Consider the following 50,895-nt stretch of genomic DNA (forward strand, 5'->3'; position numbering starts at 1 on the left):
AAAGAAGGTTATGCATGAAGCATACATTTCTGTCCTAAAACTCCATTGTTTGTGCTCTCCGACATAAGCATCCTTGTAAAAATCATTTTGTATATAAGCACCACCTTGAACGGTACACTGCATCAGGCAGCAAGACCAGATCCTTTCTAATTCATTATGGTCATAAGATTAAAAGCATGTACAACTTTTATGAGCAAAATCAGCAAACAGCGAGTATAAAGCACAGAGATAACCAAAATAGGGTTGAGACATAAATCAATTAGGGGTAATAATGTTTGGCACTAGCAATGGATGATAAGCAAATGTGAATTTACCCATTTATTCATAGTTTTCAAATTTTGGTTTATGGTACCTAAGACACTTAAAGGAGTCGGGTCATGCAGTAAATTTCCTTTAACCTTCACTTTTAAGTGAATATGTACAACCTGTGTCAGTAGCTCACTTTCTGGACTCAAAGAACATCTCTTATTAGAGACATCATGTTGGTTTTGCAGGGGTCTTGTCTTTCTGTGGAGAATTCGAATCTTCCTTCTTCTCCATGATTTGTTGTATACCTTCTTGATACCCTTCAATGAAACTTTTGAGAGCATCCCTATAAGCAGAAGCCCTTGTCATATATACCTGCTGCAAAGCAGGTCTCAGTGTCTCCATTCCCCCTCTGGCAGCCACAGCTATTTATTTAATACCAGAAAAAAGGTATGGAACCATTGTCAGAATTCAACACCACAAATTTCAAGTTCAAGGAGCAAAAATAAAATGACAATAGGACCCATCATACACGTCATATCAGACAAGTTGAACTCATAATCTTACTGATAGCATAATCATCATAAAACAAGGAACTAGTGCATTTTCCACTGTTCATGCATGGAAATACAGGAATATGTTTCCATTGTGGAGTAATTCTCCTCTGTAATAATACCTAAAATTATATCCAATTGAATCATAAATAACTAAAACACACTCAGTTTGGCCATTTTAAATGATCCATTAATCATGGTTCTCTTTTCAGCTATAGGTACACACCCAATAGCAATAGACAGCAAAATTTTCATTTAAATATGTAACATAAATTGAGGCAGAGAACAGTGTGTGACAAGTGAAGAGAGTAACAAGATTCCTGCCAATAGAACCACCTAGTCAAGGCAAGCATATAATATATTATTTATCAATATAGTTTATTATTATCTCAATAAACTTGTTTGCCTCAGTGGGAGATAGTGTGTTTTGGTGTGCAGAGCACTTGGAGCAAACTTTGATAACAACAATTAATGTTGGGAAATGAACCAATTAGAAGAGACCAAGGTCTACACCAAAGCAAGGAAAGTTGTTTCTCATCACAAAACTTTCCTTGTGGTTTTGGTGTCTCTTCAAGTACAATTTTTTTTATAGGCAAGGACTTCTTCAATTACATACTAATTGCTTTCCCTCATTCTCATAGTCATACCACAAATCCCTAAAAGAAACCTTTAGATGTGTTTGGTAAAATTAAAAACTTAATACTTAGTGACTTAAGATGGCTTAATCTAAATGTTGCTGAATTTGTTGACTTAAAACCGATTTATTAATTCTTACACTAAGTATTAAGGTTATTTGGTAAAACTAATTTTTTTTACTATTAAATATAATGTTTGTACTCTTATTAATATTATGTAATATCTTTATAAGAAAGAAATAGTTGATGCTAGTGATAGAGACTTAATGAGAAATAGAAAGTTTTGGGCAATGAGAAAACTAGTTTGGATTCACAAACAGTGATTGCTTTTAACTTAATTACTTTTGATTTTAAGTAGCATTATTAAGTTATATTACCAAACATAATTAACATGCTTAATGACTTAAATAGTTAAAAACTCAGATGACAATTCATAACACTAATTAAAAGCCAATTTAGCAGAAAAAGTAGATAACTTAGATATTTATGGTTTTAAGCCATATGAACCAAGTAGAACATCAAGTAACTTACTAACACATATATGTTAAGTGATCTACCACAACTTTTAGACAACATTTTTATAGCATCAATCCACGACCGTAAGGTAGAAATTTCTTACCAAGATCCTCCAATGTGGAAGGTTCTTTTTCTTTAGTTGTACTCCTTGCTCCCACTGGTTTATCTTCAGTCTCTTCATCCTTCTTATAGTCATTTGGCCGAAGTTCAGGACCAATATCCCGTACCCAGCTAGCAGCATAAAGCCTAGATGCCTCCTTCAACACCTGAAACACAATTAAAGGGATGTGTTACATGTGGATGCAACATTACTCCAGTGTTAATGTAATTAAAAGGTTTTATTTCCTTTTGCAAGCATTTGATACACGATTTTATTGACCAAGTTCATATGCATGTCAACAGAGGAAATAGAACATGCATGATTATATCCCCAATGCCAATAAGGTGATCCTGGTTATGGCACTAACAGATTTATCTAAAATTAGGCTAGGATCATTCCATACTCGTGACTCGTATAAAAACATATCATTTTTATACTTTAGTCAGGACACTCTGTTGTCATTGAAAAGAAGAAGAATGAGAGCTTACATAATAACGTTCTTGCCAAGTCAATTTCCGCCGCTTCTTTATATGAGGAGGATCAGGTAATGATGAAGGAAAAGCAATTTCTTTTAAGTCATAGCGAATATAATCACAAACTTTCCTCCAAACTACCTTCAATTTCATTTTGATTTGTGATTCATCATGAGATAAATCTGTAAACAAAAAAAAGTTTACTTGGTGAATATAATTTTTTTAAGCACTTCCATAGAGAAACAGATAATTTGGTTTCTATTCTAAATAGATCAGTCAGGTGTCTTATACACATGGAAATGACCATTATCATAATCAATTAAAAAAATAAAAAAGAAAAAGAAAAAATTGTTCTGTTTGAGGGAAGTAGAGTCCATTGATTCCACACTCGGAGATACACGCACATACACTCACTCACACCACAACCACCATTGCCTCACTCCCACACGTGCGCACACATACACACACACACACACATGTATATATATCTATAGAGAGAGAGAGAGAGCGCATAGATTGCATATTCATCATGCTTACTGCCATGCCCATGTAAGAAAAAACAAAAACATGCAATTCCCTTGATGAATTCGAATCTTCTTAAACTAATTTTTTGTCAGATAACATATGGTACAGGATGTAAACATCCTTTCTTTATAAGTAAGAAACTTATATTACAAGTACAGAAAAGAAGTGAACCCTAATATAAGAAGGATATACGAGGAGCACATATAGAAAAGGAGCAAGAAAAAAAAAACAGCAGCCACAAAACATGGTCCTGGGAAATAGGAATCCTTCAGCAGGTAATATAAATTCCTCTTCCACATAATGTGCTTCTCAAGTATTTGAATAGTGTCTAATGTTAAATTGTTTAATGTGTTTGCCAATGCCAATGCATGATATAACAGAACTAAAGGCAATGTTTCCATTTCACACATGAAACGGAATCTTTATCATCCAATGAACTGTAGTTGAGTGCAAAGAACAACAGCTGAATCCAAGGCCCTGACTGTGCTTGTTTTCTAACTAAAAATACCTTCTCCATTAAATTACTACCAACAAAGGCATGCTGATAAACTATTCAGAATTTTAATTTCATTTTTATTAATTTATCCATTTATTTATTTTGGATGCAAAGAATCATGAACCTCGTAGAATCATATATCTAAGCTAACATAAGGTTTATCCCAACTACTTTAGTTAATTCATGCATCCTTTTCTCCGATTTTCAATTTTTCATTACCTACAGACATATCTTCTATGAAATCATAGGGGGATTTTCTATGAACTCATACACTGTCATGACCTGTTGAATACTTGACTTAACAAAGCCTTTATCCCAACCAAATTCCAGCTCCATCTAGATCATACTCCCAACTATATCCTCAGCAATCATATCATTTATCACCACCTTCATCTACATCTTTCCTACCCTTACCTCCCTAGCTTGGTTACCGTAACTTGGATCAAATAACTATTTACAGGTTCTCTTCCCAGGTGGTTGAACCATGATAAATCATAAACTTCCTTTTCGTGATGCAAATATTGATATAATTTGGACCCAAAATACCATTACAAATTCTCTTTTATCCATGTGAATATTGAATTTTCTTCTCCCTTTTTTCTTTCTTCACAAGTGTTAGGGAGAATCCCAAAGTAGATTAAATAAGGGGGAAAGGCACCTATTATCAAAGAAGGGAAAATAGCTTAAGAAATAAGAGTTGTCAACAAAAAGTTATAAGCCGTGTGCCCGCCTTAGATATCTTAAGCAAAACAGATCATTATTTAGAAATATTAAGAATAAATCAAAAGTTTCATGAATTAATTTCAATGGACTATATTGCCTAACAAAAAAATCTAGGGTTCCGTTTTGGTTACCGATAACACATGGGAATACAAAGAATGTCAAAATCAAAATTCTTTTACTTTAACCTAACAAGGTAAGAACTCCAACAAATACTCCTAATACAACTAGCTGCCTCAGTTGACTTTCCATTTCTTAGAAACAACACCAGAAAGAAATCTGAGAGAACATCTGGTTGATTTTTCATTTCTTCCATTTCCTCAGCAACCAAACAAAATGCACCGAGCCTATTCTACCATTCAGAGCGATAACATAAAGAATACCAGTAGAGACTGCAATTTCGATGGCGATGGCGATGAGGGCACCGTTGTGGATGGCTCCTGCTCCGGATCTACAGCTGTAACTGCGGTGAGGCGGCGGCAGGTATCTTCTCAAGGGAGTGAGGTTCCTCTACAGGTTTTGCCGTGTCAGTTTCCCGCGACGATGGCTCCTCACCTTTGCGCTGCGAAGTGGTTTTCTGCAATTCTGAAAATTTTCCTCCTCAATGATCTAAAGGGAGGAATTCATCAAACGAAACAGAAAACGACGTCGTATTTTCTAAAAGTGGAAATGGAAGTGACGGAACTCCATCAGTAGAAACACCTACCTTTTCAATTAATTCAACGGAATCGGAAAATATATTTTCTATTCTTAATAATTTTATTAATTAAAATTTTGGTATAATAATTTCAGTAGTTAAAGCCTTTTTTTTTTTTAAATCTATTATATAAAAAAAAATTATTCTCTAAAACACAAAACATAAAAATTATATGAATCACAATCAAAAACTATTTTTAATTTTTCCTTTAAAAATATAATATAAAAAATAAAGTGTTTTTAGGTAATACACTTTAATTATTTTTATTATTTTTATTTATGTTATAATAGTTATTTAAAGAAATAATTATACATTTAAAATGTTAAAAAATAAAATATTAAATATTAAATTTATTTTAAAAAACATTAAAACTTTATTTAAACATACTTATACTCTACAAAAATCATAAAATAACTTTAAAATTTTATTTATTTTTAAAAAAAATTATTTTTAAAAATAGTTACCAATTTAAAAATAAAAATAAAATATATAATTCGAAAATTATCTATATATATATATATATATATATATATATATAAACTTATCCATGAATCAGGATAGGGAATTTTAAATGAAGATTTTTCATTTTTTTTGGCTATTTTTTATTAAGAAAATGATATGAACTAAATTTTTGAAAATATTCATTTTCGGGTACTAGTCGAAATTCGAGAATTGTTTCCATTGAGTAATGGGTATCAACGGCCCAAACGGGACCTACCATTTGTGTGCTGCTGCAGCATGCATTAGACCTCAGGGAAAGAGACGGTGCAGGAAACTGAAACTGAAGCACGACAGGGCTTTCAGAAAAAGTCAGTCCTATAATTAGTCATCTCATAAAAGTAAAAAACCATATTACAACGTACCGTCCTTTTTTCCTATTTTGTAATTTTTTTTTTCCCCAAATAGCAGCCACAAGTTTATATCTTTCTTTCTTTTCCTCTGGAAATCCAGGGAGAATCCTTCAAGCTAAAACCCTTCCCCCTTCCTCTTCTTATGGATCGTCGGCCCTTTTATCAACCCATATCCCACAAGTTTCACGTTATCGTTTCCCCAATCATCATCAACAAAGAATTGACTTTTATTATTTCCTTCATTGTTATGCTGACTTCGTCTATTATTTTCTTTTATAACGTAAGCCCTTCCACGCCATTCTCTACTTATTTCTTGGCTAAAATCGTTCCCAGCTATCAAAAATCAGCCCCTGGAGTTTGTGATTATTCTAATGGGAGATGGGTTCGAGACGATAGTTACTGGGTCGGGTCCTACAATGAGAGTTGCCCGTTTATCGATGCTGGTTTCCGGTGTCGAGAAAATGGACGACGTGATCTAGGTTATCTCAAATGGCGGTGGCAACCCCATGGCTGTGATCTTCCAAGGTACAATTTCCATTTGCATGGTTCTTGTGTTTTTCTCCCCATTCAAAAAACGGTTGAGATTGAAGAATGCCGTTATAGCTTTTAGGAGACCCCTCTTCATTCCTCTTCCCTCAGAAAAAACAGATACTATAATCTATATGAAAGCCAAAACCTTGTGCATGTTTGTTGCTGGGTGCTTGCCAACTAATAAAACGCCTGTGACTTTTGAAAATATATATAAAAAACGAAAACCACGTCCGTTTTAATGTTCTGGAGAAAACAGTTCTCATCCTCAAATGGAACAAATTCTTTTGACAGTGGTGTTTTTAAGAAACTTTGCAGAGTAGTTTACGGACATGAATGTCTTTAATTTTGCTACCATGTTTTTTGGAGGGTGAGCTGTGGGTTAATGCAGGAAAATTGAGGAAATGGTCCAAACAGATAGATCACAATCTTTTTCTTTTATTCTCTTTTCTCTCTCCTGTCCACAATCATGCTCACTTTATTTACGCTAAGATTACACAGATAAGTTTTCTGATTGTATTCATGTTATCCTAATCGTAATAGGTTCAATGCAACCGACCTTATGGAGAGGAGTCGGAATGGGAGAATAGTATTTGTGGGAGATTCAATCGGGAGAAACCAATGGGAGTCTCTGTTATGCATGCTCACAACAGCAGTTTCTAATCAGTCTGCAATTTATGAAGTGAATGGGAACCCAATAACCAAACACAGGGGCTACCTCTCTTTCAGATTTCAAGACTACAACCTCACAATCGAATATTACAGAGCGCCCTTTCTAGTTTACAATGGTCCCCCACCGGAGAATTCCTCAGACAAAGTCCGAAGTGCTATCAAGCTTGACCAACTGCATGGGCGCTCCAAACAGTGGACTGGAGCCAATGTTCTAGTTTTCAACGCTGGACACTGGTGGAGTGAAGACAAAACTACAAAGATGTACTAGCTTCGCCTATCCGCTCTGTCATGGACATCAAGATAAATAATCGTAAGGCTTTATTTCATGGCTAGTATTTTTCTTGTTTCAGGGGCTTCTATTTTCAGGAAGGAGAGGCTTTGAACATGACGATGGATGCTATGGAGGCATTTCGGAAGTCTCTGTGGACGTGGAAGTCATGGGCAACACAGAAATTAGATCCTGAAAGGAGTAATATCTTTTTCCGAAGCTACTCTCCAGTTCATTACAGGCAAGTATGTTTATGGGCATGACTTCAACTGCCAGACCTGATATTAAAAATAAGTTAGGGCACATTTGGTCATCCTACAGGAAATTGAAGGGCTGCATTTCCCTCCTTTATAAGGTGGGGATCCGTCTAAGAAAAAGGCCATTGCAGAACCCAGGTTCCCATTTCATTTGGCGTGATTGGTTCTCACCTTTTGAAAACAATGGAAGCCAAACAAGCTTTTTAGGGCTTGAACATATTTGGTTGCAGGGTTCTAAGGCAAGGTGTTTACCTGTGATATTGCAGGGATGGTAAGTGGAATGGAGGAGGTCATTGCGATCTTATTACTGAACCAGAAACAAACGACACCAAATTGGAAGCTGAGCCATTGAATAATGTATTCATTTCTGAGGTAGTCAAACAGATGGAATACGAGAATAGAAATGTCCAGCTCTTAAACATCACATATCTGACAGGGTTTAGGAAAGATGGCCACCCTGCAAACAATCGGGAGCCTGGCATTGGCGATTCTGCCTTTCAAGACTGCAGCCATTGGTGCTTACCAGGAGTGCCAGATACATGGAATGAACTTCTCTATGCTCGCCTGTTGTCCATGGGATTCAGGACCAAGTGAAAAAAAAGGAAAAAAAAAGAGAGAGATGAAAAAAAAAAAAAAAAAGAAGAAGAAAGAAAAGAAAACAACTAGACTACCTTATACTGAAGATTTTTTTTTCCTCAATTTTGAGGGCTGTACATTGTCTGCACAACTTATACTCATGCTAATTCATCCACGTTTTCTTCGGTGTTTAGTTCACTGGTTTCCATTTCCTTCATTTTCTCAAGCTGCCTCAAGAGATCCAACCTTTCTGGTCCATATGTAGAGGGTATCTGCCAAGAAACAAATTCTTGTAGCCTCACGTATGCAGGTCTTGAATTTCAAAAAGTATTTGACAAGAAAAAAAAGAAGGCATGTCAGATGCTACACACCAGAGCTGGTACATATCTCTGAATAGCAGCCAATATGGCTGCATGTCCAACTGCTGTAACCTGTGGGCATTTCGACAGTCGGTCACAAGGGATCAAGTGGCAAGACAAACATGACAGAGAGGTAATGTTTCCTCTGGAGAAATTTTGTAACCATACACAGAATAAAGTATGTAAAAAACAGAGACTTGGGAAAAACAGTTGAACAGATTTCAAGCAAAAACATTCATCTTTTTAAAGCTTATAAAAGGCTGAATTTTTTACAGAATATTAGAATGCAATAGGTATTTAAAATGCTATAATTAATATTAGATAATAACAGTGATAACTGAAGTGGTGAATTATCCTCGGAGCATTAAAACATTGGTGCAATACAAAGAGTGACCCATGGGGTAAACATCAAAAGGAGTAAGTAACATAGGTGTTGGAGTGAAGTATAATAAAGTTGACTGTTGAATGCAGCCACCAGGATTATAATCAACAAGAGCAGTGCTGTTTAATAACTCTGGAATATAGCAGTGACATAGCACACAAACAGAATCATATTAAGGACATACTAGTTGTATGTCTATAGACTTCCATAATAATCACATGGTGAGTGCTAAATTCCATGATTGGATTGTTCTAACACTTTCTTTTGTTTGATGTGGCAAGGGTACCTCCATGGTCAATTGGACAATCACACTCATCTTATTTTGAAATGGAAGGAAAAGCAAGACCCGTATCAACAGAGATTAGGAGTCTTATATGGTATGGGTATCATTCTGAATTTATAGTTCAAAGTCGATAAAAATGACAGAAAGAAAGAATGAAAGATGAACAGGGTACTTCACAATTAACTAGACATGGGCATTTTGTTTGGAACAGAAGAAACAGTGAGAGACCCACATCAGCAGAGATGTGAAATTGTGTTGTATGGGATTTTCTGATTTAATAGTTCCATGTTAATATATTTAACTGATAGAGAGCCAAGCAAGAACAATGGACTGTGTACTTTCATAACTAATTAGACAATGGTGACCATCTTGTTTTAAAAAGGGAGGAAAAAGTGTGACCCACCCACATCACCAAAGATGGGGAGCTGCGTCGCATGGGCATTGTTCTAAGTCAACAGCAAGGGGAACCATGTAGTATGCACATTGCTCTAAATCAATAGTTCTAAAATTGAGAAAGAAAGTTGGGCAGTTGATAGGAGAATAATATAAAGCCAATGGAATAATGCTATATCAAAACTCACAGGGAGGAGCATGAGAACACCAATAGGAACTACGGATGCTAAATCAGTTAAAGTTCTCTGGAGAGCTTTCTTTTCCTTCTCTGTCAATTCATCTCCTATTAAGACCCTTCTGATCAATCCTGTAGCAGCAGCAACATCAATAGCTAGAAGCTGAGTGCCTTGCCAAACATCCTGCTCATTGGTAGCAAGATAATTATCAAACATCAAATAGCAAGAGAAGGGAAAAAAACAGATGATGACATTGAATAATACATGACTTCCAAAACATTGCAAAATGGTAAACTGGTGTTCATTATGATTCTTCACAAATAAGTCCACTACATGTGTGTTTGCATTTGGGAGTGTCTTGGGTCCCCATCCACACATAGGATGCTTAAGAATTCTTTTCTAGGTACCAATCTAAAATAAAATATCCCAAGCAACAGCCAACAGCTAGAAGATCACCATGATGGCAGAGAAAAATTCATAGCATCAGCTAGTGAAGTTGCCTCTTCAGAAAGGCCAAGAAAAATAGCAGCACAAGTCTTTTGGTCAAACAGGCTAAAAATTAGCCCAAGCAATAACCTTTACTCACTAGGTCTTAGAGAATCATTAGAGTTCATAGGTAGATAGTTTCATCTAGGTAGAGCATGTAAGAGATGAGTTCATGTTGGCTGTAATGCTTTTTTTACCATTCATTTTACTTTTCCATATTGCTTAGAAAGCATAGGGGCATTATTGTCATTCACAAGCTCTTTATACAAATATACAGAGCTAGACAGAGAACCTAATCTCTTGTAAACCTAACAAGTTAACTGTTCACCCATCAACTGTGATATATGTGCATAGATTGTAAACCAGGGCTGCAATACATAATATTTGGACCATATATCATCCTTTTAACTGCGGGAAAATGGTAAGAAATTCATACCGTGCTAGCTTCTTTTAGCTTGTCAAATGATTTTTCAATGATATTTTCTTTCTTCTGAACCTGGACCAATTGAGTGACTCCATCTTCATCACGATAGGTAGCATTATCAACTGTAACCTTAACGTCCTGAAAATTGAAATCGTCAATCTAATAATAAAAAGTGGGCTGTGAATGACCTCAATGAACTTTACCAAGTAGTTCGCATGATAATAAACATGAGTGTCACAATTAACTCATAACTACGAATTCATGCACAGGTGAGCATGTGCAGGCCCTTGGAATGTTTTAAAGGTAAGGTAACTAGATCCCAAACCAGTTTTAGGATATGCACCCCCTTCTTGTTTCAAATGGTAATGCATGAACATTAGCCTGACTTGATCATAAGAAACTCAAATTCTTTTAAGTCTTGTAGGCTACACGTGGAAGATAGTCATTCTAGGACACAAAAACACACACATAGGATACCCATCATCTTATATAACTAACAGTAAAAGGTTGAAAATTACACCTTTATTTATTTATTTATTTTTATCAGAAACGAAATATATATAAATAAATATAAAGTTCATGAGAAGGATGAGAGGTCCTTCCTAAAAATACAGAACATGATCAAAGTAAGACCATACTCCTCCACTGTACAAAGGTAAATACAGATGAAGACATGTACAAAATATCACAAGAAACCAAAAACAAACCCTCAACCGTCATCCACCCTTTTCGAATTACAAACCAATGACCAACTTAGTTGAATAACACTAAGTGAGATTCCTCTAAAGGCGACAGTACAAGAGGCCCAAAAGGAGGAGTAGAAGTGAATAAGATCCCACAATATCCCTTCTGTTTTGTACTTATCCTCAAAAATCCCAGTGTTTTACTCTTGCCACACAATCCACAATCCAAAATAATTACACCTTTATGTGGCAACACACTACAAAGCAATGGTTTCTTTAAGGAGTATCAGACAGCAAGTTTAAGTTCCATGATACCCAAAACTGTTTTGCAGAGAAGTAACAAACCAATCCTAGTATCTTTACTCCTTTTCTGGAACTCCTCTGATAGGCCCTGAGTTAAATATTTCTCCCCCTTTAAAAAAAATCTGGAACAAAAATAACAATAAAATACTAAAAATGGTGTCAGCTAGCTTGTCAGTAAAGTCTATGAGGGATTCCATGAATTCCACCTTTACTAAGGTGCGGTGAGGATTTAGGGTGCATGGAGGGCTTACTTCATGAATAGCCTTGAGTCCCTTTGGGCCAACTGAAAAAGACAAGAAGTTGAAAAGAAAGGTACAGCATCTAATACTCCAACATCAAATCACTGATCTGATGATTTCAGCTGTTTCTGTGACTTTTTTCTTTCATGTAGCTATACACTTCTGAAGAGTGTAATTACCATAATGATGTGTAACTATGGAAACAAATTCTAGCTGATTTTAGAGAGAGGAAAAAAAAAAGGTTGCCTTGTCCAAAGCTTCAGTGAAAATCTGAAATTTTTTCAAAATTTTTCATTCAAAGAAAAAGCTTGGACTTTGCTGTTATGTTCAAAACTTATGTCATCAAAATCTTGAAACATCTGAAATTATTTGGGGATTCAGAAAGCCTATAATTCAGATCCTTCAAACCTTCCAGCAAACTTGTCTACCAAGACAGAAAGGGGAAAAAAAAGAGTGAATAACTAGTGCTACCCCTTGTAACAGAACAGGTATCATAATCATTATCAGCATCAAAGATCACTAAGAAGAGTTGATTAATTAGTCTGTAGAAATGGAATGTACAAGCATCTGAGTGCAACAATGGACATGGTGTGAGTGAAAGAAGGATAACATACAAACCAAATCACCCCTTTTCCCATCCTCTCTTTCAATTTATTGCTTCTTTTGTAAGACCAACATCTAACGGTAGTACTATAGCACTGCATTTTCCTCAAAGAGTCATATTTACAAATTTAAATCTCATTCTTCCATTCTATTTAAGTAACCTAAGCTAGTTATTTTCAATCTTAGAGAAAAGACAGCACAAAAAACTAAATTAGATCAGATGTCTGAATTTTTTACCATAAAAAAATAAGCAGGGATCATGAAAATATCAAACCAAAATAATTCAAGTAAAGTATATTTTGCAACACCCCTGGCTCTCATATAACATCAGAAAAATACAAACATTGGGCCTCAGTTGCAAGACATGGTGAAGGAGACATGGTATGGGATCAAAAACTTTGGTAATTAGAAGAGTCAAGAGATATTGCATAAGATGGTTTGGAGGATTACATAACTAATAGTACGTTGAAAGGACCTTTTATTGTTATTCTTATTCAATAATATTACAGATTCCCAAAAAGTTAGAAAATTGAAGCCATATAGCACCAAAGTTACCAGTAGAAAATACATGTAACCCAGATTGCTCATTATTATTTTATTTTTTTTCTATTAATTCTATGATCCAAACTTTTCAAGATATAGAAGAACATAGAGCAGATGAAGTAATATGAGATATAAACCAAAACAACTAAAAACAAGATGTTAAGAGATACCTCCTCATTTTCTGATTGATCAGTACTCCTTTGAACTCTTTTTTCAAGTTCTATGAGTTCTTTCCTTAGAAGTTCAAAACGTTGAATTTCATTTGATTCTGATTCAGCAACACTCACACTTGCAGTAGTTTGCTCAAAAGGTTCACTTTCCTGGATAAGAGAAAGCAGTTTCAAATAAATTTTATTTCAGAGAGGCAAACCAACTTCGTAACACAAGAAAATTAACCAATTCTTTTTTATTAAATGTAAAGGTAAAAAAGAACAAGATATCCTTTCATAATGTACAAGATCTGATGAAAACAAAAAGAAAAGCTCCAAAAAGAGAAACAATACAAGTTGTAGAGTGAACGAAGGATACAAAAAACATTCCAAAAACAAACCAAACACCACCAGCTGAGATCTATCCCTCCCTCTTTCTTTCTTGATATGCAAAGAAGTGAGATATACATTGATAAGCGCCAAAGAAAAAGAGGCATAACCCACATACACAGAAGGTACACAAAGTGCAGCAAAAAGGAAAAGGAAACCAAAACAAACACCAAAAGACTAAGCTTCCTAGCCCTAACCCATATCTTCTATAAGATCCACGAAGAAAAAGTCAATCCCCATGGAATTCTAGCCCAATCCGGGAAAGATCTAAGGAAAAATTCTTTCAATGCTTGATCTGAGTGTTCCTCTTCTGTAAACATTCTACATTGTGCTCCCACCAGATACACCTAAATAGATAAAACGGAGTCATCATCTAGATCCTTCTATACTTCTTCCCTACACCAGAGTCATGGCATTGTAGGAGCAAATCTCTAACCTGCCTCCTTAGAAGCACCTAATAGAATCCAATGGACAAACATGATATCCCATAACAATCGGGGGCTTTCTCACAATGATGAGGATATTATTTGTCAATTTTCCTTGATCTTCACAAACAGCATATATTCACCACAGGCCATTCCCCCCTCATAAGTTGCTCAACAGTATTGAAAAGGTCTGAGGATAAGATGTAAAAGGACCTAAATGTGAAATGTTCATTACTTGCTCCTTTCCACACTAAGCAATCCAATTTTGTTCTGAGTGCATGCACTTAATAAGAGTACCCAACAATTTCCAACTCCTAATTATGAAATGACACGAGGAACAAGGCCCCCAATGAGCCCTTACTTCTTCTCCCATCTATAACTCCCCAGTTCTCACATTTGTGATGGAGGAAATCTGAAAAGGGATGGAAAACTATCTTTTAAGCAATGATTCCCCACCTGACTTGTCTAACCAAAATTTGGTTCTAAGCACATTTTTGCCATATAGCTCTTCGAAGTCCCATCCTAAAAAAGCTATTTTTGCAACATTCTTCTGCTAAAGTTAAACACCCACCCATGCTAAAAATTTGACAGCTCGACAATGATACCACCAAAATGATAGAAAATTCACATGCATCAAGAGTTAATAAAAATTTCAAGAGGCCTTTGCCTACATCTGGAAAGATACTAAGGATCAAATACATTAATGTAGCCTAAGCATATTGGGGCTTCTAGGTTGGGTAATAAGGAAGTGAGGAACTACATTTGTTGGGAAATAAGCTTTAGTATAAAACAAGACACCAGATTTTTTGAATAACTGCTAAAGGAAAGACTTTTTTTTTTTTTTTGATAAATAAGCAAGCAATAGATTAAGAAGCGGCAAAAAGCCACAAGGCATACAGGGAGTCTACACAGTAGCCTAAACCAAAAAACACAAAAAACAAACAACCTCACCAGCCCTTAAGTGAACGCTAGCCACTCCAAAAAGCCTAAGAGAAACAAGGACTCCTCACCAATGTACACCCAAGCCCAACTCCACAGATTACAAACAAAAGAATTTTTGAGCTTCTGAATAGCTAAAGACACCCCCCCCCCCCCTCCCTAAAAGTTAGTCTATTCCTCACCTTCCAAACCGTCCAAAAAATACACAACGGGATGAAATTCCAAATCTTTTTCCTTTTTTCCCCACAAAAGGGTTCTTCCAACTGAACAACACCTCTTTAACTGTCTCTAGGAACACCCACGGAACCCCAAACACGACAAGTATGATCTCCTAGAGGACCCTAACCACCATACAGTGTAAAAGAATATGATTTACAGTTTCTTCTTCACAACCACACAAAAAACAACAATAGGTGAGCTGCCATCCCGGTTTTTGAAGACTATCCAGGGTGAGAATCTTCCCCCAAGTGGCCTCCCAAGCAAAAAAAACAGCTTTGGTTGGAGCCTTATCCACACAAATGTTCTTCTTCGGGAAAACGAAGTCATTGGGAGTGACCAACAGAATATAAGCGTCCTTAACCCCAAAAATACCACTTCCCCCACCTTTCCAAAAAATTGAATCCTCCTCTAAAGATACCCTGCAATCCCTTAACAAAATCAGCAACTCCCTTATCAAATCCAACTCCTAATCATTAAAGTCTCTAGAAAATCTGAGGTTCCAACCTCTTTGACCAAAGCTAGAGTCCCACACTTCATTAACCGTTGCATTCCTATGGACCGCCAAAGTAAATAACTGGGGGAAGATTTGGGACAACACTGCATTGCCACACCAATGATTAGTCCAGAATTTAATTTTAGTCCCTTTGCCCACTTTAAACTGGAAATTATCCCAACACCAGCAAGCCTCCTTCAGAATCTCTTTCCAAACCCCCACTCCATACGTCCCACGAACCTCATTAGTCCTCCACCCAAAACCCTCCTGATCATACTTCACCAACAGCACCTTCTTCCAAAGATTATCCTTTTCAATGGCAAATCTCCAAACCCATTTTCCCAGCAAAACCTTATTCAGAAGGATAATCTTCCTTAAACCTAGACCACCCTTCTCCTTTTGAGTGCACACCGTCTCCCAATTGATTAAGTGGACTTTCCTTTCCAAGCTTCACCCTCCCCAAAGGAAGTCTCTTTGTAATTTTTCCAGCCTTTTTGCAACAATCTTGGGCATTCGAAAAATGGATAATTGGTAAATCGGCATGCTGGCCAGCGTGCTCTTAATAAGGATGATTCTCCCGCCTTTGGAAATATATTGTCTTTTCTACAAGGCTAGTCTTCTCCTCATTCTCTCTTCCACCCCATCCCACATAGAAAGAGTCTTGTGATAGGCTCCTAAAGGTAGCCCCAAATAAACAGTGGACAAAAACCCCACCCTACACCCTAGCTCCACTACCATTTCCTCAATCTATTCCACCTCTCCAACTGGAATTAATTCGCTTTTGGCCAGATTGATCCTTAAACCGGAACCAACCTCAAACCAAGCCAAAGTCCAACTTAAGAAAGTTAGATTTTCTTTCCTTGCTTTACAGAATATGATTGTATCATCAGCAAAGAGTAAATAGGACACATTTAACTCCATCCTTCCTCTCCCCCGAAGCTTGCAACCTGAAATGAACCCCCCATCCGCAACCCTTCTTAAAAATGCACTTAGCACTTCCATTCTCAACACAAAAAGGTAAGGAGAAAGAGGGTCTCCTTGACGCAGCCCCTTGGTGCTTGAAAAAAAGCCTGTAGGCACCCCATTGACCAGAACAGAGAACTTGGCAATTGAGATGCATCGCCAAATCCACTCCATCCACCAAGACCCAAAGCCCATTTTATGCAAAACCTTCATTAGAAAACTTCAATTTATGCTGTCATAGGCTTTTTCAATGTCCAATTTACAAATCAGCCCTTTTTCTTTTCGTTTTTGCCAAAAGTCAACCACCTCATTAGCTATAAGCGAGACATCCACAATATGTCTACCCTTCACAAACGCGTTTTGATCCTCGGAAACCACCTTCCTAAAACCTTCTTCAACCTATTGGCCAGCACCTTAGCCAACGACTTGTACAGACCCCCTAGAAGGCTAATGGGCCGGAAATCCCCCAAGTCCTCAGTACCCCCTTTCTTTGTAATAAGAACCAAGAAGGTGGTGTTCAGGCTTTTGGCAAAGGATCTTTGATCATAAAACTCTTTGAACAACTCCAAGATTTCCTTCTTTACAAAATCCCAACACGCTTGCCAACAGGGCAGAATGGATTTCGTCCTCAGAGAAAGGCACTTCCAAATTTTCAGCTTCTTGGAAATTTAGACGATGGAGATGCAGCTCCTCTATGTCCGCTCTCCAGCCTGGCTCTTCTGAGAGCAACTGCTAAAAAGCATTAACAATCCCCTCACCTCCTGATCCTTGGTCAACCACACCCCGTTAATCTTAATTATATCCAAGGAATTATTTCTCCAGTGGGCATTTGCCATCCTGTGAAAGAAGCCTGTGTTCATATCTCCTTCCTTTAACCACAGCTCCCTAGATAATTGTCTCCAATGGGTTTCTTCCAGCGGAACCCACTTTTTATAGGTTTCCTTAGCTTCTCTTTTTAGCTCAGTTTCCCCTTTTGAGAGGCTCCTCTCGCTTTCCACCCTATCCCATAATTCAACTTGTTAAAGAGCTAAATTTCTATTGACTTCCAACCTTCCAAACACATCCCTATTCCAGACTTTGATTCTTTGCTTCAACTCCTTCAACTTAGTAGCCAGCCTGAAGCTAGCATTCCCTCTCACCAGTCCCCTGCCACCAACCCCGAATGAGATCCTTAAAGCCATCCACTTTAAGCCACATATTTTCAAACCTAAATGGGGAAGGACCCCTCCTCAACCCACCGCCCTCCAACAGAATGGGAAAGTGGTCTGAAATGGGTCTAGGCAGCCTACTCTAGACAATCCCACTGAATTGATCAAGCCAATTCTGAGTCACTAAGAATCTATCCAGTCTTGCCCACGACTGATTATTCTTACCCCCATTCCAAGTAAGCAAACCCCCTTGCATAGAAAGGTCAAGAAGCTCTAACTCGTCAACAATCTGAGCAAACCTTCTCATCGCACCAGTTAGCCTTCCCTACCTACTCCTTTCCCTTTGGGAGAGGATGACGTTGAAGTCACCCCCTAAACACCAAGGATCATTCCACAAGCCTCTTATCGCCCCTAACTCCTCCCACAACCAACCCCTTTCCTCTCTAGAGAAAGGCCCATACACTCTTGTGAACATCCAAACGAACTCGTCCTCCACATTCCTGAATCTACAAGAGATATGACGAGCAATTAAAATTAATGGTTTCCATCTCTCCATCAAGGGAAAGTTAAAAATAAGAGGCCTAAGGACAGGGCATACTTCATATTATTGAGCTTGAAGCTAGGAAGACTCAAAAGGTCATATAGGGTTGATGAATAAGTTCCCCTTAGTTGGAAAAAGTAGTAATGAGTTCTACTGAACAAAACTACATTTTTGTCTCTACTAGTAAAAGCACAAGGCAAATTTTTTTTTTTTTTTTTTTATCAGAAACAGAATATATTCATTTCATTAAATTATAAATACTAAGATGGATGAGCAATCGTTTCAAAATGTACAATTTCTAATGAAAAAGTAGAAATGTATACCACTTCATGAAACTTACTCCTATCTACACAAACTATAAGCACACAAAACAATGTACACACACTATAAAAGCTCTACAAACTCAATGAGGAAAAAAGCCTCCAACAAAAGAAACCAAGTGTTTTGCTCCTTGTCTAACTAATTGGTTTGCAACTTGATTAGCTAAGCAAGGAACCTAAGAGATGGAACATTCTATTTCACTAGCAACATTTAGAATTTTGCAGAGCCAACTATTGGACTTCTATGAGCCTTTCTTCCTATTAGACACCCAAGAGAAAACAATAGTAGAATCTACTTTTACATTTAGGTTGGAGAGACATAAGGCTTTAGCTTACAACAAGCCCTCTAATAAAAGCTAATCTTTCTAACTCAAATAGCTAAAATCCACTTTGGCAAGTTTAGAGTAAGCTCTCAATACTATGCTCAAATGATTTTTTATCACACCTTTGATACCCAATTGTCCACAATTATCTAGAGAACATTCATCAAAGTTTAATTTTACCAAACCTATTGAAAGAAGTAACCATTCATGCATAGACTTATTGTTTAACCTCTTAGAGTAGCAAATATTGTTCCAATCTAATAATAGAAGGTGCAAAGACATTCGTGAGGGGATCAGTTACTAAGGCTCATAAGAAAGAGAAGAAGTAAACCAAATTCCAAATGCCCTCCACAGATTTCCATTTGTCTTCAAAGATCCTAGCATTTCTCTCCAACCATAAAAACCATATCAAGGATAGGCTAGCCACTTGCCAATGAACTCTCAAGCTAATTGCCAAACCCTAGGTACAAAATTATCAAAATATGTGCTATGCCTTTAGGATGTATGCAATTGATCTTAACAAGACCAAACAATCTATACCAAAGTCTTAATGTTATAGGGCAATGAGGAAGGAAATGGTCAATTGATTCACTATTCTCCAAGTGCATAACATATCAGTCTGGATTTAAGAGCTTCGTAAGGTCTCCCCATTTGAAGCATATCATGGGTATTAATCTTTTTTATATTTTTTATAAGTATCATTGGTATTAATCTTCTTATTAACCACAAGCCAAGAAAAAGCCTTAACCATAGGTGGAGCTTTTAACCTCAAGATAAATTTGACGAGAGCAAAAGGAGTCAAGATAGACAAGGATAAATGAGTACTAAAGAGTGAGCCTACTAAGGAAAAAAAATAATAATAAAAAATATGAAGATGTCAATAACCAAACCCGTACATCTTAAAAGGAAGGTGAAAAGTAAATATGTAATGAGAAGGAATGGAAAATTGTTACCTCCTCAATTTCTAGATCAAAAAGATTTTGACAGAAGTTCAAATATTAAGAAGGCAAAGCTAAGAAAGAAGCTAGAATAGAATACATTAGGTCTCTAGTCCTCGAAACCGTGAAAAGATTTAGAAACTGGATCGTAAGATGTAAACCACCTAACCATGAGTCTTGCTAAAAACAAACTTTTCTACCATCTCCCACAGAAAAACAAGCAAAGTTATAAAAATGAATAATTAAAAACAAAATCAATGAAAACTTGAGACATAACTTTCAAAGGCCAATGGTGTGACCACATAACTACTATATTGGCATCCCAACCATTGGAATGTGACCCATAAATGCTTAATATGACCTTATGCCAAAAACCATTGCTCTTCCCAATGAACCTCTACAACCACTTACTAAAGAAAGCTTTATTCCTCAAGGAGACCTAAATAAGTTAAGGGCTACTTGGAGACTCTACAGCCTAAAAGGGAAGCTACCTCATGAATAAGGTTGTCTTTGATGTTAATCCTTGCCAACATGCCTTTTTTCTACATTAATTTTGGGGCCTGATATGCATTCAAAAACCATTAGAATAAGCTTAAGATTTTACAACCCATCTAGGTTAGATCTAGAGAAAAATATCGTATCATCTGCAAATTGAAAGAGAGTCATCCTGGTTCGACCTTTACCAACCAAAAAGCCCTCCAATAAACCATGATCCTAAGTTGTTAACATCATCCTACTGGACACATCAATGACAGTGATAATAAGAGAAAGGGAGAGTCTCACCTTGACTTAAGCCTTTAAATTGCTTTAACCCAACCTTTAGCACACCCATTTAGTAAAACAAAAAAACTAACTGATGATAAATAGCTTCAAATCAATAGCCTCCACCTTGAACTAAAACATTTCCCCTCAGGACCATGATCCAAGAATAGGACTTTCAAAATCGATCTTGAAAACACCTCCTGATTCATATAAGCATCTTCTTTCATCTACCACTTCATCCGGTACTAGGACTACATCAAGGATTTGTCTGCTCTCAATAAAAGCAACTCGAGACAAATGAATGGTCTCATGTAGGACCCCTTAAATGTGATTAGATTTTTTTTAGACTACTAACCAAAATAATGGGTCTAAAATAAGAGACTTTGGATGACTAAGATCTCTTTAAGTACAAGTGCAATGAAAGTGGTATTTATTCTCTCAATAATGACCTCACTATTGTAGAATTATGAAAAAATCTTCAATAGGTCCTCCTCAAATTCAAAGTTCTTTAGGAAAGAAGAAGCTTGAAATCATAACAATTTTTTTTTTTAAAGAAAAAAAAAAGGAACAAGTTGGAGCACCTATTAGAGAAGAAATAGGAAGAATTTTAAAGGTCACAAAAATGAAAGAAAGAACAAATTTTGAATTTTACAAAATTTAAGGAGGAAAAAGAGTAAGGTATAATAATTCTAGGATTTCAAAATTTAAAGATAGAATAACTTTTAAGGATCACAAAAATTTGAGTAAGAAAAAGTATGAAGAACATAAAGAATTAGGAAAATAATTTTGAGAGTAAAAGGATAATTTTGTCAAGGGTTACAAAAATTAGAAGAAGACAAAATGAATTTAAGGTCGAATACTTATTAAAAAAATGGTAAATAAAATAACAAAAATCAATGGAGAAAAGTGGAGAATATCAACTATGGGAGGAGGATAATGACTAGAAATAATTAATTTCATATAGGTACTTTAGATTAAAAAAAAGTATAGACATAAGAGTTGACTCCAATACTTCAACCATTCTATTTTTTGTTTGGTCATAAAAGCATTACAAATAATTTAATCCTATTACATTTCCATTTTCTTGATCAGAATCTTCTATTTGTGTTTTGGTACATTACACATTTCTAGCACATTCAGTAGACAATTTCTAGCTTTTGTCTTATTTTCCAAGTAAAAAGATAAAATAAATAAATAAAAGTTTCCAAAGTATATCCGAACCCACCATTAAGCTAATGAGATTCAAATAACCCATTATGAGTTCTCTACAGTATATCAGAACCAACCTTGAGCTAACAAGATTCAAGCCCATTATGAGTTCTATGTTTACAATGAAAGAAACCATTGGAGAAGGATGAGTAAGAAATCTGAAACATGTATAGCAGGAATTGGAAGTTAGAAACCATCTGCTTGGTTGGTTAAGTCCACTAAATGTAACAGAATTATCCTGATACTGGCTATGTTGCAAGGATTTGGATGAGGGTTATGTGCTTAGGTGTCTAATATTTTACACCTCAAAATTTCAAGATAGGAGGTTCTGCCAAAAAGGAACCTAATACAGCATAATAAAAGGCAAAATGAAAAAGGAAAAATCAACTAGAAATCAATCAGAAGCAAAGATACCCCTAATTAAAAAACCTCTCTTTTCCCTCTTATCCTTAAGAATTTCATAAAAATTCAAATAATTATATCTGACGTAAATAGGCATATTTGATGAAGATATCCACTAACACCCATGTTGTATAATGTCAACATAAATGTGCTAGATGAAGTTGATTAATCCAGGTACCGTATCACAGGACCCTGGACAATTAGGACAATTCAAGAATCAACTTGGCAGGTTAAATCTGTCTGTACCATCTGGATTATTAAGGACATTAAAGCCTAAAAAAGGACTGTTGTCCTGGGATTTAGAGAATATGGGGGACTCAGACACACGTCATTACTGAAGCCTGCTGCCAAAGGAGATTTTCACTGAATCTTTCATGGGTAAGAAAAGGCAAGCAATTGAGCACAGTTAGATTAAGAAGAAAAGGTCTCATACATTTTCGAACACATGCACATACACAACCAAACTATATAAAGCCTCATCAGATCATTTCATCTTAGCTTTCGGTTTATCGGGTCTGCATTCAAGGCAACATAAATATTGCAGCTTTGGTGTGCAAGTAATCCCTTTTCTGCAACAGCTGAAGTTCAACTAAGGTCTCCAACAGTCATATCATGAGGCAAATTAGAAAGAAGTGCAATTCAACATGTAAAGGGATAAACACACAGCCAGTTAACATTTTACATCCAAGGTAAAGAAAGGACATACAGCTCTGTCCATAGAAGATGACCCAGGATCAGGCTTCCTAGTTGAACGACTCAACAAGAAGCTCCACAATCCACGAGGATTACTGGCACCTCTGAAAGGGAAATTTTAAATAAGACAATAAATAAAAGAAAGTAATAGCCAGTTCAACTTAAAAGGATCAAATAATAGCACTAAAACAACGAGGAGTCAAGCATGTGGCAAGAGTAAGTTTCACACCTGTTAGCCCTGTCCAGCATCACATTAGCACTTTTTCTGTTTTTTCCTTTCAAATACGGTCCCTGCTCACTAATAGAAGACTGGGAATGCCCATCATCACCTCCCTAGTTGATCAGTACAAAAGTACAAATAAGATAAATTGGAAGATAGGCAATTTTCCAGAAGAAACAAATGAAGGGTAAAAGAAAAAAAGCCAATAGCAGACATCCATTATGAACATAAAGGATGCAGCATCACATTAAAGTACCCAATACAAAGGTCTTGAAATGTTATATGTAGATAGAAAGAAAGATAGTTAAAAGAACATGCATGCAAAGCAAACATTACAATTTGTATAGAAGAAAGGTTACTTTTAGGCTATGTTTGATTCTCAGAAAATTTGAAGGAAAATGTGAAGGAAAGAAAATAGAAAGAAAAAGTAGAAGAAAATAAAAAATAGGTTTAAAGTCAATAAATTATTTTTATATGTTTTTTCAAACTTATTTCACTTATTTCCCTTCATTATATAAAGATTTAAGAATTTAAAAATACATAAATTTCTAACTAATTTTAATCATATTTTATTTTATTTTATATTTTCCATAATGAAACCAAACATGAGCAAAACATTTTCTTTAACATTTTTTCTTTCCTTAGTAATTTATGGGAACCAAATGTAGCCTTAGAGTTTGTGATCAATCACACATCATTCAATATCTTCCATTTGCAAAAGATATAACTAAATGATGCTTTAAAGTGTCATTTATATATTTCATCTACTCCTAACTTTTCATGGAGAAACTAGACAAGTTATAAAGATCTTGATGTCATTTCTCTCACTCTCATCCTTTCAACCCTATGAGGAAAAAATTAACAACATGGACTATGGTTATCTACTAGAATGAGATGCTAAAACAAACTATAAAAAAGAAGAAGATTGCTGATTATCAAATTTCTTGCCTAATATCACAAGATACCCAAGAACTTAATTGCTAATAGATTGTAAAATATTTTTATGCATAATAAGGACTATTTGTTTGATAGAACTTGTGATCTAACAGAACATGAAACCTAAAAGAAAAATCAGTTGGTAACAGATTGTAAATAAGTAAAGAATATTTATTTCGAATTCTGGCCAGGTAGAGATACCAAGGACAATTTTAAGCAACTGTTGAACTCTATGTGACATTGTTTGGTTGATAATGCAATAAACTTTAATTATGTTTAGAAGTTGTACTTTATTAGTTTATTATTCCTTTTCTTTCAATAGGAAAAATGAAATTCATTAAATGCAACTATAAAAGGAAAAGGAAAGGGCAGCCCTTGCCCAAGAAAGACAATAACAATTTCTGAAAACCATTATAAAAAATGTATCTACCAGGGCAATAGAAAGCCAAGACAATTTGGAAATCTTTCCTTTGTAGCCAACAAGTTTAATGTACATGGTATTCGTTAGTACATACCTGCTGAAGTGAAGCTGCTTTCGCTCTGAAAGAAACCTCCAGAAATTCAGCCTCTTTCTTAAGTTTTCTTATTCTCTCAAGGTCAGAACAAGCAGCTTTTAAATGCTCCTTTCCAGAATTAGATTTTGATACATGCTGCTCTTGAAGTAACTTTTCTAGCCTTATCAGAGCTTCGTCAACACTCTCCAATGCCTGGAACCAAATGCAAAGACTACTAAATCAGGACAGATGTTTAACTAGTCTAACATATGAAGACATGCATAAGGACTGGGGCAACCATGACTTGAGAAACCATTCTATTTTCCATTTGATTTTACTGAATTTCAGGAACATCCAGATAGCCAGTTCATCTCAGTCTCAATATCCCTCAAAGTGTGAATCTTATGGTTAAATTTGTCATAATAGTAGGGAGGAACCCTTGGCCTTGTATAAGGTAAGGAAGCACCGATTTAACTAACCAATGCATGGTAAAACCTGGAGAGCATGTCAATTTGATGCAGGATCTTTAGATTTCCGGCAACAGAAGATTTCCTTTGTTGTAGAACAAGATGAGAGATAAAAAAATACAAAGACTTTTTTTTTTTTTTGAGAGAGAGAGAGAGAGAGAGAAGAAACAAAAAGAAAATGAAGATCCTTGTCAATTACACCAAGGTTCTTAGGCAATCACACCTAAGGTTTCCCAAGCAATCACTCCTTAAAAAGATCAGTAGCTACAAAATTTTCAATAATTATGTTCCTTAAAATTGAAAGACTACACTTGTTTATACATACTTATGGAACTCTTTTTCCTAATTAAATTAGAAACTAAAACAAATAGAAATTTGACTAAAAGGTAAACTGCAAACCCAATTCCAATAAAGCAAGAAATAGATTCCAACTAATAATTAAAATTATTAAAACCATTTTTGCTCAACATTGTTTCTTTTTCTTTCAGGGTCTTCATAGGGTACTTTCCATGTTGCCCCCTATCAAAATGTCAAGCTAATTTCTACGAACAAATACTGTTCTGCATAACAAAGACAGAAACATCTTCTAAGAAATGTAATCAACTAATTGGGAAATTGAAGTTCTGACACTCCTGGGTATCAATGAATCAAAATCAGGAAACAAATTTAAGGTGTAGCAACGAAACAGGAGAAATTAGGAAATCTGCGACTAACTTACTCATAAAAAAGGTAGTACAAATTAGAAATGAACACAAAAGATCAAGTATCACATATTTGAAATGCAATTGATTTGAAAGGGATGATCACTCAAAAAAGGGGTCATGCAAATTGAAAACAAATGCAAAAGATAATATATCACAAACTTGAAATGTAATTGATCTGAAAGGGATGAAGCCTACCTTGTCAAAAGAATCTGGCTCTTTCTCAATTGGTGAATAAGTTCCAGAATCAGTCCTCTCAACCAAATTTTTATTTTTTATCTCCATCATTTTATTCCTGCACCAAGTTAACAAAGTGTTTTCTGATACTAATAAGTGCCCTTGTTCTAGGCCATATGCAAAACTGTAAAGTGCATCAGATAAGGATCATGACTATCCTAAGTCAAACCTGTACTAAGCCTATCACAATAGCAGAACAATATAATTCAAGTAAGATGAATATCCTAACAAAATTAAAGTATAAGGGGAATATTTAGTATGGATCTATAAACCAAATGCTGATTCCTGTTTGTATCAGTAACTAGATTTTCATAAATGAAATCACCCATTTCCAATGATGTAGAGAAAATGAAGAAAGGAGCAAATAAAAGAAAATTGAACACTAAATACAAAGAAAGATTAAATATGTTAGTTAAACAATTGGCCTGACATAGCCCTAGGGTTTTTCCAAGAGGTATTTGCAACTACATTGTTTGGAGAGTTTCTCATTTTATAGTCCCATACTTCTTAAGGAAAGAGAGGAATCAACAGTAACATGAATGGTTATATTCTTTGTACAACTAACTTATGCTATATTCATGTTTCTTATGAGATCTAAGTCTTAGTTTTTAACAAAACACAAATATCTCCTTAGGTAGCCTTGTACTATATATGTGCTTGCCTCAATAGACTTTGAATACATGATCCTAATTGTATGCGACTGACCAAGGCATTCTTCAGATTTTTTACATCTCATTGATATTTATCCTAATTCTGACTGATGAATGAGGAAATTACAGCTTATGTAATTTATCCTTGAAAGGAGTCAATGCATATGAGCAAGAGAGAGAAAGGAGAGGAGTAGTGCTTGGCCTCTCATTAGCTTACTTTGGTATGCCCAGTTCTTCCATGCACTCTATTAACCGCTTGTGCCTAAATAAGAAAGGAACAAAAACATCTTGTTAAATTATGTATCTGAGGTGCAGCTCCTCATTCTTCAATCATGAATGAATCATAAGTACATTTACCCTTTGGAAAGAAACCTTGCTGCCTTAACATTAGAAGGATTCTCCAACCATTTACTATATTTAATAAAGCTTTGCATCCAATAAGAGCAAACATCTATTACTTGAGGAATAGCCTCAGCATTTGGAGGATCTTTTTTACTTTTATGGCCATGGGCCTGTTTTAGGTTGCCAATATTGCCTGGATAGAAAGGAATCCAGTCCAGCTCTTCACAGACTACCTATAAAAATAAAATTTATAATTAGATATTGTAATGGAGTCATGAAATATATTTATCATCAGATGATAATAACCAAACATGCTGACCTCCACATACAATTGATAAGAACTAATTGATGAAAGCTGAGGATAGCATAAAACACTACCACCTATGAGGTACCTGCAACAAAGAGACAAGAAAATTAGATACCCTGCAAAACTGTCAACTGCATTATCTTAATTGAAGAGAGAATGAATCAAAAACCAGAAGCTCCACCTTATGAAGCCTTCAATAGGATCATCTATAACATCATAACCATTTGCAGATAAAAAGGACTGTGTACTTCTGCCTAAAGCAATGAAAAATCCAAATATAGCTAAATCCCTCTCCAATACCTGCAAAAAAATAAGTGTTCACTTCCATTAACAACTTCAATATAATTATGTGCAGGAAAGCTGAAAGAGTAATGGAAAATAGTGGTGGAACCAGAAAATAATGGCAATGTTCTAATTCCAAACTACATTAATTGATCCACGTGTTTCAACATGTTTGCTCCCAAACCTCACTTCTAAAAATATTAAACCATCTTAACATTTAGAAACACAAAGCAAATGAACTTTCACAACTTACACAGTAAATTGAATCAAATTTTAGGACAAAGAAAAATAAATGAATAACACCATAGTATGGATGAAAGTATGAATCCATCCAGCATCTACTGACAGTATCAGAAACACGTCATTGTCGATACAGCGACTGTAGTGGTGCAAGATGGAAGCATCACTTTCAAAAGAAGTTTGCTCAACCTTAGCAGTTCACATGGCATGAGATTCACAGCTGAGGGCCTGTTGTTTATGATATGTTCCACCCATGTGCTAAATGACAGAAGGGTTATTACCAATAAAAATGTTACTCATGCACTTAATTTTGCTTATATAGCATATCTTAGAGTTCCATCTCTCTCTGTCTCTCTCTCCCTCTATCTCTCTCTCTCTCTCTCTCTCACTCACTCACTCACTCACTCATATTTTAAAGTTCTCAATCTCAAATTTTCTTGCTTCATATGTTTTCATCAGCAATTTGCCCTATTCAAATGAAATGTTGAATTGTGTCTAATGTTTGTGTTGAGATTGAGCCCTAAAAAGTAAGGCATGATGTAACAAAGTTAAACTTAACTATCCCCTTACTATCTCTTTGGTATATTAACATTGATTTGAGCATTCAACCCATATCTCCTACATTATACATGATTTGGGTGCATCAAGAGCATTAATGAAAATGTCAATAATTACGGATATATCGGTACTTCGATTTTACGGATATATCGGGGATATATAAGCGGATATTTTGAAAACAAAAAAATCAGTAACCTAAAATTAATCAAAACTTATGAAAATATTGAGAAAAACTCTAAAAATGATATAATAAACAAATAGACATTTTAAAGTTGTTTTATAAAAAAAATAATATATGTATATAATATAATTAATCATATTTGAGAATAATATCGTATGCGTCCATAAAAAAAAAAATATTAATTTTATAAATTTATTAAATTACATCAAATGTTATTCGAAAATAATATTGTGATATTTGATTATGATATATCTCATTTTAAAATTATAATTAATTTAATTTCAATTGTATTAAATGACATAAAATAAATGAATATGTATATATATATATATATAAAATTTAAATATTTATATTTTTCTATTTAATTAATATATAAATGATATAAAAAACTATTAAGAAAATTATAATGCTAGGTTTTATATTTTTAGTGATTAATTAAATGAAATTTAAAAATAAAATAATTAGAATTAATTTGTTTATTAAAATATTTTTTTTTAATGTTTTGTTTTATAATCATTTTACAATATATTTATCTGGTGTCTTTTATTTAACAAATGGGCATGTGAGCCCAATGGTCGACCAGGATAAGGCTGTGTTTGTTTTGGGTGGTTTGGGTTTGGGTTTGAGCCCCAGTGCTCGAGCCACGATTTCACGTTTTTGAGGCTTTGACCACGCGTTGATTGAACCGAAAAAATCGGCAAAATCGCTGATAAATTGGTAAAAATCCTATTTTTCACTTGCCTGTTTTATGTCATTGGTTGCCTATACACGAAATTTCAATGAAATTTCGACGAAATTTTCCGAAAATTTATCTATGATTAGGAGTTGCACAAAAGATACAAGTCATGGGTTCCTTATAGGTAGATAAGTTGGTTCATCGGTTTGGGCAATCTAATAGAGACAATACACCATTTTCTAATTGGAGAGATGATTTGTCTTGACCGTCAAAATGGGTTTCCTATGGTGACTGCACTAGTATATGTGATGCACAATGGACAGGACCTATGGTGAATCATGACGTAAGGCTATCAATTGTCATGATTCACCAGGCCATTATACTGCATGGACTCTCAACCTTGAAATGATATTGAGTTTGTATCAAAATCAACAGGAGACTTTGACCTATGGGTGAGACCCTAAAGTGGTCGTACATACCTATGGATTTGGTCACTATTGATGAAAGTTGGTGGCAACAGGTATTATTAATAGAGGCACCATGATATCTCATACGATTAGGACAGTGTGTCCCCTTGGATGATCCAAAGGACATGTGATCATGAAATTTGTGGTCACATTAATTCCTTTAGTGGAATTTGACATATGCTCTTTAGAGCTAAAATATGTCAATTAATCACATAATAAGTGGAATTTATAACTCAAGAATTTGATATGTAATCTTGATAGGTGATAGCATTACCTTATTAGATTATGGACACCGGTTCATGAAGAGTCTGCATGCAGTAGATAATAGGTCATGGACCTGTGCACTTGGTGTCTTATTGTAATATACATAAGATACTAGAGTGCAGTTAATTCTCTATAGTGGGATATTGAGTCAATTTCAGAATTTGATTATGAGGAAGCCAGTACTCCTATGGGTCCCAATGGTCCCCACTCTAAACTCATATTCCTTATTGGCAAGGCTTATGAAGGTTGGATGGGTTTTTAGTTTACTTTTGTGCATAAAAGTGTTTTGGTAATCACACAAGGTTGCACAAGGATAAGTGAGTGGTATCTCTAGATTGTGTTAATTAATATGATTAATCAATCAATTAACAACCTTTTTGGACTAAATTAAGTGACACAAGCCCATGGTAGGCTTAAGTAACTTAAGCCCAGTAGAAAGCTTATAAATACCCTTTTAGGAGTTAGAGTTTCTAAGTCTTGTCATTCTCCCCTTCAGTTTAGAAATAAAACCCTAACATCCATCTTTGATATCTCCACCATCTCAGTGCTTAGACACAAGGAAGAATCATCAGGCGGAAGATCATGGTGTTTACAAGATCCATTATGACTTTGAAGTTATCTACATCGATTGGAATTGATCCGGGAACATCCAGATCAAAAGTATGTGGCTTTATTCTCTAGATCTATGTTTTTTATGGTATCCTTATTGTTTTTGAATACCTGTTTATCCGCTACAATAAATTTAAAGAGCCTAAGATAGATTTGCATACATCCTACACGATCCAGGCATAGGAACGGAATAATTCAGGGTCCCCAACAGCTTGGACTGTTGAGAACAACTCAACTATCACTCTCCATTACCTTGATATATCCAAAAACAAAGTCTCGAGAGATCACGCGCTAGCATGATAAAAAATGAAGTTCTACAAAACAGTTTTATGATACCATGGCCAAGTTGGCATGAGCCGTATACATGCATCACTCAAGAAGATAAGTATTAAATTTCCATAGCTTTCCATCAAAACTTATGAAACATTTTTATTTCTAAGGAAACTGACATGAACAAAATCTCTCTATCATTTTTGCATTTACTCATGATGAAAATACTCGTACATTATTTCTTTACCAATGATAAAAATTAGTTGTCAATTCAGACAATACTTGATCTTTCCCACTTTAGTTTATTCTATATTTAGAGTATGAGGAGACATAATAATGCTCTTTCAAGATTGATACCTTTCTGGATGTTTTGATGCCTTAGAATGCAATGTTTTAGGTTTAACATACCTTAAAATCTATCATACGTATTTTTCCATCAGTTCAGACTTTTCAACCAAACCATCTCTTGGACGGATGACAAGCTAATAAGTTGTGACTAAAGACACTTCTTAGTCCTTTAGCACTAACCTCAATACTTTCAGATGTTGTGAGTTTTGACCATATTCGCTCTCTGTCTATAGCTCGCTGCAACTGCTTCTGTATAAGATCCACCCAGAAAACAACCTCTTCCGTTCCCCGAGCATTTTTTACTCTACATGCTGCTGCTCTAGGACCAAAATGGACAAGAAATTCTCTCTGTAGACCAATATCCTTAATCGAATGATAAGCTTGGTGTATAGGAATGAAATCAACCAGCATGTCCATCAATCTACCAGTTATATCTGGAATCATGGAGAAGAACTGTGAGCAAGAAATTTTTGCTTGGCCAAGATTCATGATTGCTTCAATGCAAGTCAGCGCAAGCATGAGAAGCGATATGTCACTCGCATTGCCTGAACCCAATGACATTCCTTTGATACTCCTGAAGGTAAACCAAAAGTAATATCATTTTCCAAATCAATTTTACAGCCACCAAGCAACTTATAGACCTATATACAGAGATCAGAACATACACTGAAGTAGCAGCAGTGAAGCGTGGGTCCCTTTCAAAATAATTAACAAAACTTCTTACAGCCAGCTGAACTTGCTCAGACCAAAACCATTCATTAATTTCAGGTTGCTTGGCAGATAATTGATCCCTGATTATACTCTCCAGTGGAGCAGAAATGCATAATAAACTTCATTGCAAAACAATTACACATGTAAGAAAGCCAGATTAGGTGGGATGACAAATAATTGACCCCTTCTAAAAAAGAGATCCCTAGAGAAAATCCAAATAGGTGCGACAAAAAAAAAATGTTAGCTACATGATAATGGCAATTCAGAAGTAAGAGAAGAACCACGGAAATCTAAAGGGCACAACTACCAGGTGTAAGATCCATCGTAGAATAAGTCTTGAATGATAATGAAAATATGCAGAACCCTCCTGACATTTCTAATCATATCACATATCATGTAACCAAACTTATATGTGTAATTGTTTTCATTTTTTATCACACAATATTGGCAGACATACATATGTACACACATGTACATGCATGCATGCTCCATGCATACATATTATACATATAAACATATAAATTTTCATTTTTTCATGTCCCCAACTAGTCTATACCCTTCTTTTCCAAGATTTGTTGTAATTGCATGTCCTCTCACGTATTTTCAAGTTCATGCTCCATGTCCATGTCGGCTTCCATGCTACTCTTACATATAAGAAAGTGACAATAAGAGGCTTACATTTGACACACTTTAGAGAAAGTTGATAATCATACTTAACAATCTGATAATTTGAGATTGAAGAGATTTTAATCCACTACTTATTCGCCTATAAGAAAATAAAAAAAGAGAGATCTACTACCTTCTTTGGACAAAAACATTTATATCCCTGTCTCTTCCATCACCTCGAGATGAAATCTCAGTTGCTGCTTGCAATAATGAATATACTGAAGCCTGAAAAATTCAATAATCTTCAGAAAGCCTACATAATTTGACAGAACAGTTCTAGGTCCAGGGAACACTTTCACCTTATAAATTTTCCATAGGCAAGTATTAAACAATATGCTAAAAACATACCAAAAGAGAGTGTTGGCCAAGTACACTGGGAGTGTACAAGTTGCACCCTGAAAAGAGATATGGAGAGAACGGGGAAAAGCATAGAAATATCATTTACCAGTCCTGAACATACCCACACTATCAATGAAATCATAAAAATGATATCTCCACAGGCTGGGTTTCCACTGTCTACACATACAAAGCTGGCAGGAGTCGAGGGCTTGAAACCCTCCAAGATTCTTCTGTTTTACCACTTCCATATACATCAAGCAACATAAAGGGGAGCTGACATCTGCACCTTTTACCTATCTCCCTTGACAAACTTCCAATGCCAGATTGACATCAACTCCCTTACTTTTATTGGAAGAACCTAATTACCCCCAAACAGCTTGAAGCTCATCAACCATACTCTTTCGTCTTTTCAGAAATCCAATTCTCTTTTTCTCTTTTTCTCTTTTTCTTTCTTTATCAGAAACAAAAATTTATTTATTAAAAAATGAGATTACAAAAGAAGATTAGGAAATCCTTCCCTAATTACAAAACTTGATTAAAATTAGAGGAAAAGAAGTATGCTCCTATATAGTACAAAATGACTCTAAATTGCTATTTTAGCCCTTTCGATATATTTGTTGATTAGGTTGAGAGGAATGCCCTTAAAAGTTGAAGTAGTGGAAGCTCAAAAAGATGAATAGAAATAAACTAGACCTCATATTATCTCTGAAGTCCATCCCGTTGTGTATTTTTTGGACGGTTTGGAAGGAGAGGAATAAATTAGCCTTTAGGGGGTGTGTTAGATATTCAGAAATTCAAGAATTTTTTTGTTTGTAATTTATGGAGCTGGACTAGATTGTATAATGGAGAGGAGTCTCTCTCCCTTATAGGCTTTTTGGAGTGGTTAGCTTCCACTTAACGGGTGGTGAGGCTCTTTTGGCTCTCTTTTTTGCTTGTGAGGCCTTAGCTGCCTTGTATACCCCCTGTATGCAGTGTGACTTTTTGCTCCAGTTTAATACAATTCTAGCTTACTTATCCAAAAAAAAAATATATCATCTCTGAAGCCTGCCACTTGTCCTCAAATATCCTTACATTTCTTTCCACCATACTATCCAAATCAATGCAAGAAAAGCAATTTGTCATAGAACTTTGCCTCTAATAGTGCTCCCCAAGCCCTTAAAGGAAATTGTCAACATGTCACTTATACTTTTAAGAGGAACCCAATCCAATCCAACTAGTCTAAATAGCTTGTGCCATAACCCTAAATTCATTGGATAATGCCTATACACATAGTGCAATGATCCAGACTAAGGACTTTCAAGGGTCTTCCAAGTAACAAATCTAAATCCTAAGGTAAAATTTTCCAAGCCATATGTAATGCATCAGTAACAACTCTTCTAGGGATAGAAGGATACTACAGTGCATTTAGGGAAAGCTTTGACTTTAGAAGTTAAAACCGACTGAGATGAATTCCCTGATAAACAAAGATAGTGTTTGGCACATACATCATTGATTCATTTTCTTATGCAGCCAAAATCATGTAAGACAAAGGTAAAATCACACACACAGAGGGTGAGAAAGAGAGTCAAGTTAAAGCTCAAGAATTATGTAATGGTAACAAGTCATTTGAGCAAAATTCATAAAACAAATAATGGTAGTAATGATGGAAAAGATGGCAGCAGTGGGAACCATGGTGGTGGCTGTGGTGTAGACCTTGATGGTGACAAAGATTGTAGTGATTGTTGTGTAATTGGAGCAGTAGCAAGGATGGTAATGCCAACAGCATTCATGGCATCTGATTTTGTGATAATGCAGCAGAATGATCAGGAACCATAGTGGCATCAATGGTCCTGATCTTTGAAGTGGTGATAGTGAAGATTATCGATCACAAAATGATGGCAATGGATGTTGTGAGAATGGCAAAATAGTATAAGAACCATTTTCTTTTCTCCATTTACTTGTTCAATTTTTACTCTTCATTAAAAATATAACCAGATGCATGATTAACTTAGTCCCAGAAACACATCTTTCACCCCACAAATAGAGTGAAAAGACGACAAGATTTGTATGAGTAACTGGTACAAGGCCTGAAGCAGAAATACTAGAAAGAGCATTTCATATAACTATTGCTTTCATCAAAGACCATCAGATTGCAATGCTTATGAGGAAACTTAAGAATCCATGCAGCAGCAACAATAAAATTTATTTACTTTTGTCATACTTCAATGCATCTGGAATTTTTGGATTATGGATCAATAGATAACAATATGATCAAATCGTAGATTGTAGAATACAAGCATGCGCACACACACAGAGAGAAGGAAACAGGGACTCATGTACATTAGTGCACATTAAAATAGCTATCAAATAATGTTCAATAACAAACCTGATAAGATAGTGCCTTCAACCATGCATTTTGGTCTACACCAAGCCAGGCCGTTGAGAGCCAGGATATTTTTGATAGCAAGCTCTCTTCTTTAATTGCCAACTCAAAAACCCTGGCTGCATCATGTAAAGATTGCACCAGTCCATTATAATCTTCGCCTTGCAATGATTGATTTAGTTTGACCCTCATTTCCTCAAAATCACTACTGGTGCTTGCTTGGGGACTACCATTGACAGTTACCCCATCATCAGCAGAAGCAAGGGGAAAGAGGTTGCCCATCCTCCTGGATTTAGGAAAGGTTGGACGTAGTATCCTAAACTGTCCCAACTGGTGTCTAAAGCTCTGATTGTCATTTTCTAACATAGCATGCCTCATGAAGCATCTCCTCCTTGAATTACTCCATAGGTGCTCCAAGTCAGCTACTTTTTTGCAGAAAAAGATAGCTCTCTTTGGTTTTCGCAAAAGCCATGGATTTGTAGAGCTGCATATACAAAGTTCAAGAATGAGTTTCAAAAACATGTGAAAATTTACATTACATTGAGGCCATATTGGGCCTCCTTTGGAAATTGAACAGCTCCGTCATGTTTTAAGTACAAGTTCATCATCTTAATGGGACCATTACAAAAAGTTATAACCATCTGACAAATAATTATATATCAACATGGTAGTTTCAAGAATAACTAACCCCCTAGCATCAGATTTAGTTGTGGCTCCCATTTTCTTTATTGCTTCATTCTAGAAGGCAAGTGGGCCTACCTTAAAAAGTTACATAAACAAGCACCCTAGTCCCTAAGTGAGTCTTATGGCTGTCACAGGATGTCAAGGCCGAGGTTATTTACTCCACAGTAAATAAGTCTAAACACAGCATTGACAATATATCCTTAAGGCTTTCCTCAAGGTAAGCCAGTCTACAAACATCTCAAGGCAAGGCTTTGAAAATTAAGCAAGGATTTTGTAAGGTGAATGCCTCATGAATACAAATTTAGAAACCTTTTTAATGCATAAATACAAATTTACAAGGCCTAAGCTTGCATTAGGGAAGTAAAACTCCCCAATTTATGCTCCTTTTAGGAATCTTTCAATCACGCCTCCACTTCAACACTGAAGTTTCCCATGTTTCCTTTTTTTTTTTTTTTTTTTTTCCCAATGTTTCTTTTATGAACCAGGCAGCTTCTGGTTTGTGTTTTTTTTTTTTTCTTTTTAATGACAATCTTAAAGGAAGGAAACGAGTTTCTCATTAAAAAATTAAAATAAAATATATAAACAAGAAGACAATTTTCTCATAAAGACAATTTCAAGAAATTGTGCGCGCGAGTGAACACGCCTATACAGATGGATAAGAATCCAACAATCCGATTACCAAATTGCGATGTAAGAATGCCGCAAAGTAACAGTTTCTAATGTCAATTCTATAATCTCCAATTCAGACGTTAAAGCAAGAAACGTCAGAGACCAATTCCATCACAAATGCCAGAAATCAGAAACCCTAACAGCCGCTTATAACACTTAAGTCAAAAGAAAACAAAAGAATTCAAGAATTAGAAAAGGTAAACGATAATGAAAAAGGAATAGAAGAAAGAGAACCTTGATGACGCGAAGCTCTGATGATGCAACTTAACGGCCATGAACCAAGAAAAAAAAATCAGCGGGAAGATTGGCCTGATGGCGCAGGAAAATTGGTTAGGTATATTACGGACAGTAGCATTCAGAATAGATGTTAGTGAGGCTGTTATGCGTGCAGAGAAAGAAGAGCTGACGTGGTCGTGTTTTTATCCGTAGACGTTGGGAACCGGGTAATCACATAACTGGAACCTTCTCCTCTCCTCTTTATCTCTCTCCCCGAGCAAAAAAGAACCTGGCGTTTCTCTACGGTTCTATTTGTTACTGGTTTGCACGTCGAGGGTTAACGGTTAAAATTATGAAAAGAAAGGCTCGAGGTGTTCCGGCCCAGCCTTCTAGGCCCAGGCCACTTGGAGCCCAATTTGACAATGTTGGGTTTGGGCCTTCCCCAACTTCACCCATGGCATGCCCCAGTGGGCTTTGTGTGTGATGTCATTTACTCCTTTTGTGCATCCTTGTCTGCCCTGTGGAATATATGAGGTCTTTAATTTTGTGTAGTTTCTTAATCCATGTTTAGGTGGTGTTTGTTTTTATTTTTTTACTTAATTCTAAATATAATTTAAGATTAAATGGTGTTAAGTATTAAGTTTTTTTTAATATTTTAATTCTATTAAATATTGAGAAATAAAAAAACCAAGAAGTTCACTTTTTGAAAATCAAATATTTTAGTTTTTTTTTATTCAATTAAAAATTTTTAAAAATAGGTAATAAGGCAACAAAAAATGAAAAAAAATAAACTATAGAAAATCTAAAAGGGAATTGCTTTCAATAAAAATTAAAAATAAAATAAAATAAAAAACGTAGCCCCATTGGGATCCTCTTCAACTTGAGACGGAGGTTGAAGGCTTAAATGAAGGAAATGTTATAAGGGTGACAATAGAGTGAGTTTGAAACTCACCCCCACATGCCAACCCTACCCTGTTTACACAAAAGTAATTTTTATCATTCTAATAAAAAAGATTTATTACATTAAAAATAAAATACATCTTTTAAATAAAATAAATTATTATAATTTTTTATAATTTATTTTATTAAAAAGTAATTTTTATTATTTTATATGTTATAAATTATTAAAAATAAATTAATTATATGGTATAATCAGGATAGGGTGGGACACAACAAAATAATATCAAAGCCTGCATTGAACTAGGGTTTAAAAAAGAATTCAAACATCTTCCTTTGTCATCGTTAAAAATATAGGTTTTGGCTTTTGACAATTAAATGTCTTTTTTGCATAGATTTCATAAAAATTAAAATGATTTTGAAAAACATAAAGGAAAGGCATAAAGTTTTTATATAAAATACAATAATTTTTTAAAAATTAAATTGAAAAGGTAATGTTTTTTAAAAAAAATTAAAGAAAATTGCGGTGTAAAAAAATTTTACTTTATTATTTTCTATTTTTAAAAACCAAAAAATAAGAAATATATTCCATTCACATTAAATGAAGGAATAATTAAAATTTCAATTCCGCAATATTCCTCTTTTTTTTTCTTTTTTTTATATGCCATCTCCAAAACTTTACCAAAATCAGATTTTGAAACCTCTTGACCAATCATCCAATCTCTTCACCATCATAATAACAAAACATATTGGAGAATACTTGTCATTATTATGTATATTTTTCACGTGCTTTCCATTTTTAAATGTTTTAAATGTTTTTCCAGAGGGTAAAAAAATAGGGAGGAAAATAAAATAAAATAAAGGTATGTTTAAAGTTAAAAAATTATATTTTATTTGTTATTTCAAACTAATTTTTATTATTTCAATTCTTCTATATAAAAATTAAATAATTTAAAATATATAAAATTTTAATTATATTTAATTTTATTTCCTATTTTTCATATTAAAATAAAATATTAAAAAAGTATTTTTGTTACTTTTTTTCCATTGTTTTTATTTTGTTGTTTGATGTGTTTTTTCTTTTTCTTTTTTTATCATACATTTTTTTTTAAAGGAGATGTTTGGTAAAAGTTAATACTGGTTACTTAATAATTTAAGTTGATTTTAAGTTAAATTATACTTCAGTTATTAACCTAAAACTTATTATTTAATTTTTATTTTAAGTATTAAAGTTGTTTGATAAAATTAACTTAAAATTTATTTTAAATCATCAAATTTGCATATTTGTTCTCTAAAATTATAACTTGGACAAAAGAGGTTTAATAACATTGGAGGTAATTAAAACAAATAAAGGTAAAAAGATAAAATAAATATATGAACCAATGATAAGTTAATTATTTTTTACTTATTATTTAAAGTTATTTTTTTACTTTAAGTTCTTTTATCAAACATACTTAATTTACTTAATGACTTAAATTAAGTTAATAAGTCACTTTAAGTTATTAAGTTGGTTTACTAAACACCTATTTAGAAAGTGTTTAATAAAACTTAATACTTATTACTTAATAACTTAAGTTAATATTAAGTTAAGTTATACTTAAATGGTTAACTTAAAACTTATTATTTAATTATTACTTTAAGTGTTAATATTATTTGATAAAATTAACTTTTAAATTATCAAATTGATATATTTATTAGGGTAAAGGGGTCGAGTAATAATGGAGGTCATAGAATAGCAAATGAGATCATTAAGGGGACTAGGACAAATCAAAATAAAAAAGTAAAATAAAGATATGAACTTAATAATAGGTTAATTATTTTTATTTATTACTTAAAGTTGTTTTTTTTTACTTTAAGTCATATTATTAATTTATTTTATAAACATACTTAATTTACTTAATAACTTAAATTAAGTTATTAAGTTGGTTTACCAAATATCCATTTAGTATAGAAGTCTAAAAAGTTGTACTTGGACGATATTGTATATCTTATTGTATTTATATACTCGTTTTTTTATGATTTGGAATGTGATCATATTTTAAATACAAAAAGTAAAAAACATGTTGTAAAGAGAAAAATTCAAAATTATTGTCAAATTTCTAGTATTAAAAAACAAATGTCGGAAAAACAAGAAGTCGAGATTTGTTGTCTTATCTCCATCCCTCTAATTTTGTTTTGGGAAAATTATCCTTTACGGTGGGTGGGGTAAAAAAATGAAGGGAGAATTACCATTAAAGGTAGGCTGGGGAAAAAAATTACCGTGAAGGGTGGGTATATTTGATAATTATTGTGAAGGGTAGGATGAAATTATAATAATTCCTCCAAAGGCCTTATTTTGTTTAAATGCCAAGACTACCCTTAATAAGTGAAAAGCAATAGCAAAGTGAAAAGTAACAGCAAAGTGAAAAGAATTTTCTTTAACTTACCTCCAGCTTGTTGGTGGTGTTGTAGAAGAAAAAAGGGAAAGAGGAAAAAAGTCCAACACTTCATGATTTGAAATCGTTTACACAAAGCTTGTTTTTTTGTGTGAATCTAGCAAGAAATCCATTAAAGGTGAGTTTTTTTTTAAATGCCAAAAAAAAAAAAATCAATTTATGGAAAAAATAAATAATTAAAAATCAGATTGAATGAATGAAAAGTTAATAATTTTAACAATGTAGATGTAAGATATTAGATCTGAAATATTGAAGGAGGTTTTGAGAAAAAATTACATTTTTTGTACAAAATGTTATTTAAATTTATTATTTTGATTTTTTATTTTTTATTTTGGTCATATTGAAGATGTGTTTTTATTTTTAATTTATTTTTTGGGTTGTTTGATATGATTATTATTGATTTCCATTGAAAATGTTTGCACTTTAGTTTTGTTGTTGAGACTTGTTTGACATGGCAGAAGAAAAAAATTTATCAGTTGTTTCTTGGTTGTTTGGAACCACTTTATTTGGGTATTTATGAACATATTTGAATTTTCATAGAAAACTCAAAATTGTAATCAATTGAGACATATTTTGTATAATAAAGAACAATATTTGTTGTATATTAGACATATATATGCCAAAAAAACCCACAACTGCCCAGTTTCATAAGAAATTTGAAATTTTAAAAATTTTATCTTATCGTAATGTATCATAATGTTATTATATTTATATTGTAATTGTAATGTATTTTTATTGTACATTTATATTTTTATATAAAAAAAACCCACAATTGCCCAGTTTCATAAAAAATTTCAAATTTTCAAAATTTTACCTTATCATAATGTATCGTAATGTTATTGTATTTATATTGTAATTGTAGTGTATTTTTATTATACATTTATATTTTTATATAAAAAATTAATTTTATAGATTTTTTTTATACATTTGGATTACCATCAACAACTTCATGTATTGAAATTACAATAATGTATTTTTATTGTCTTTTTATAATTTTGGCTTGCAAGGATGCTTTATAATAGGAATACAACATGATAGCCTAGAAACGTTAGTTCAGTAAAAAACGAATTCAATATTTTGTCATTTTGGTACATTATAATGTATCGTAATGTTAATATTTTTTCATTGTAATTATATTGCATTTGTATTGTACTTATATTTTATAATTGTCAGGAAATAAGATATACTTCTCAATTGGTAAATGGACTTGAGAAATTTAGGGTAAATTGGTGTAATAAAAATATGAGGCCTTCATAAGAATTATCAAATCTACCCACCCTTTTTAGTAATTTTTTTCCCAGCCTACCCTTAAAGGTAATTCTCCCAAAAATGAACCAGAAGGGTGAGTAAATGTGATAAGTACGACAAATGGTAGATTGAAAATGTGATAATTTCTCTAAAGACTTTTTTTTAAATGTCAAAACTACCCTTAATAAGCTAAAAACAACAAATAAAAAAACACAAAAAAAAAGTGTTTTTTAACCCCAACTACAGTTTGTTTGTATTAAAGAAGAAAAAAAGGCAAAAAGGAAAAAAAAAATTTAAATGCCAAGACTACCCTTAATAAGCCAAAAACAATAAATAAATAAATATATAAAAAAAAAAAAAGTGTTCTTTAACCCCAGCTATAACTTGTCTGTGTTAAATAAGAAAAGAAAACAAAAAGGAAAAAAAGCACTTCAGGTCGTTAACTTAAACAATCTCCACAAAACTTTTTTTTTTTTTTTTGTGCATATAGCAAGAAATCCATTAAAGGTAATAAAATAAATAATTTTTTTGAAATGCCAAAAATACAAAAATACCTCATTTTATTAAAAAAAAATAATAATTTAAAACTAACAAAATGGTAATAATTTTAACAATGTAGATTTGAAATATTAGATCTGAAAGATTGAAAGAGGTTTTGAGAAAAAAAAAAAAATTTTTTTTGTGTAAAATGTTATTAAATTTATTTTATCTGATTTTTTTTTGTCATATTGAATATGTGGCTTTTTATTTTTTTACTTATTTTTCGGATTGTTTGATATGATTATTAGTGATTTCTATTGAAAAAGTTTCCACTTTAGCTTTGTTGTTGGGACCAGTTTGACACGGCATAGGAAAAAAAATTTCTCAATTGTTTCATGCTTGTTTGAGACCACTTTACTTGTATATTTATGAATATATTTGGATTTTAATTGAAAACTGAAATCACTTTGTATGAGACCACTTTATCTTTTATTACGAATTTGTTAAAGAGTTAGGACCACTATATTTTTGTTATGAATTTGTTACCTTTTTATGCGAGTATTATACTAGTATAATGTGTTGAATGTTTAGTAGTTTGAAAGTTGTGTAAAAAAACTATTACTTTAGTTGTAAAGTATAGATACGATATAAATGTAATACTGTTACAATGTAAAAACATTAATATTACAATACATTACAATATACCAAAATGATAAAATATTAAATTATTTTTTATTGAACTAGCATTCATGTGCTATCATGTTGTATTTTTATCATGCTTAATGTTTTGAAGTAACCTTGCAAGCCAAATGAAGTGGTAATATGAATTCACAATAATTTTAATTTTTTTTTAAATGAGTTAGTAATTTCAATATATGAAGTTGTTGATGGTAATCCAATGATGTATAAAAATACATATATAAAATTAATTTTTTTTATAAAAAATAAAAAGGTATAATAAAAATACATTACGATAAGGTAAAATTTTAAAATTTTCAAATTTATCACAAAACTGGGTAGTTGTGAGTATCCTAATGCCTCTCATTCCTCCATTATAATCAAAGCTTAAAATGATTACAAAATAGTTTCTCTTATTTGTATTACCAAATCCTCATCCATAAGCAATTTTCATAATGTTAATCCACCTTTATTTAGTCTTACAAATCAAAGAATATAACACTGCACCCTAGAAACTAAAATCACAATAAATAAGATTTCTTATATTTAAGTGAAAAAATTTCAAAGTATTTCACATACGATGAAAAAAGATGTGGTTGAAGATGTTGTCGAAGATACAATGTCGAAAATGGAGACACGACGATGATGATGCAAAATAAAAGCCTTCAATGGAGACACACCTGGAACAGAAGAACTATGGATGAGTATATGAGATTATGTTGTCGATGACATGATATAGATGTCACCATGAAAACACCCTAATGATGTGAAAGGGAAACCTTCACAGGAGGATGTGAAAGGAAAGCCTTTACGGGTAGGGCACTAGAATGACAAGTTTCTTTTTTTATTTTATTTTATTTAAAAATTGTAATATTAGAATTTAATTAAAGGATAAATTGGACTGATAAAAATATGAGTTTAAGAAAAATGATCTCATTCACCCATTCTTCCAGGTTATTTTTGTTCTTAGCAAATGTTGTTTTCATAGAATGACCAGTGGACATGTTTCTATCATGGAATAGTATCATGGGGGCAACCATTCTTAATTGGGAGTTATAATATATCGTGACATCCCAACTTACCCTTAATGAAATTAATCAATCATCTTCTGCACCATGCTGTCCTCATGCATGTCACGGAATTTGGCGCAGTATCCATCACACAGCTGGTTTATTTAAATCCTTTTTTAGTATTTGTGACGATATCTGGGAGTGGGATTTTTTATATTTATTTAAATGATATTATTTTTAAAACCAGTATTTTAGAAAATATTTATAAAAATACAACAATTTTAAAATATTCTTGTATAAATTCTTTTTTTTTTTAAATGATTTTAAAAATTATAAATTTTTATTTTTTTTATAAATTCTCTTTTTTTTTTTTAGAAAAAGCTTTTTTCAGACGGCAGATTAGTTTTTAATTTGTGAAAAATTGATTTTTAGAAAAGACTTCGTCACTTATTTTTATTTTATTTTTTAAAGAGAAAAAAAAAATAATGTGTGACTTCTTATTTATAAAAGATATGTCTGTAAAAATCGAGGTTATCTATTGAAAAGATACGATGATGAGCCGGCCCTCTAAATTGGCATGCATACTGTCTCTACTAAACGAATAGAGGAAATTGTGATAATTAATTAATTAATCATGAATACTAAGATTAAAAAAACAAAGTAATATACACAAAAATGACGATAAAATATAATTATAAGAATATACAAAATAAATGATAGAAAAATTATGTAAATTGATTTATTGAAATAATTAAAAAAAATTCAAAAGATTACTAAAGGGGTTTATTAAAAATAATTTTGAATTAATGATTTCAATTTATTTAATTACAAAAAAAAAGGTTTCAATGTATTTTCAACAAATTATTTGGTTCAACTTTATTTGTGTTTAATTTTCGAGAAAGTTATTTACACTTATTTTTACTTACTTTTACTAGAAAATAATGAGTTTTTACAATTTTATTTACAAAAGTATTTGGATTTATTTTCATTTAAAAAAATTGATTTATATAAAATTATTTTAAAAAATATAGTTTTATTTGCAAAATATTTTTTAATTAAAAAAAGAGCTTTATTTATAAAAATGTTAAAATTCAATCAAATTTTATTAAAAAAATTGATTTCTACAACTCTAATCTGCACAAATAACTCTCATCCTATTCTCATTGAAAAAATTATTTAAATCTCCTATTTCTAAAAATTACTTTTAATCTCAAGGAAAAAGAATTTTTTCTTTTTTGAAAAACCTGGATAATTTTATTCAAAATTAATTTTTAGGACAACTTTATTTACTAAATAATTTTTGGACAATTATTATTAAAAATAATTTTTTTAGATTTCCCTAAAAGCACTTTTCTGAATTTTTATTAAGAAAACTTATTTTTATTAAAAACAATATTTTTTGAACTATTATTTTATTAAAATATATTTACTGAATTATTCTTTTTATTTAAACAATTTTTTTTAGTTTGTTTTATATTTAATTTTGTATAGAAAAAGTAAATATATATAAACAAAATATTTATAGAAACTAATAAAAATAAATTAAATAGTTGTAAGAAATAAATTATGTACCCAAATAAGCTTACAAGAAGTTTAATATTCCATTTACAGATAATAAAAATCTTTTATGGTACAAAATTTAGATCATATTTAGTAAGCGTTTTCAAAAACAATTTTCAATAATCTAGAATAAAAAATAAAAAAAAATCAATAAAAGTAATAAGGAAATAGAAAATAGAGTATTTTGAGAAAACATCTTTTAGTTATTTTAATTTATTTTTTAAGAATAATTTTGAAAGATAATTATATAAATATGAAGAATGATTAATAAATTATTTTTAAAGCATATTTAAACATTTTAGATTATCAAATAGACATTATTAAAAACTATTTTTTATTTTCAAAAATAATTACTAAACATGTCCTTATGTTTATACTAAAATCTCATTTAAAATGGATTTTAATTGAAATAAAAATCATTTTTTGAAAAGATGGATTTTATAAATCGGATCATTGTTTAAAAAAACGATTTGAAAAAGTGATGTATTCTAATAAATGTTTTTTTTTTTTTAAAAAAAAAAGAATTTAAACAAAAAAAATCTCTAATATTCATTTACTACCATGGCGGACCATCTCCATCAATCTCCATTCTTTGACACAGAAACTTAACTAATCTTCTTCAAATATCTGCATATGCAAAAGGGGAATGCCTTGAGCCTCGGGGACACAAAGAAATTTGCCATTTTCAAACTCATATTCCCGAAGGCACCAATTCACCACAAACGAAACCGTTGACGAGCCATCGGCAAAATGGGCTCGTGCAAAACATGGATGTGAAGCACCAAGTTGGCAACTACCAACAGTACACCACTTTCCTAATGGGATCCAAAGAGATTCCATCCTATCTATATATCAGTGTCTCCTGGCTTATCATATGCCTATTTTTTAATGGAGTTTGTGTGGGAAGCATGATCAAAACATGGGTACGGATTCTAGGGACATATTTTGTCAGTATCAGTAGAGATAGACATAGAAAAAGTTGTGTGTCAGTCATTCGTAAGCATCCCAATCTTGGTTAGTATAAGCCGGTCGGAAGGGTGAACGAGGCACAACAGCCTGTTCATATCCATGGCAGACTGCATTAAACATTTTTTTTAAGGGAACCCTGTTGATGATTATCTTACTAAATAAATCATTTAGTACGCGGAAATCCAACTACGACTTAACTATAATATTAATCAGAAGTCAAATTATATAGGAAGGGAGCCCCATATTGTAAAGAGTCAAAAGTTCAAAACAAGTGATGGAAAGTGGAGCACACCATGGCTCTAACTGTGTTGCTGCGGGTTTTGACCGGCACCTCCATTTTGGAAGGACGAATGGACTGGTTGGTTTTTTTTCAGGACTTCCAGTCTAAATTACTACCTTAGATGTGACTTAAAAACTAATCAATTAACATGAAAATCCTGCTCATGGAGTCGGTATCAAATAAAGATTAATTTATTGCAATATGAACCGCCAGGAGGGTGTGGTCCGTTAGATTTGAGACAGAAAGGCTTAATTGAATCTAATATAGGGCTTAAAGGGTTCATTGCTGATATAAGAAATGTAGAACCAGCATGAATACGGGTGTTTCCCTGATTGGTTTAAACTTATGTAACCAACCTAACTTCATTTAATGGCTCCTCCGTCCTTCTTCCTTCTTTTATTTATTATTATTTTAAAAATTATGTATAGGAACCCATATTTTTCCTAAGTTCAAACCTTGGAAGGAGACGTTTTCGGTACGCATTAAGTCCACACGGGATTAGTATTCAGAGAAGCTGTGGAGTCCAGATTTCCTTCTTGTGCGTCATGTTTTTAATTAAAGATTAAGGATAATGACATGTGGATAGACTCTGGAAAGTGGAGAATCGCAGTGGGAATGTAAAAAAGAGTTATTTCAAAAATAAAGGAGCTGAATTACAAAGATACAAAATGATATGATAAGATTACATAATTTCCTTCTCATTCAAAGCGCGTTTAAGATTTTCAGTATTAACTTAAAACATAATATCATGATTCTCCTCTCTTTCTGAAAGGGCCCGATATTTCTTAATTTTATAAAATCTTCGGTAGAATGATTTTTTTTTTTTTTTATTATAAAAAAAAGCAATGAACCGCACGCTTAGTCAACGCGTCACTGATGGATTAAAAATGAAATGGTAAACTCGTAATTACCGAGGAAGTGAAGGGTATTTGGTAATGTGAAAGTCGCTCAGTTGAGTCAGTTCTATTACTTCATATTCGGGTGGCCTATATGAGCGATTGGTCGTGAACTTCTTTTGAACGTCTCCAACTGCAGGCTTGGGTCTGATAAAGTAGTCATCAAGTCTCATCATCGGTCATGGCTTGCTCGACAATCGAACCACCACCGACCACCACCACCGTCGTCCAAAGCGGCATCGCCGCCCTCCATCCGGACATTCTGGAGACCCACATCCTGACGCGACTCGATGGACCCACTCTCGCCTCCGCCAGCTGCGCCGACACCAAGCTACACGCCCTTTCCACCCAACCCGATCTCTGGATCACCATCTGCACCTCCACTTGGCCCTCCACCAGCACTCCACGTCTGCTCCACCTCATGTCCTCCTTCCCCGACGGCCCTCGCTCTTTCTTCTCCTCCTCTTACCCTATCCTCCACCGCTGCACCAACTCCTCAACCAATTCTGACCCTTCTGCGCCTCCTGTCCGACTCATCTCCGCCGTTGATATTTACTACAACGAAAAACCCATTATCTCTAAGGTCCAAGAGACCGAGACTGCGACCGAGTGGTTCCGGTGCTCGCCTTTCAGAATCGACGTTCTTGACCCTAAAGACGTTGTACCGACAAGTATACAACACCCGGGAGACGATGACACGTCTCGGAAACTGGGAGAGAACATCAGTCTGAGCTGGATCGTGATGGACACAACCGGACGGCGGGCGGCGAACCTTTCGAGTCACAAGGCCGTATCGGTGGAACGGCACTGGCTGAGTGGGGAAGTGCAGCTGCGTTTCGCTTCAATCCTGGGCGGCGACAAGGGGACGACGGAGTTGGTGCAGTGCGGGATAGTGGTGACTTGCGACGGCTCCAAAACTGGGGAAATGCAGGTGACAGAGGTGAGCTTGCAGTTGGAGGACATGGATGGAGTGCATTTGATGGGGAAGGAGAGTTTGGTAATTTTGCACAAGGCCCTGAAGGGCCAGAAGGTGAAAAAAGTGAAGAGGGAGCATGGAGGAAGGGAGGGATACCAAGAGTACCTGGAAATGAAGAGAGAGCGAAAAGAAAGAAAGATCAGGCTTGAAGGCACCTTAGATATGGCTTGTTTGGTGGCTATAGGTATATTCGCCTTTTCTTTTGGGGTGTGGCGCTTTGCCTTTCTTTTGTAGAGATGAAGACAAAAATGTCCAAAAGTCGAGGGATACACAAGAAGTCAAAATTATTACATTCTAAGTATAAAAATATATGTAAAGATTATTATGAATAATCAGTTGTTATTGATTTTAACTCGTTTGCTTTCACCACCTTATTCAAAGTTCAAACATACACATACTTCTTTTTTGATGGTTGAACGGGTCATTGACTAATTCACGTTTTGCCTAGGCAGACCCTCTCTCTTTATTGACTTGGCCTGTCTCTGAAATACCTTGTTTTCGTCCTCACAAGGTAATGGCAAACAAAATAATGTGAATTTAAATAAAAAGTTTTCACGAATTCAAATAGGATCATCCATCTCAAAGAGAGTAAAGCAAAAGGTTTGACTAAATTAAAGTATTATTTGTTTTTATTTTTTAAACGGTGTTTGTTTGTTTACTTAATTCTAAATAGAATTTTAATGTTAAATAGTGTTAAATATTAGGTTGTTTATTTTTATAGTATTTTATTTATATTAAGTATTAAAAATTAAAAAAACTAATATATTATTTTTTCTATTTAGTAAAAAGTTTATAATAAATTATGAAAAAATAGAAAAACAAACGACCTAAATTTTAAAAATAATTTTTTTTCAATAAAAAGCTAAAAAAACAAACTCCAGACCAAACTGAGGTATTATTTATTTGACTAAATAAGGAAAGAAGATGATAGAGGTTTGAGAAATTGTTACACCAAAATTTTGACATTAATATAGAGTTAAAGAGTGTTCATTCTACTGGACAGTTAACCAAGTGATCAACATGCTAGCAAATCGGAGAACCAAGCAATTGATTTCCTTTGTAGGGGATTTTCTACCCCCAAGTTCTTGAGTTTACATTAGAGAGAGAAAACTGCATAAATAGTAGCCCAAATTTCTAAATTCTTGCATTCTTATCTTCCCCATCACTATTACTACATCAATAGAGCTTCCATGATAATGTGCATCAACCATAACATGTACCTTACAAATAGGCACAACATTTATGGCACAGAATGAAACCATATAAGGAAATGAAATATGATGCATGCAAATAGATCTAGTAAAGTTGACTAAAATCAAATAAAAAATTGAATTACTACAAAATGCAGATCAGAAGGTGACAGAGAGTTGACCAAGTTTACAGAGCATGTGTACCTAAAGAAGGCTTCACACAAAATTTCACTCACAGGGAGGCACCAAAAGTACAACCAGCATGTCCTTATTAACTATGTTAGTTGAGTTTGCAGTTAACATATAGATAATTTTGGTAACATATTTACACCAAGAAAAAAGGAGTTCAGAACTAATAATGAAGAGATATTCACCAGTATTTTAGAAACTTGAAAATGCTTAATTTTATCAACTACAAGACTGGAAGGAACACATAATGAGATAGCACCATTCAATCAACTAACAACAATAATGAGATACCACAGCAACACGAACAGAAGAAACTAGCATCCGATTATCCACAATTTTTGGAAGACTGAAGAAGGATTCTCCGAATCAAAAACAGAGAAAGAACAGGAAAAAAGGCCAAGAAAACAAGATTAAGAAGAAGAAAGATGAGTAAAAATCTTCAGAAGAGTTTAGCATCTCACCGGTTTTGGCCATTGCGACGTACATCTTCTTTCACCGTTCCACACTTCTTCGTTTTCTCGCTACTTTGTCTCCATCATATCCGAATCAAAACAGAAAAAAAAAAAAAGAAAAGATGAGTAAAAATCTTCGGAAGAGTTCTAGCAGCTCACTGCTATTGTCCGTTGGGACGTACGTCTTCTTTCTCCGTTCCACTCTGGCTATTGTGTTTCTCCATCATCAACCCTAAGAGATCATTCCCTTTTCTCAACCGAAACTACAAGTCTACAAGCAGATGAAGGAATGATCGATGATCTTGAAAGAAATAATTAGAAAAGGGATATAATAATAATATTTTATTTCTGGACATCTATTTGATAATCGAGAATTTGGAAAGATTCGAAACAAAACCAGCACCCACAATGCGTGAATCGTAATAATAACTTTATATTTCATATAATTATAACGTTAATCGTTGTAATAATTTTTTATTTAATATAAATTATAAAATTAAATTGATAATCGATAATAAATATTTTGATCGTAATGCTATCTCAAAATTCCTTGATTTTTTTTTTAAAATTATTGTTCACGTTAAAAACAAAAAGGAAATAATATCACTACCTTTTCTTAATATCAGAAATATAAAGTCCCCCCAAACAGAGCCCAAATTTCAAAACACAAGTTAGGTTAGCTTTTACGGTCAACCCTGAAAATGTAGTATTTAGAAATTTGCCCCCCAAAATGTTCACCCAACTCATGCTTGTTTTCCTATTCCTCCATCAGTGTCTTACAACCCCAACATATAAATTATGTCATTTTCTTTAATATTTTTAACACCTAAAATTTTT

The 50,895-nt window shown here is 33.6% G+C and overlaps 4 protein-coding genes across 5 annotated transcripts; 2 read left to right on the forward strand and 2 right to left on the reverse strand.

Annotated features, from left to right (window-relative positions):
• Positions 1 to 290: 290 nt before the first annotated feature.
• LOC100247671 (uncharacterized) lies at positions 291 to 5,021 on the reverse strand. The gene is made up of 4 exons (XM_002281630.5): positions 4,649 to 5,021; positions 2,540 to 2,706; positions 2,055 to 2,217; positions 291 to 671 (listed from the first exon to the last, which is right to left on the reverse strand). The coding sequence occupies exons 2-4, from the start codon at positions 2,675 to 2,677 to the stop codon at positions 478 to 480; spliced, it is 495 nt and encodes a 164-aa protein (XP_002281666.1). The 5' UTR covers positions 2,678 to 2,706; positions 4,649 to 5,021; the 3' UTR covers positions 291 to 477.
• Positions 5,022 to 5,721: 700 nt separating this feature from the next.
• Positions 5,722 to 8,201, forward strand: LOC100263128 (protein trichome birefringence-like 8). The gene is made up of 4 exons (XM_010655822.3): positions 5,722 to 6,338; positions 6,885 to 7,274; positions 7,364 to 7,522; positions 7,805 to 8,201. The coding sequence occupies exons 1-4, from the start codon at positions 5,956 to 5,958 to the stop codon at positions 8,130 to 8,132; spliced, it is 1,260 nt and encodes a 419-aa protein (XP_010654124.1). The 5' UTR covers positions 5,722 to 5,955; the 3' UTR covers positions 8,133 to 8,201.
• Positions 7,872 to 37,113, reverse strand: LOC100257992 (uncharacterized). Of its 2 annotated transcripts, XR_002030682.2 has the most exons (19): positions 36,817 to 37,113; positions 35,233 to 35,713; positions 32,662 to 32,753; positions 31,817 to 31,981; positions 31,332 to 31,725; positions 27,438 to 27,556; positions 27,269 to 27,341; positions 26,965 to 27,182; positions 26,825 to 26,869; positions 25,919 to 26,015; positions 24,574 to 24,765; positions 23,132 to 23,235; positions 22,916 to 23,006; positions 13,159 to 13,308; positions 10,630 to 10,755; positions 9,720 to 9,890; positions 8,486 to 8,545; positions 8,210 to 8,386; positions 7,872 to 8,102 (listed from the first exon to the last, which is right to left on the reverse strand). XR_002030682.2 is itself a non-coding variant. In XM_019221753.2 (18 exons), the coding sequence occupies exons 1-18, from the start codon at positions 36,855 to 36,857 to the stop codon at positions 8,273 to 8,275; spliced, it is 2,733 nt and encodes a 910-aa protein (XP_019077298.1). In that variant the 5' UTR covers positions 36,858 to 37,113; the 3' UTR covers positions 7,872 to 8,272. The 2 variants fall into 2 exon arrangements, 1 of the variants encoding a protein (XP_019077298.1); XM_019221753.2 differs by having other exon boundaries at positions 7,872 to 8,386.
• Positions 37,114 to 47,432: 10,319 nt separating this feature from the next.
• Positions 47,433 to 48,461, forward strand: LOC100252852 (probable F-box protein At2g36090). Its single transcript, XM_002276008.5, has one exon. The coding sequence runs from the start codon at positions 47,433 to 47,435 to the stop codon at positions 48,459 to 48,461; it is 1,029 nt and encodes a 342-aa protein (XP_002276044.1).
• Positions 48,462 to 50,895: the final 2,434 nt, after the last annotated feature.

This window comes from Vitis vinifera, chromosome 8, assembly GCF_030704535.1.
Source record: "Vitis vinifera cultivar Pinot Noir 40024 chromosome 8, ASM3070453v1".
Classification (NCBI taxonomy): Eukaryota; Viridiplantae; Streptophyta; class Magnoliopsida; order Vitales; family Vitaceae; genus Vitis; species Vitis vinifera.

Bases quoted from the DNA above. Each gene is read 5' to 3' on its own strand.
- LOC100247671 (XM_002281630.5), bottom strand. From the start codon at position 2,677: ATGAAATTGAAGGTAGTTTGGAGGAAAGTTTGTGATTATATTCGCTAT. The intron at 2,218-2,539 runs GTAAGCTCTCAT...ATTGTGTTTCAG, and splicing joins CTTGGCAAGAACGTTATTAT to GTGTTGAAGGAGGCATCTAG. The intron at 672-2,054 runs GTAAGAAATTTC...TTAAATAAATAG, and splicing joins TTCCACATTGGAGGATCTTG to CTGTGGCTGCCAGAGGGGGA.
- LOC100263128 (XM_010655822.3), top strand. From the start codon at position 5,956: ATGGATCGTCGGCCCTTTTATCAACCCATATCCCACAAGTTTCACGTT. The intron at 7,275-7,363 runs GTACTAGCTTCG...TTCTTGTTTCAG, and splicing joins GAAGACAAAACTACAAAGAT to GGGCTTCTATTTTCAGGAAG. The intron at 7,523-7,804 runs GCAAGTATGTTT...GTGATATTGCAG, and splicing joins TACTCTCCAGTTCATTACAG to GGATGGTAAGTGGAATGGAG.
- LOC100257992 (XM_019221753.2), bottom strand. From the start codon at position 36,857: ATGGCCGTTAAGTTGCATCATCAGAGCTTCGCGTCATCAAG. The intron at 27,342-27,437 runs GTGGAGCTTCTG...TCTTTGTTGCAG, and splicing joins CCTATTGAAGGCTTCATAAG to GTACCTCATAGGTGGTAGTG. The intron at 10,756-13,158 runs GTATCTCTTAAC...TTCAATTTTCAG, and splicing joins ATCAATCAGAAAATGAGGAG to GACGTTAAGGTTACAGTTGA.
- LOC100252852 (XM_002276008.5), top strand. From the start codon at position 47,433: ATGGCTTGCTCGACAATCGAACCACCACCGACCACCACCACCGTCGTC.